This window comes from Dipodomys spectabilis, unplaced genomic scaffold, assembly GCF_019054845.1.
Source record: "Dipodomys spectabilis isolate Male_0828 unplaced genomic scaffold, ASM1905484v1 ptg000229l, whole genome shotgun sequence".
Taxonomy (NCBI): domain Eukaryota; kingdom Metazoa; phylum Chordata; class Mammalia; order Rodentia; family Heteromyidae; genus Dipodomys; species Dipodomys spectabilis.
In genome coordinates, this window is record NW_024870906.1 from 1,093,988 (window position 1) to 1,166,076 (window position 72,089).

The 72,089-nt window shown below is 41.4% G+C and overlaps 1 protein-coding gene across 1 annotated transcript; it reads right to left on the reverse strand.

The window, feature by feature from the left end:
* Window positions 1-3,476: 3,476 nt before the first annotated feature.
* On the reverse strand, window positions 3,477-56,629 carry Ppp2r2a (protein phosphatase 2 regulatory subunit Balpha). The gene is made up of 10 exons (XM_042697806.1): window positions 56,344-56,629; window positions 54,419-54,493; window positions 26,509-26,606; window positions 18,429-18,594; window positions 15,403-15,515; window positions 14,672-14,849; window positions 13,200-13,364; window positions 11,993-12,162; window positions 9,911-10,002; window positions 3,477-5,078 (listed from the first exon to the last, which is right to left on the reverse strand). The coding sequence occupies exons 1-10, from the start codon at window positions 56,348-56,350 to the stop codon at window positions 4,799-4,801; spliced, it is 1,344 nt and encodes a 447-aa protein (XP_042553740.1). The 5' UTR covers window positions 56,351-56,629; the 3' UTR covers window positions 3,477-4,798.
* Between the last annotated feature and the right edge of the window lie 15,460 nt (window positions 56,630-72,089).

Consider the following 72,089-nt stretch of genomic DNA (forward strand, 5'->3'; position numbering starts at 1 on the left):
GCTTGACCTTAGGGCCTGGCTGATGTCCCTGGGCTCATTTTGCTTAAAGCTAGCACTCTACCACATTAAGCCACAGTGCCGCTCCTGGTGTTTGGGTGGCTCATGGACTTTCCTGCCTGGGCTGCTTTAAACAGTCATCTTCAGATCTCAGCCACCTGAATAGCTATGATTGTAGGTGTAAGCCACCAATGCCCAGCTTAAGAAAGGTACTCTTTACCTGACTTATGTAACTGTAACTCCACTGTACCTTTATAATAACAAAAGTAAATAGAGAACACTGAGACGTCACATTTATTGTCCTGTTTCCAAACTGCAGCAATTACAATCATGTTGGGGGCACAACCAATTTTAAGTTCCTGCCTCTGAACTTTTCAAATCGACCAAAAGAAGTTAACATCTCCCAGTTAGTGTAAACACATGGGCTATCTCATATCCTTAGAATGGAATGCTTTGGAAGTCTGGAAGGGAACATTCCATATCCGTTAACACAGTACTTGTAGCTCTAGGAACACATCCATTAAAGTCTTAAATACTCACTATTTCAACACTCCCATTTTCAAGAATGAAAATTATCAGCTGGTAACAGAGACTGGGTAGTGGGATGCAAGCAACTAACTGATGGCTTACATCTGTAATCCTAGCACTCAGAGGCTGAGGGAGGGACTGCCCAGCAAGTCTGAGGTTAAACTGGACTACAGTGACACCATCTCCAAAAAAAAAAAAAAGTTAAACCAGTACCAAAATATAGTGCTGCTTGGTACGGTTATGTATAGTGGAGAAATGAATATTTAGCCAACTGTTAGAAGAGCCCATCTCCTATAGAAAAATGGCATGCTCAGAACACAAAAATGATGTTTCTCCTCTGCTTTCAGTACTGGTGGTGTTCTTTAAAAGTCCAAAGAACGTGTGAAAATACAATTCATTTTTTTATTTTCTGTTGGTCATGGAACTTGAACTCTGGGCTTGGGCGCTGTCCCTCAGTAATTCAGCTCAAGGTGAGCGTTCTATCGCTTGAGCCACAGTGCCACTTCCAGCTTTCTAGTGGTTTATTGGAGATAAGAGTCTCAGACTTTTCTGTCCCTGGCTGGCTTTGAACCATAATCCTCAGATCTCAACCTCCTGAGTAGCTAGGATTACAGGCATGAGCCACCAGCGCCCAGCTTACAGTTCATTTTAAAAGCCATTACTGACGTCCCAGAGTTAAATCTGCATGCTGTGCATCACAAACCCCATCTCCTTATGAAGGAGGGCTAACCAGCACCGGGGTCTGATGTTTAATACTAAACTCCTCTAGCAGAACAGAACTCTGCCTGTATTCCCAAGATACTTAATGCTGCTCAACACACCCTCTAGTGGGAAGCCCCCCGAACAACCTGTTATTAGCAGAACATTTTTTTAAAAGGGCAAATAGGACCTTTCCTCTCTATTCCAATTCAGTGCCAAATTCCTTCTGGAATTCCAGTAAAACTTATTAGTGCCTTCTGTTTGGTGGGGAATGTAGGAATTCTGTTACTCTGGGCCTGCACAAAGGATGATGTTTCTTAATTTTGTCATGGGGCTTGAACTCTGGGCCTGGGCGCTGTCCCTCAGTTCTTCAGCTCAAGGCTAGTGCTCCACTACTAGAGCCACGGCACCACTTCTGGTGGAGATAAGTCTCACAGACTTTCCTGCCCAGGCTGGCCTTGAATCACGATCCTTAGATCTCAGCTGAGATTACAGGGGTGAGCTCCCAGCACCCAGCCATGTTTCTTAATTTTAACAAAGGTCACAGTCTAATGCCACCATGTAAAAAACCTCCAAGACTAGAATCACATCTAATACAGAGGTGCAGTCTGTTTGGACTTAATTTATAAAATGAAGTCTGGTCAGTTTCCAAGATGTTTTTAGGGAGAGTGGTGTTTGAAAAAAAAAACAAGAAAAAAGCAACAAACTTCACAGTTGGTGCTGGCAGCGCACACCTGCTGTAATCTAGCTACTCAGGAGGCTGAGATCTGAGGACTGGGGCTGGAAGCCTGTAGGGGCAGAAAAGTCCTTAAGACTCCATTTTCCAGGTGCTACTGAAACTAAGAACATATGTGCCAGCCTAGAATACACTGTATTTTGTTTTTTTGGCAGGAAGTACAGGGGAGAGGGCTTGGTTTTAGTCTTTCTCAAGTGCACATTACTAATTCCAATTGAATTTCTGGGTGGTAGAGAATGACTGAAATAAAATTCCCAAGAAGAAAGTGGTTTGGATTTCACTGAAAATGCTCTGATCAGTACTGTTTCCACATATGCAAGGGTTTCTAGATCACACAACACACTGGCACACTAAGATCCTGTGTTGCTGATTCTAGTTTTAAGACTTTCTCTAACTACAGAACTGTCACATTTAAAAAATAATTTTGAAGAGTGCATGTATTTTTTTAATTCCAAGAGACTAATAGCTACACATCTTAATATACATCCAGTAATCATATAAAACATGCATTTATAGATTAATAAGGTATTCTTATCGCCCAGCCACTGAGTACAGATCAAAAGAATAACAGAGTATTTTTCTATCATCATCTTTTGAAAAAGGCTAGAGGGGAGAACTGTGTATCTGCGGCAAAAGAACAGGAAATACAAGCAACTTGACAAGACTAAGTTTATTCTATTATTTTTATTAATAAAAAATTAACCATGATCATATAAAATGAGTGGCTGGGCTTATAGTTTGCTACACCAAAGAAAGTAAAAAATACTTGAGATCATGATACAGTGATTTATAATAGCATTCCTTGAGAGGCATTTTAATTTTAGCAATATGTTTATCTCTTAAATTATATAAAACTAACCCTTTGTGTCAGGGACTAGTCATCACAGCTACTCATGAACCAAAAAGTGTGTCCCAGAGGTGGAATCCAAACACACACTCAAGCCACCTCCCCAAATGATCTTTTGCTAAGTTGCCCAATCAGAAATCAGAGCGTCACCCACACTCCTGTGGGAAGGGGATTTTGCACCTCAAGTGTTAGGAATAAATAACACAAAGTAAGGATGCACCATGATCTCCAAATAAATTAGTATAAGTGCCACCGAGAATTATTAGACATAATCAATGTGTTTAAATACAAAAGTCCAAAAGATACAGTAATTTTATTACATAAAAATTCTCCTGTGTACTAAAAATGTTAACTTACAAGACATATATTTTTATAAGTGTAGCGGGATAGTTATGATGGAATTATTTCACCAAAAAATTTTCATGACTGAAGAACAGGCAGTGGAAATATAAGCACTCCATCCTCTAAATTCTAGACCGTTATACCCATTCTCTAATAATATAAATGTCTGCTCAACTCATCTTTCAAAAATAAAGTCCATTTCGTTCTCCACAAAAGCTTCCTGCGGGGCTGACAAAGTACGCCCCATCTATTAAAATAGGGCTGTCTTCATCTTTGGGTAAGGTGTCGCCACGTGAGAAAGTATAGTCATAGATTACTACATTTTTCTCTGATACAGCAGTGGGGAGTCCATTAAGCACTTTTGAACACTGTACCTTTTAAAGTTTCTTTTTAATATAGCTTTGGGAAAAAATACCTATGGCAAAGTACATTTCATTCTGACTGGACAGCAGAAAAATACCATAAAGAAATGTAGTGTCAATTCTATCCATGATATCTCTTCATGTTAGGTTTTCCACTCTAGGATATGACTGAGTAACAAAAAAGTTTTGTTAAAACATCTTAAAGTCCTTTGACTTAATAGTATTCAGGGAAGACAAAAATGAAATTAAGCACTATAAAGTCTTTAAAAATGTGGTTCTCATTTACAACAATTTCATTAACAGATAGTGAAGTATAGATACAATGTATCTAATACACTAATATCTACATTTAAAAACCTCTAGTAGCATTTAGAGATAGTGAAATCTTTAATACTAATATATATTTGAAACATGTTCACATAGAACCAGGACTACTCCTCCATGAAAAGAACACTTGTTAAAAATAATGAACAGAAACACCAATAAAACAACAGAAACTCATTGCAATTCACTTCACCCAAGGGTATGACACAAGATTTTGGCTTAAGGAGGTAGATTCAAAAGAAAAAGAAAACCAGATACTCCGTTCTTTGTCACTTTTATTCAGTAGTAGTTTTTTTTTCCTTATTTTCAGCGCCAGACATGGCAAGGAGTGATTACAGCCAACTGTTATTAAAACATTTGTTCGCAACATGTACCCCCTTTACCACAGACCCCAAGCTGACTCCTTTTGTGTGCTTTCATTCTTTTTCTTGTTTTTTAATATACCACCACCGAGACCAGGTGGAAGGGGCTAGGTAGGAGATGAAGGGGGAGAGTCCAGGAGGCCAGAGAGGAGGAATGCTACAAGCCACAGTAAGAATGAGCTGTTTTAATTTAAAAAAGGGGAAGGGGTGTACCCCACAAATGATACAGTAATGAGGATACACAATTAAATCCCATAGCATGACTGAAGGCTTTCACTGTGTTTGACGTCATCACAATGGAAGGCATAAAAAGTGGAGTAAATCAATGTTGATACAGTCCAATAGTCTAGTCCATTAGGCAAGATGGTGCAAGAAGTCATTTAAATTAAAAGTGCCCTACCCTTACCTAAATGGCTAGCAGACATGGAGAAGCCCCGGTGGTGAGTGGCACTCTCTCCATGCAGCTATGAGTGTTGTCGAATGGCACACTGTCAAACACTGGGAAGGGTGCCACAATGGACCCTTCTCTTACAGGTACGAATGCTAGACTCAGCTATCTCAACTAAGCAGGATGCGGGCTCTTCTGCTAGGAATGCCAACCCTAATTCACTTTGTCTTGAAATATATACAGATTGTTTGTAGTAGCTACAGCAATGATATTTTCCTTGGGGTGCCAGGCTGTATGAAGGATTTTCTTGTTGAAGTCTAGGCTGTCAACACTTATTTCATCTTTCTTTCGCTTGCCGCTTGCACAGACTTTGCGTGGCTTCAAAACTGTGCGAGGCTTATTGTTCTCTCGTGACGCTTCTAGGGTTATATCTCGCTTTGTGTTCCTGTCGAACATTCTGAAGAAATTATTGTAGGACCCAGTCATGACGACACTGTAAGAGTAGAGCACCCGGTCAGACACGCCAAGAGACTGTGGTTCTACTTTGACCCTGGACCTACACCCCACAGCGAACACGGACATGTAATCAACACTTCCACTTGAATACATTAAACCTGCTTCTGGTGTGACTCTAAAAACTCTTCCAAAGCAGACACATCCTCATTCAACGTTCTTAACTCCCTTGCAACTACAGACCCTGTCATCTACTGGGTTAGCCGCATCTTGAAGTACAGCCCTCTGAAGGATTCACACATTGTCATCTCCCTCACATGCTGTTCTCAAGAAACCAGTGCTTTTTAACGTAATTTATGAACTTTCTAACTTGTTCCAGATAACCAGAGTCCCCTCCCCTGCCAAAAAAGAAAAAGAAAACCCACCAAAAACAACAACTACTCATGGAGGCCGGATCTATGTAATCCAAGATGTCTTGAACTTGAAATCTTCCTGCCTTGACCTATATAGTGTTAAGATTATAGGCCTGTGCCACTACGCCTCGCCTCAGCTAACCCTATTTTACAAATGCTTTTACTAATTCTGTTCACAATAATAATTGAAAATCATTCTGCTTATACCACTAAAACTTTTTTTTATGAATGAATGAATTTTTATTAAACATATAAAATGCAACAATGCTTTGACATATGTCCACATCGTGGAATGGTTAAATCAAACTATTTAACATGTATATTACTTCACTTTTTTGTGGTAAGATTATTACAAACCCACTCTCTTCACAATTTTAAAGTACTTGTTAGACTGTAATTAACCATGGTCTCAATAAGAGACTTTCTGAACTTCTTCCTCCTGCCTAATAGAATACTGGAACATTTTAAATAGCATAGGAATATAACAAGTAAAATAGAGAAGCTGGGAAAAGTTCAAAACAAAAAATATTCAGTTTCTTCAACTATTATAAATAAACTAAATAAATTGAAGGGGTGAGGGAGGAAATGGGAAACTCTAAGTTTAAATCAATGTAAGAAAAATATCAAATACAGTGAACATTGTTTGTGTCCAGATTCAAAAAAGCCAGTTGTAGAAAAGCATTTATGAAACCACCATAAAAATTTGGATGCTGAGGGGGCTGGGAAGGTGGCTCAGTGGTAGAGTGCTTGCCTTGCATGCCTGAGGCCCTGGGTTCAATTCCTCAGCACCACATAAGCAAAAAGGAAAAAGCCGGAAGTGGCGCTGTGGCTCAAATAGTAGAGCACTAGCCTTGAGCTGAAGAGCTGAGGGACAGCGCCCAGGCCCAGAGTTCAGACCCCACGACCGGACCCCAAAAAAAAAAAAAAAATTGGATGCTGACTAAAATTTTATTATATTAGAGATTCTAGGCATGTGTATCTAGTTTTATGTATCATCAGGGTGTTACCACTAAAACTTTCTACGCAAACAATTCCAATATCAGTTCAGCTGGCCCCATTGGCTCACTCCAGTATCTTTGCTGTATATATTTTGAGACTGAAAGTAGGGGGAGAGGAGCCACAGTTTAAGGCAACCCTTGAAAAAAAAGAGTTTGAGAGCCCCTTCTCAACTGTTAGGGTGGCGAGAGGGCACACACTGCCATTCTAAGCTGTGTGGGAGGTGGGATACTAACTACTGTCTGTGGTTCCAGCTATAAATAGGCTTTAGGTAAGCAGGTGACTACCCCAGCAGGAAGCCAGAACCTATCTTATAGCTGGGATTCCAGACAGGCATTTCCCACTGCACACAGCTCCCTGTCAGCCCTACTAGCTCACCACCACCAAGTGTCCTCACAGGCAGCACTTCTAAAGCCTGGGACAGCCCTACAGCTAGACTGGTACCACTACAATACCACCACATTTCCACAAGGTTAAATCACTAATGTAACAAGGGTTAGAAAACCTAGGATATTATCTTCAGTGATGTCCATTCTCCCAATGATCAAAATCAAATTCAGCTTAGTACATGACACTGAAGCCAACGGAATCAATTCCTTTTAAAAGGACTTAATGTAAATCAAGTTGACATTCCCTCATTATAGGAATTTGTTAGTTTTTAACCAATGAAGAACACTTGTGTTTCTGCCTATAATTTTTAAGTTATTATTAAGCATTTCTGTAGCATTCTTGACAAAAATGTATGGTGTGAACTCTAATCCCAAGGAAAAACCAGCTAAGTTCATGTGATTCCACCCCCTAACCCCCAAGGCTTGAACTTCTGGGACTGGGTACTGTCCCTGAGCTCCTTTTGTTCAAGCCTAGCATGGCACTCTACAACTTGAGCCACAGCGTCACTTCCAGCTTTTTCTGTGATTAAACAGAGGTAAGAGTCTCACGGATTTTCCTGCCTAGGCTGGCTTTGAACCATGGTCCTCAGATCTCAACCTCCTGAGTGGCTAGGATTATAGGTATGAACCACTGGTGCCAGGCTTGTTTGATTTTTTTTTTTTTTTTGGGGGGGGGGGGGGTGTCACGGGACACACGTCAGTTGTGGGGATTGAACTCAAGGCCTGGGCACTGTCCCTGCCTGAGCTCTTTTGCTCAAGGCTAATGCTCTACCAACTTTGAGATACAGTGTCACTTTTGGTTTTTTAGTGGTTAATTTGAAACAAGAGTTTCGTGGGAACTTTTCTGCCTGGGCTGGCTGTGAACCACAATTCTCAGATCTCAGCCTCCTGAATAACTAGAATTACAGGTGTGAGCCACCATTGCCTAGCAATGGTGATCTCCCAAGTAATTACCAAAACACTGGAAGTGGAGCTGTGGCTCTAGTGGTAGAGCACTAACCTCTAATGAAAAAGATTAGGGACAGTGCCCAGGCCTTGAGTTCAAGCTCTAAGAATGGCACACACATACATACAAAAGAGCTGTTTAGCATAAAAGCTATACAACAATCATAAAAGAAAATTCCTTATGTAGATAGTATAAAATAGCTGGGCGCAGGTGGCTCATGCCTGTAATCCTAGCTCAGGAGGCTGAGGACCTGAGGATGGCAGTTTGGAGATAGCCCAGGCAGGAGAGTCTCTGTGAGATTCATCTCCAATTTACCATCAGAAAACTGGAAGTAGAGCTGTGGATCAAAGTGATAGAGTGCAAAAAAGCACAGGGACAGTGCCCAGGCCCTGAGGTCAAGCCCCACAACTGGACCAAAACAAAACAAAAAAAGTATATAAAGTAAAATAAGTAACAAAGAGCCAGTAATATAGCAAATTGCACAAGGGAATCTGGGTAAAAGCTAAATGACTTCTTCTGCTATGTTACCAAATTTTCAAGTTTGAAATTATTTCAATAAAACCTTTTCCATGTAAGGGAAACAATTCCCACTTCAAACTATTTTAAACAAGAAGGTGGTAGTGATAGTCCTGAACTACAGCCAATTATATAATGTCTTTTCTCCAAATCTATTTAATTTCCTCTCTCTGCTTCTTTCGTGTCAGGTTCAGTATCGTTCAAAGGCAAGGCTTTCTCATTGTTGCCCACAGGACTCTGTGTTAGCATGGCCAGCCTGTTACTGGGCTTCATGTTAAAATCAGACAATCCTAGTTACAAAAAGTTCTAGTAACATGCCCTACAACACCTAATGTAATGACACAAGAATCATACCAAGCTTCTAAGATAAAACTACTACTGAGTAAAGAACTTCTAACTGTGAATATTTAAATGATTTCAAAGTTGTTTTCTCTTAATTTAAAACATTATCAATGGGCTGGGAAGGTGGCTCAGTGGTAGAGCGCTTGCCTTGCATGCCTGAGGCCCTGGGTTCGATTCCTCAGCACCACATAAGCAAAAAGAAAAAAGCCGGAAGTGGCGCTGTGGCTCAAGTGGTAGAGCGCTAGCCTTGAGCTGAAGAGCTGAGGGACAGCGCCCAGGCCCAGAGTTCAGGCCCCACAACTGGACCAAACAAACAAACAAACAAACAAAAACCCATAATCAAGCAGTAAAAAAAATTTACTGACAAGCCAGGTGCCAGTGGCTCACACCTGTAATCCTAGCAACTCAGGAGGATGAGTTCTGAGGACTGCAGTTCAAAGCCAGCACAGGCAGGAAAGTCCATGAGATTCTTATCTCCAATTATCCATCAGAAAACCAGAAGTGGTGCTGTGACTCAAGTGGCAGAGCGCTGACCTTGAGCTGAAGAGCTCAGGGTCAGACCCAGGCCCACAGTTCAAACACCACGACCAACACCAAAAATTACTGACAATTATAACATTCAAAGCAAGACTTACTAATTTTTTTGATGCTCATATGAAAAAGACTTACTTGATAAAATAGTGAAAAGAATTACACTGTGGCAAAACTGGAGATAAAAATAATGCCCTGTGATATTGCTAAAATGATATAAACTGTTGCCTCTATGAGGTAATATCTCTAGGTAAAGTTTTTTGTTTTTTTTTTTTAGTTGGTCGTGGGGCCTGAACTCTGGGCCTAAGTGCTGCCCCTTAGCTCTTCAGTTCCAAGGCTGGCACTCTACCATTTCAGCCACAGAGCCACTTCCAGCTTTTTCTGCTTATGTGGTGACAAGAAATTGAGCCCAGGGCCTCATGCATGCAAGGCAAGCACTCTACCACTGAGCCACCTTTCCAGCCCTAGGTAAAGTATTAATGTAACAATAAATTACCAATACTTAAAGACTTTCAGTGCTTAATTTTTCATGTGTTATCATTGCAATGCTACATTTTGGATTAGTAAACTTACTTCATGGAATCCTTAGAGAAAAGTGATGTTAAGTTTAGCTTATAATTTATGTCACTCTAAAACTTGCCATGGTTTTACATAATGCTGCAATCATAATGGAGAAGGCATCTACCAATCCCCTTTCTCTAATAAAACTCGCATTTGAAGAGGATTAAGATGACATTACCTGTCTGAGCCATTCCAACAACATTCAAACTTGTCAAATATGCAGTCATTCTCATACAGCGAGCAAAGCTTACTTCTGAGGTATTCATGTACCTGGGGAGATAAGACAGAATCAGTGTAAGATCAAGCCACCTACAACTGGAAAATGATGCTACTAACAAATCCTCATATATTAAAAAACGTCCATACACACACACACACACACACACACACACACACACACACACACACACACACACACATACTTTTCATATTAAATCTTATTTTAACAAAATAAAGGTGTTATAGACTTTTACCAATACACAAATCATTTTTAGGGGCTGGGAAGGTGGCTCAGTGGTAGAGTGCTTGCCTTGTATGCGTGAGGCCCCTGGGTTCGATTCCTCAGCACCACATAAGCAAAAAGAAAAAAGCCGTAAGTGGCGCTGTGGCTCAAGTGGTAGAGTGCTAGCCTTGAGCTGAGGGACAGTGCCCAGGCCCAGAGTTCAGGCCCTATGACCGGACCCCCCCCCCCCAAAAAAAATCATTTTTAGAAAAGCACATTTTCCTAGGGTATAGGAATTATAAATCCCATCCTAGACAGAACATAAATACTCTGAGATAAACTTGACTGAAACAGGGGCTGGGAAGGTGGTTCAGTGGTAGAGCGCTTCCCTTGCATGCCTGAGACCCTGGGTTCGATTCCCCAGTACCACATAAGCAAAAAGAAAAAAAAGCCAGAAGTGGCGCTGTGGCTCAAGTGGTAGAACCCTAGCCTTGAGCTGAAAAGCTGAGGGACAGCGCCCAGGCCCAGAGTTCAGGCCCCATGACCGGACCCCCCCCCCCCCAAAAAAAAAACAAAAAAACAAAAAGGCCAGAGGGGAAGGTAGCTCAGTGGTAGAGTGCTTGCCTCTCATGCATGAGGCCCTGGGTTCGATTCCTCAGCACCACATAAACAGAAAAAGTTGGAAGTGGTGCTATGGCTCAAATGGTAGAGCACTAGCCTTGAGCTGAGGGACAGCACCCAGGCCCAGAGTTCAGGCCCACGACTGGACCAAAACAAAACTTGACTGAAACATTTAGGCAGATAAGAGACTAACAAAAGAGCATTATAGCAGTGTCCATTATCATTACTACTACTACTTTTTTTTTTTGCGGGGGGGGAGGGGGAGAAGGTTGGTTGTGGGGCTTAAACACTGGGCCTGGGCACTGTCCTTGAGCTCTTTAGTTCAAGGTGGGCATTCTACCACTTGAGCCACAGTGCCACTTCTAGTTTTCTGGTAGTTAATTAGATAAGAGTCTCATGAACTTTCCAGCCTGGGCTGGCTCTGAACTGTGATCCTCAGATCTCAGCCTCCTGAGCAGCTAGGATTACAGGCGTGAGCCACCAGTGCCCAGCCATCACTTTCTTTTCAGCTCATCAACTCCTGGCAAATTGTTTTGTTGTTTTGTTTTAGTAGGCTTTGAACTCAGGAACTTGCGCTTGCACATACACTACCATTTTAGCCACCCATCCACTCCTTCTGCTTCAGTTTTTTTCGAATAGAGTCTGTGGTTTTTGCTTGGAGTTGGCCATAAATCACGATTTTTCTATTATGCCTGACATAGGTGTGGGCTAAAAATTTGATTTGTACCATTACTTAAACAATGATGAAAGTGAATGAAAATCTCTTTCATGAATTATAGTTCTATATTTACTCACCTAAGTATGAACTAGAAAATAAGTCTGCTATTTAAAAAAGTCCTCTGAGCAGCACGATATATTCCATCATCAGTACAGCTAAATTACAAAGGAAGTTCAAGTGTTTACTTGCAATGGCGTGTGTGAATTAACTTTTCTTTTTAATGAAGAGAACCAACACAAGCAATAGCAGACAACAGTAGGCCCTCCCTTTCTGTTTTGAGTGTCTTATTATGCAGTTAGTGTAGCCTCAGACACGATATTCCTGAGTGCACCATAATATCCCTGGCGCTAACATAATTTTAAATGTCCATTTTAAGCATAATTGAATTAATTCAAGTTCTATCAAACACTGAGTTGGTATCGGTACCATTACAAACCATTTTCTACATAACCACTTCAAAGAAAAAAGCATGCAAATACCTGGTATGTCTCCACAGGCCGGTTTTCCATATTTAAGTCCCAAATTTTGACCGACAAATAGTCTCTAGTCATCATATAGCGACCACTATGGCTAAATTTTACATCAGAAATAGAGGAGATGATTTCAGAAAAAAATGACCTGTTACTGGGATCTTCTGGTTCTTCAAACACTAAAAATAAGCAAAAAGAAGGTAATATATTTGTGTGTGCACACACGCACGCACCAATACTGGGGTTTAATTTGCAATTTGCAGTCTTATACCTCATTTGGCTTTTTTACTCACAGCCAACACTCTACCACTTGAGCTAAAAGTGCTGGCTAAATGGATTTATCTGCCCAAAGCTCTGAACAACAGTTCTCAAGTTTCAGCCTCTGGAATGATTAGGATCACAAGCATGAGCCACAAGCACCATTTCTAATTTCCTTTTTTTTTTGGGGGGGGGGGGGGGTCGGTTGTGGGGCTTGAACTCTGGGCCTGGGCGCTGTCCCTACGCTCTTCAGCTCAAGGCGAGCACTCTACTGCTTGAGCCACAGGGCCACTTCCGGTTTTCTAGTGGTTTATTGGAGATAAGAGTCTCAGACTTTCCTGCCCAAGCTGGCTTTGAACCGTGATCCTCAGATCTCAGCCTCCTGAATAGCTAGGATTATAGGCGTGCGCCACCAGCGCCCATCTCTAATTTTAAACAGGACCATTTACAAATCTCCTAAGAGAAATAAAATTATAGGCTAATAAAAACCAGGAAAGTATTTCCAACTCTAAAAATTTAATTCCCTCAAAGTTTAAGAAAATGTCTGACTATTAAATTGAAGATGCAGGGTATACAACGCACTTTTTAGTTATACAGCTACTTTAGGAGAATTAAGTGCACCAGGCTAATCTGCCATCTACCAGTAAGGTAGATGGCCAACCATCGCCCTGACAAACATACCATTCTTTCCCACAAACTCACGCCAGGCTATCTTTTTAGTAGCAATGTACCGGAATTTACAAGTACTTGTGGCAGAAAACAAGAATATTACAACTTCTTAACGTTTTGAAGCTAGTATTTTTCTATCTTTAATTTATAAAAGCAACTTCTCAGAATAAATCTTCCTAGAAAGCTCAAAATGGAAAGGGGGAAAAGGGAATGGAGAAAAAAACCCCAAAGGAACAGGCTAGTTTCAGACAAATAAAATAATGCAGTTATAAAGATGCATGGAACTTACATTTAGAGTGCCTGTCACAGAGGGCGGATGCCCTCATGTCACATAACCGAATAGTTCCTTTACTGCTGCTGTATACGAACGTGTTACAGCTGTTTGGATGGAATTCTGCTGCCGTAATCACCTCTGTGAGCTCTTCCATATTGGCAGGCTTGATATCTACAATATCTGGACAGCATTTTATTAAGGAACTCCACTGGGAAAAAGGCCAGTATAATCCTACAATTCTAAAACTAAAATTCATCCACAGGTCTAAAAGGTATCATAATTTTAATGCTAAAAACAACCAAGTAGATTTTTAGAAGACAAAAATGGGAAAAATTAAGACTGTGGGGGCCTTTCTAATTATGCAACCAATCCTAGAAGGCAACCAGGCATAGTGGCATGTCCCTGTAATCTCAGCATTTGGGAGATGTGAAAGCAAGAGGATCATAAGCTCAATGCCAATACTGGCTACTTAGTAAGACAGTCTCAAAAAGCCAAACCAAAATAAAACTAAAACCAAAAAGGAAAACAAGCAAATCCCAGAAGCCATAGAAAACACTGATACTTTGTCAACATTAAAGTATGAATTCTGATAAATTTTGTTAATCTTGAAATGACTATTTGGAAAATACATTTTAAGTAGTAGTAATAGCTGCTACCATTTATCAAGATTTTTTTTTTTGGGGGTCCGGTCATGGGGCCTGAACTCTGGGCCTGGGCACTGTCCCTCAGCTCTTCAGCTCAAGGCTAGCGCTCTACTACTTGAGCCACAGCGCCACTCCCAGCTTTTTTTCTTTTTGCTTATACACTTGTGTGTGTATAGAAAAATATAGGGAAGACTATAAATAGAAGTATGATTTGGAAGGCTGGGGGCATGGTTTATGTGGTAGAATACTTGCCTAGCCTGTACAAGGTTCTAGCACAATCCTGGTACTTCAGAAAAGGGTGCAGGATGAACAATTTCTACTGATATTATTCTACTATTATACTTTATACCTTGTATGCACTTATTTTTCTTTTCTTTCTTTTTTGTCGGTCACGGGGCTTGAACTCTGGGCTTGGGGGCTGTCCATGCACTTATTTTCTAACCTCAATGGGAATATTTCTGATTGCCCAAAACACTCATTATAAAGAAGTGAAATTTCTGCCAGGTGCTAGGGGCTCATACCTGTAATCCTAGCTACTCAGAAGGCTGAGATCTGAGGATCATGGTTCAAAGCCAGCACAGGCAGGAAAGCCCACGAGTACTTATCTCCAGTTAACTACCAGGAAACCAGAAGTGATGCTGTGGCTCAATGGGGGCAGAGTGCTAGCTTTGAGCAAAAGAGTTGAGGGATGACACCCAGGTTCAAGCCCCACAACCAACCAAAAGAGAAATTTGTTTATAAATACAAAAAAATTAAAATAAATCTGAGTCCAATAAGCACAGTATTTTCTTTAGCAAAAACTGTAACAAAGTAGCATAAGCACAAATGAAATCAAGTGGATACTAAAACTTCTGTCTGTAATTTCCAGATGCCAAAGATTTATTCGCAAATCATCTGCAGATAAATAAGTTTCATAATCACTATTAATAGAAATTGAATTGATGTGGTATGTATGAGCATTGGCAAATATTCTTCGTGGACTGGCCTCAACCATTAGATCCATGGGCCTGAAGACTGGCACCTGTTAATAGCACATAGAAAAGAGAATATATAAAAGGTTAACAGTTCAGAACACATCATCAGTATAGTTTTTGAGACAGCATAAAATAGTATATTTTAGACTCAGTTCTAAGAAGCAACAAAACTGACCCTTTATTGGAACAGGAAGAGAAACAATTAGGAAAATTTATCTCCTCTTACTGGTAGCAATGTTATTACAATTTGTACTTCTTGAAAACTATGCAAAATGATTAGTATTTACAACATAGCACCCAATTCTTGGTGTTTTTAAGCTATCAGCTTTGGTCCATTTCTACTTTTTTGATCTCCAAAGAAAATTAATTTTGCAATAGCAAATACAGCATAAAATAGTTGTGTTAGAGTGCTTATTCTATGGCCATCTAAAACCTCCATGTAGTTCAGCTTCTATGTTTAAATGGGCATTTTCATTGTCTTACACCATCACAAAACTGTTGGAGGCCTAGGGCCTAACTAATCGTTCCTATTTAAGTCTTACCCAAGATCCTATCCAGAATAGTATAAACCAGTGTAAGAATCTTTTTCCAAGCACTTACTCGTAGTGTAGTAACTGTAGTGGGGTCTCTATACCTTCCATCTTCTTCTTTCAAGTTATACCCTTCTGGTCTTTTGTCCCTTTCACTGATTTTCCATAATTTTATTGTTTTATCTGGGGAAAGAATGAAGATTTCAAAAGGTAAGACTGGTAGAAAAACAATTTTATTAGGACATTTAAAAATATAGCATTTCATATTTCATTTAAAACTTTACACTTTGGGGACTAGGAAGGTGGCTCAGTGGTAGAGTGCTTGCCTCACATCATGAGGCCCTGGGTTTCATTCTTCAGCACCACATAAGCAGAAAAAAGCCTGCGAGTGGCACTGCGGCTCAAGTGGTAGAGCGCTAGCCTTGAGCTGAAGAGCTGAGTGACAGCGCCTAGGCCTGAAGTTTAGCCCCCACAACCGACCAAAAACAAACACAATACAACAAAACAAAAACCTACCTTGACTAACTTAATAAACAAATACCATTATATTGTGAGTAAAATACATACAAATACAGCACAGAAATTACTGGTGTATAACATTAACATTACTTAAATATATTCCAAGATCTCTATCCTTGAAAAATAACAGAAGCTGCAGGAAAGCAATTATTCATGTGTATGAACACATATTTCTAACTAGGTGAATTCCACACTGCCTAATGTTTAGAACCAAATAGCAGGACACGGTTCCCCTGGTTCCCTTGCTTGCTGGTCCTGTCAGATTCCCTCCTAGCCCTGGATACCTTCACTGGTCTCTCCTTCCCCATCATGGGCTAGTGCTTACTAAGTCTGGAATAGGATATGAAAAGTATTGACTGAAAGCACATGCCTCAATTCCTTCAAGACACAAAATGCCCATGTTTAAAGGTGTATAAAATAGTATCTTCCTAAGAGTTAACTTTTATTTTAGAATCTGTTTTAAGCTTAAAGTTGCAAAGACAGCACAATATTTGTATGTACCCTTCACCTGGTTTCCTCTAATGCCAACATATTTTGCAACCATGGCACATTTGTCCCAAGTGTTTCACTCCAAACTTATAACCTTTAGTCCTCAAGTGCCCTAAGCTTCTCTGACTCAACTGCTTCTCAATGGTAGTCAAGTACTTTGTAGAGCGTCTGTCCCTGAGGCTCTTACTGTACTTATTTTTGTCTGTAAATTCTCTGTAGGAATGAATACCCATCCCTTATTTGGAATTATCACTATGGGGGACTTAAGTATGATTTTTATTTAGTGTTATAAAAAAAAAAAAACAGGGGCTGGGAAGGTAGCTCAGTGTTAGAGCGCTTGCCTTGCATGCATGAGGCCCTGGGTTGGATTCCTCAGCACCACATAAGCAAGAAGAAAAAAGCCGGAAGTGGCGCTGTGGCTAAAGTGGTAGAGCGCTAGCCTTGAGCTGAAGAGCTGGGGGACAGTGCCCAGACCCAGAATTCAGGCCCCACGACCAGACCAAAAAAAAAAAAAAAAAAAAAAAAAGCACATTTTATATGAAAGCATGATATCTTAATCATTTTTTATAAACAAAAACAGGAATCACAAAAACAAGCTGCACAGCACATAATGCCATTTTATAAAAGAATTGCAAAACGGGGGGGGGGGGGGGGGGGGGGGGGAGATGGGAAGGGTAAACAAAGGACGAGGCAACAATGCTTGCTAAGAAATGTACCCATTACCTTGTCCATATAATTGTAACCCCTCTGTACAGTATTTTCACAGTAATAATAAAAAAAGAACTGCAAAACAACTCCCAGAACTTAGCAATGTTTATTGACTCATTTAGAACAATGTTTGTTCGCCTGGTAGATCACTGTTCAAAAACAGAGCAAAATTACCTTTAGTAACTTATCCACCCCCCCCCCCCCGCCCTTTTTTGGTGCCCATCATGGGGCCTGAACTCTGGGCCTGGGCACTGTCCCTCAGCTATTCAGCTCAAGGCTAGCACTCTACCACTTGAGCCACAGCCCCACTTCCAGCCTTTTCTGCTTATGTGGTGTTGAGGAATTGAACTCAGGGCCTCTTGCATGCAAGGCAAGCACTCTACCACTGAGCCACCTTCCCAACCCTTAATTTATTTTTCTGAAATCACCATCTGAGCCAATGACAAAGTTGTCCAGTGACAACCAGTTTATACAATGTGCATAATGGTTTCAACCTTCCACACTGGACCCTACTTTTTTTTTTTTTTTTTGCATGTGTGCTAGTCCTAGGACTTGAACTCAGGTCCTAGGTGTTATCCCTTAGCTTCTTTGATCAAGGCTCCACTTGAGTCACAGCTCCACTTCTAGCTTATTTGGAGTAGATTATTACGTAAGAGTCTTACAGACTGCCCTGCCAGTCCAGACTGGCTTCAAACTACAATCCTTAGATCTCGGCCTCTTCCTTGTTGGCCTGGTGCTGGCCCCATGCTCTTTCACTCAAAGGTAATGCTCTACCACTTTGAGCCACAGCTCCACTTTGTTTTCTGGTGGTTAATAGGAGGTAAGAGTCTCAAGGACTGTCCTGCCTGTGCTGGCTTTGAACCATGATCCTCAGCCTCCTGTGTAGATAGGATTATAGGCATGAGCCACCAGCACCCAGCTTGGACCTACTTTGTACACATATAAGAACACAATCTCTCATTGTTTTGTTTACAATTCATTTTCACAACAAAGACAAAAACTGACAATGTATTCTACAATACTGTTAAGTATTTTGTTGGAATTCAGGTACCAAATGTATTTTGGAGGCACTTTTAATTCTGTTTACAGGTAAAAAGTACATGGAATCTGGCCCTTGACCTAGACACTGGAATACACAGCAGCTTCTGGTCCACACCGAGCCTCTGCAGTGCTGAAGCGTCTGACGGCTGTCAAAGAAGCATGATGAAGCCTCTACGGCAGAGCCATGCACAATAAACAGACGAGCAAGGTGAGTTTATTTTGATCTACATTCTGTGTAGAAAGGAGTTTCCTGGTCTTTTCTCTTCACAGAGACTGCTCAAGGACATATCCATTATAGAACACGCACACATAGAGAACAAAGGAAAAAGACTGACTTACCATTGGTAGACAATAAAAACTGAGCAGCATTTTTCTGGGGCAACCACCTAATTTTGTTGATCTTCTCTTCTATTTCTAAACTTTTCAAGTAGTCAAACTCTGGTTCATGGCTCTGGAAGGTACTGTAAACATTATATTCTCCTCTGCTATGAGACTGGATTTTGTTCTAAAATGGAAAAAAAAAAAAAGATTTGGAACAACTGTTGAGAAACATTCCAAAGAAATCAAATAAGAAATTCAATCTCAACAAACTAAAAATAGAGTGACTTAGCTTTATCTTATATGTAATTATATTCTACTTTGTGTATTTAAAGATTTCACAGAATATAGCTCAGATGAAGAGAAAAAAGCTAATGTAAGCTTCATTCAATAGCAAAACAGTGGATCAATGATATTACTAATTTACTATTATATATTAATGAATACAGAATCAAACTGATTAAGAGAACAAAAAATTAAAACTAATGACACAAAGAAATTGATCTAAAAGTCAACACTCTTTCTCTATCCATTGTAGAGGAACAATTTCCAGTCTGCTGTTAAATGATGTTTCATATCCTTTTCCTTTTTAGGTGTCTGTCTCTTTGGGAAGAGTCTTGTCTTTTTCTTTTTTTTTCTTTTGTCGGCCGTGGGGCTTCAACTTGGGACCTGGGCACTGTTCCTCAGCTCTTTAGCTCAAGGTGAGAGCTCTACCACTTGAGCTACAGCACCACTTCCGGTTTTCTGATGGTTAAGTGGCGATAAGAGTCTCATGGACTTTCCTGCCCAGGCTGGCTTTGAATTGCGATTCTCAGATCTCAGCTCCTGAGTAGCTAGGATGGCAGGTGTGAGCCACTGGTGCCCGGCACCTTTGGGACGGTTCTTTCATAAATACAATAGCTCCATTTGACCCCTATGACATACTCTTAAGACTGAAATCATTGAGAAATTTTGCTAGCAATTAAGTCCACATTCAGGACGACCCAGCTGTGCCCCCATGGCTCTATCAACAATGGCTGATCCTAGAATAGGAGCTCTTCTTTCAAGCCTTAAATATACTGATGATTTGATTCTTTTAGGATCAGTTTGAGAAAAATAGAAGCAATTAGATAAAAACACTATACCTGTGAACTTCTTTAGTTAGCACTAAGGCCTCAGCAAAAGGAGAAATTATAGTCATGTTTACAATTTCATCTTCACACAATTACAACTTTGAAAACACTGAAAAGTGTCATTCAAAAACGAAATCTATGAAAAAATGGTTCAAATTTTAAAAAACTTAAGCTGAGCTATCAGATAAAGTGTTTACAATTACTTAGTAACAATAACCTACTGTATCTCCTGATTCAGAGAATCATGTTGGAAGACAAGTTCTGGCTTTTTTCAAATAGCCTGCTGATGATCAGGATTGTTCACTCACATAAAACCAGAAGTGGCACTGTGGCTCAATTGATAGACTGTAGCCTTGAGCTGAAGAGCTGAGGGACAGCACACAGGCCCAGACCAACCAAAAAGAAGAAGAAGAAGCCTATAATCCCAGAAAGCTGAGATCTGAAGATCACAGTTCAAAGGCAGCCTGGGCAGGAAAGTCTAAGACTCTTACCTCTAATTAAACACCAGAAAATGGAAATGGAGTTGTGCCTTCATGTGGTAGAGCACTAGACTTGAGGGAAACAGCTCAAGATAGCACCCAGGCCCTGCCCCAAGTTCAAGCCCCAGGCCCGGCACAAAAACAAAAAACAAAAAGTAAAATGAAGAGTACCAAAGAACAATAATTACCCACCCTGGGAATACGCAGGGGGTAAAAACCAAATCCAGAGTTTGGTTCCCAACCACCTTATCTTATCTATTAACTAAACACTCAAGTATCATGTTAGAAGAAATGTCAGAAATCTACCAAAAAATTACTCTCCCTGTCACATGGATCACTGTTGATACCAAGAAAGCTACAATACACTAGATAACAATGTGATATTCAGAACGGATATCCTCAATTCTTTCCATGGACAATCCAAGAAGAGACCACAGTACATTATATTATGTGCACACAGGAAGGTTTTTGCAAGGGTGCAAACTCCTTCTGATAATGGCTATCTGGATACTTTTGCATGGCCCGTGATGACGCAGAGGCAGAAGAGCCCACGCAGCTGACCTGAAACAGCACATTCTGTGTGTGTGTGTGTGATCCTGTCCCATACCAATGATTTTGCAGGCCTTACATAATCCTAGGGCCAGACATTCCCTGCAATTCCCTTTTCTATGCTTCTGCTCCCAGTGCATGTATCTCTTAGTCAAAATGCAAAGAAATGTACTAGTCATTCAGAGACTCTTCTTTCAGTTCCAGTGTATTTCAGATAGGTATTGCTTCAATGATTTTTTAGCTGCTATCTAATAGATTTGTAATTAATATTTGTATTACGTTGCTTCAACTGATGCTCTGTAGTAGAAACAGGACACAAGGAAATTGAGGGAACATAGGTAAGGAGATTTCTCTGAGGTAATCTCTCTACCACTGTGTAGGGAGTCAGAGATTGAGAGGGCAGCAATGAGAGGTGGACACATGAATGGAGGGAGAAGAGTGAACAAATGCAGCCATTATATTCAATGGACATTATATAAAAATTGAACTACCAAACTTGAGGGTTGGGGTGGGGAAAGATGAGGGAAAACAATGGAAGGGGTGATACTGATCATGATCAAGATGCACTATACTTAAACCTGACTTCTGGGTGCTGGTGCACACACCCGTAATCCTAGCTACTCAAGAGGCTGAGATCTGAGGATTGCATTTTGAAGCCAGGCCAGGCAGAAAAGTCCACATGAGACTCTTTGTCAGTCAAGGGGCTTAAACTCTGGGGAACTGTCCTTGAGCTCTTCAGCTCAAGGTGAGCACTCTACCACTTGAGCCACAGCACCACTTCTTGTTTTCTGGCAGTTAGAGATGGGTCTCAACAGCCTTTCCTGCCCAGGCTCGCTTTGAGCCTTGATCCTCAGATCTCAGCCTCCTGAGTAGCTAGGATTACAGGTGTGAGCCACCAGTACCCCGCTGCACGTGAAACTCTTCATCTCCAATAAACCACTCAAAACTGGAAGTGGTGCTGTGGCTGAAGTGGTAGAGCGCTAGCTAGCCTTAAGCACAGGGGCCCAGAGACAGCAACAACGCGTGAGTTCAAGCCCCACAACCAACAAAAAGAAAAAAAGGGCTAAATGTTATCTGTAACCTTTAAGCTATGCTCAGCAATAAGCAGAAGTACCTTTACATGATCTTCTACTTCTCAAAAATGTAATACCCAAATGCCTTGGAAACTTTCAAGAGATTAGTTAAGTAGCCAGGTACCAGTGGCTCTCACTTGCCATCTAGTTACTCAGGGGGCTCAGATCTGAGAATTGAGCTTTGAAGCCAGCTCAGGTAGGAAAAGTCCATGAGACTCTTATCTCTAATTAATCATCAAAAAGTGGATAGTGGAGTTGTGGCTCGAGTGGTAGAGTGCTAGCCTTGAGGAAAACAAGGGACAGCATCTAGGCCCTTAGTGCAAACCCCAGGACCAGAAAAAAGAAAAATCAGTAAGTAGCATTTGATGGCAGGCTGGACAGAAAGCTAGAAAAAAAAGGCTCACCACAAAGAAATGGCTGAACAATAATACCCAGGTCTTTCAATTCCCAGTTCAAACTCAATCGAACTTCTCTCTAATGCTAACTACAGAAAAAAGAGGGCACTCAGCAGCAGCTACTGTATCTAAGTACTCCCTAAAGGTTTTGGATTTCAGAATTTTTCACATTTGGGAATATATGCACAATGAAATACCTTAACAGAATGTAAACACAAAATTCATTTGTTTCATCTACAACTTACACCAATAACACAAGGTAGCTTGCACAGCACTTTTAAGTCATTATTTTCATCTTATGACCATCTGCCACTCAAGGTCAAGGGTAGAACTCCTGCACCTGTGGTATTAGGTTCATCTTATGACCATCTGCCATTCAAGGTCAAGAATGGAATTCCTGCACCTGTGGCATTATGTTGCTTCTCAAAGAGCTTGAGATTTGAACATTTCACATTTCTCATTTTCAAATTATAGGTGATCAATCTATACATTAAAAAGATACAACTAAGAACGATTTTCTTGTATGATCTGAAACAATTAGCCTCATTACCACATAAGAATTTATTCTATTTTATTAAGAATACTGATCTCAATTTATAAAGAATTAGCTTTTACTCATTTAAACCAATCAAACATAATCTTAGAAAGTTACAAAGAAGAAAATAATACCATTCCACTTAATAACCCCCTTTCCTGGCTTTGTATACAGGTTGATGAATTTTGTTAAACTATGTTCTTGTGAACTCCAATCTAGTCTTTCAAAATCATTCAAAATGGTAATTAATATATTTATCCAACACTACTTATTTTCGGGGATAAGCATGCTTTCTAAAGTGTTTCCTATATTCTGTTTTCAAGTTTGGGAATATCAACAAAAAAGCAAGAATAAAAGAAAATCCAAGAAAATGCCATCCAACCTAAAAAAGAAATAAAAAAGGCCTCATAAAGATCTGAAATGAGAAAAGAACCTCCTTGATATTTCTCCTTAGTTGTCCCTAAATCTCACTCCCCTTCCCCACACATTTGCCTTGCAAGGTATTTTGTCAGAAAGTGAAAAACATCAAAGCAACCCTGAACAAGTAGGCTCCTACTACAACTGCTGCACACCTAATTTAAGCACCCATGGAAACAAACAGAAAAGTCTATCAAAATTAAAGAACATCACCATCTACTCTCACAACTGCTCAAGTACTGGAAAAACTATTACCTCACTAACCAAGAAAAAATCCCACCCCATTTCCTTTGTTGTCAAAGGCTATTATGTAAGTTGTAAAAATAAACCAGGCAAGATAGCATGGGTCAGCTAACTCCAGACATGCTGTCAGAACACTGGGTTATGAATCTCAATCTCTGACTCTCCCCACATGATGGTAGAGATGACCTCAGGGAAATCTCCTTACCTATGTTCCCTCAATTTCTTTGTCTCCTGTTTCTACTACAGAGCATCAGTTGTAGCAACCTAATATAAATATATTAATTACAAATACTAAACTACAACCCCAAATCCCAGATCAAAAGGAGGGATTAAAAATACCAAACAATGTGCTAAATCTCTGCTGCTACTACTATATGACATAAGGCCCATAAAGTTTAACGAAGAGCTTTACCAATAGGTAAGAATAAAAAAGCCACAGTAGATCAAATGCCACTGTGTTTTGCCAACAAATCTGTATCAGTATCACAGATTAAGAAATACCTACTGGAAGTATCGTGCTTACGTGCCTACAGTCTCAGCGACTCAAAGGGTAGTGGCAGGTAGAAGCCCAGTCCACCTTACTGAGAATATCTCAAAAATAAAAAATGCAAACCAAAGGCATAGCTCAGAGAGGGCTTGCGTAGCAGGCCTGAGGGCCAGTAGGCCCCATTCCCCCTGCCGAGCCCAGCCCTGTGGATCAGCAGGAACGATGGGATACCCAGAATGCACTTTTTTCTGGTATTTATCTAAAAAGTTGGACAAATTAATCTCTAAAGTCCCTTCCACCTTTCTATCTAACCCTATTTTACAGATACATATGGATGGGAATCCCTAAATTTTCACCCAATTGTATTAATTGTAAAGTACATGACACAGAACTTGAAGACAACATGGTTTCAGGCCCACTTTAAAATAGGGGAATGTATCAAATATACATTAACAAGAGATGAAGTTTCAAAGACGTGTGTATGTGTCAATCATCATTATCAGTTATTTCACCCATCTCTTAAAATGTATTTTAAGCAATTCCCAATCTTCATTCTGCTCATTTTTCTTAGGAGGATATATATATAAGTACTTGACTTATTAGCATTTTGGAATCTGTAGAGGGATTTCAGAAGAAAACCACGAGAAATGATTATTCTTTCATATAAATTTCATCTTATTTTCTTCTCCCCTCCTTCTCCTTCTTTCATTTTTTGCTGGTACTGGGGTTTGAACTCAGGGCCTGGGTACTCCCCCTTAGCTTTCTCAATGGAGCCTCTGGAGGTTTTTTTCCTTTATTCTGTCCAAGTTGGCTTCAAAACTCTGTCCTCCATCTCAGCTTCCTGAGTGGCTACGATAACAGGTATGAGACACAGGTGCACAACATTGATCTTATTTTCTGAAACCAGGTAAAATATTTGAGCAATCTCACTAACTACCTGAATATCTTCATGTCTAAATTAGTTTGTTATTGAGTTTTTAGAAAAACATTAAACTATAATTTATCTACAACTATCGACTAATTCCATATTACAGCAAGTATTCACCCTATTTTCTCCTAAATTCCAGTCCTGTTTCTAGAGCTTGAACTCAGGGGATGGGTACTGTACCTGACCTTTTTTGCTCATGGTTAGTGCTCTACCACTTGAGCCACACCATAGCTCTATTTATGGCTTTTTGATCGTTTACTGAAGCTAAAAGTCTCATGAACTTTCCTGCCCAGGCTGGCTTTGAGTTGTGAATCTCAGACCTCAGCCTCCTGAGTAGCTAGGATCACATGCATTAGCCTCTAGCGCCCAGCCTCAACATCTGATTTTGACTTTAATCAAACTGCCACCTATAGAAGGTGAAAACATTTCCAAGTTAGCCTTTGTCAACATTATTATGTATAACTAAAATCACTGACAAAATTCATGTTTACAAGTTTTTCTTTAAGTTCTTTTCCTTAAAATGTATGTAAAAAGCCATGACCTTTAAGTAAAAACTAGACTGTGTAGAAAATACTTATGAAAGCCTGCTCTAAACTCTAAAAAGCTAGCATTCATTGGTTAGCTAACACGAAAGGCATGAAGAACAACAACAACAACAAAAACCCAAAACAAACAAGCAAATAAAGACACCAAGTCAGAAGCTATGGGTACTGCGTTTGCTATTTATATCTTATTTGTAAATAAAGGGTAATTGTGCTAATACGTAAAGTGTAACTTCTCCAAGTATTTCAAGATTCTAGTCAAGTGTTAGCTGCTTGAAAACAGAAACAGAAAACGTGATTGAATTGGCCCCTTTCCCACCAGACCGTTCTTTGTCAAGCACAGCTGGAGTTTTAGTTTTCTTTGCTTCCAACCAAAAAAGCTAAATTAAATAAAAGGAAACATATTTAGTGTTTGTGCATCTTCTAATCAGACACTATCAATCATTTCTTTTAAAATTAAGTTACCTACCTCACTGGGGTGTTGTGAGGACTAATTCATTAGTGTTTGTAAAGCACTTTGAGATCCTCAGGTCAAAGGCGCTATAGAAGTGCAAAGCAGTAGTATTATTACTAGAGTCTTTGCTTATTCCAGGAACTTCACAATCCTTTAAAACCTAGCTCGGAAGTATGATTTAGACATATTTGTAAAACCCTATGATTTATATACAATATGTTACGTTCTTTTTGAATATAATAGACTGGGTTTGGGGGCAGAGGTTTCAAAACAAATGGTTTTCTAAAGGATAAACCTTGACCTATAAACAGAGGGAATGAGCCAGGGAAAATAGGTCTGACAAATTTTATCAAATAATTTTAGTGAGAAATTTTGTCAGTCAGATTAGAAGTATGCCTAAAGCGAAAGAAAAACAAGAATGCACTTAAATCACAGATTCTACAATGAGAAATTTCTTCAAAGAGCGAGGGAACAATGACATTTAAATCACAGTGACAGTATTAGTATTAACTGGTATCAAAATAACTGAGCTGCTTTTTCTTTAGCCCTACACAAAGCAAATCAGGCACTGAGATGGGGTCAAAGTTACTTTTAGTTCTAAGGGAAACATTTTCACTGGGTACAGGCTTCAAAACCAGTTAAAAGTATGGAATAATTCAACTACTTTCCACCCTCCTCTGTAACCAAATCTTTTTTACAATTAAAGTGTGTTTTAAAATCAAAACAGATGTACATGTACACATAACAAAGCTGAAAGAACTAGAGCTATGTATAGATTGAATTCTACTTGACAGATTCCTTCTAAAAACGTCAACACCCTTTGATGAGTTTCTCCAGGGTAATACAAACTCTAGTCTCAAGGTCAAGATTCAACTTTAAATACTCACCTCCTGCTCTTGTTGAAAGATGACGACTCTACCACCTTTATCTCCTGTTGCTAGTAATTCTCCAGAATGATTAAATTCTACTGTAGAAATTATATCTGCTGCATAATTGAAACAGAAAACAATAAGGCATTAGTTTTTGTTCTCTAAAGCTTCCTAACACATTCCACGCCTACATATCAATGTGCTACCAGAAATAAAGCCCAAAGTTCTTACTGGATGCCTTAATCCACCAAGAAAAAAAATTCTCACAAAAAAGCATGAAACTTTTTATAAGAACACAACACATCCTGAAAGCATGAGGCTTTGAGTTCCAAACTCCAATTCCCCCCCCACCTCCAAAAAAACGTGAAACTTCACTGAATTTTGCACAATTACTTAAGAAATCTTAAATGACTTCCCTAGTATTGGTAGCATCTATGATTCTTATTTTCAGCCTATGTTTTTTTTGGGAGGGAAGGGGATCAATCCTAGGGCTTGAACTTGAGGCCTGGAAGCATCCCTGAGCTCTTCTACTCAAAGCTAGCATTCTACCACTCCGGGTCACAGCACCACTTTTGGTTTTCTGGTCGTAAAGACTTTCCTGCCTAGGATGGCTTTGAACCTAGATCCTCAGATCTCAGCCTCTTGAGAAGCTGGGATTACGGGCATGAGCCACCAGTGTCTTGCTCAGCCTGGTCTTCTTTAGGATAATAGTATTGTTGTTTTTTTCTCCTTGCAACTCAAGAGTACCTTATTCAAAGTTTCTAAAAGTGGGTTTGACTTGCTAAGTTTTAAGGCCATAATTTAGATTTATGCTAGGATTCCATCTGAAATTATTTTTAGTTAAAAAGTTATCCCAAGTGACCAGACAGTCTCCATCTCAGCAATCCAGGAATGGAGGTTCATATCCCAGCTACAGAAAAGGCGTTAAGTAGGAGAGTAGCAATAGGCAAAAGCTGCAAGACCACACACACACACACACACACACACACACACACACACACAGACGTACATGTGTGTGTGTGTGTGTGTGTCTATGTATAGGTTAAAAAAAAAGGGGAGGGGATGATCTGGATTGTAGATTTCTGTAAGCTCCACTTGAAACCCTTAAGTGAAATTCCTGGAAATGCCTCCAAAGACTAAAAGGCTAAGGTTCCTAAAATACTGTAAACATTGTAACTAATAAACACTTCCGGAAATGTAGCTATATCTACTTCATCAACATAGCATAGATTTTAAGGTCATCATGGTGCTCACAAAAATTACAAAAACCTGCAGTTTGGAGCTGGGAAGGTGGCTCAGTGGTAGAGTGCTTGTCTTGCATGCATGAGGCCCTGGGTTCGATTCTTCAGCACCACATAAGCAGAAAAAGCTGGAAGTGGCGTTGTGGCTCAAGTGGTAGCCTTGAGCTGAAGAGCGGAGGGACAGTGCCCAGGCCCAGAGTTCAGGCCCTACGACCGATAAAAAAAAAAAAAAAAAACAAACAAACAACAACAAAACCATGCAGGTCTTAAAATTCTGCATTCTGACTATTACCACAAAGATGGCACATGGGTTATACATGTATAGCTTAATGGCAGAGCATTTGCCTCCCTAGAATATCCATGGCCCTGGATTTGGTCCCCAGAACCACAAAGGGGTTGGGGTGCAGGAGGGCGGGAGGGGAGAAAGCACACACAAGTACTTGCTGGCTTGCAAGAACAATTGTTTTCCTTTTTTTTTGGGGGGGGGGGGGTCTGGTCATGGGCCTGAACTCTGGGCCTGGGCGCTGCCCCTCAGCTCTTCAGCTCAAGGCTAGCACTCTACCACTTGAGCCACAGCGCCACTTCTGGCTTTTTTTCTTTTGCTTGCGGGGTGCTGAGGAATCGAACCCAGGGCCTCATGTACGCAAGGCAAGCGCTCTACCACTGAGCCACCTTCCCAGGCCCTTCACTTTTTTTTTTTGTGGTGGTAAGGAGGGACACCAGAGTTCTTAGTACATGCTAAGTATACACTCTCACTGGGCAGCACTCCTAGTTTCAACCAGTGTGGTTTTCTAACATGTAATAAAATTTCTGTACTTAGCATGGTAATATAGTGGATCTTTTCCATAAATAATTAAAAAAGCACACCTCTACCAAATCAGTTTCCTCACTGTTATTTCAGTAAGAAGACAAAGATAAAGAACAAGATTAATTATACAGAAGAAGCTATCCAGAAAAAGTTCCCAATAAAAATGTGCAATAACACCAGGTACTGGTGGCTTACACTTAGAATCTGAGCTACTCAGGAGGCTGAGATCTGAAGATGAAGTTTTGAAGTCAGCCTGAACAGCAAAGTCAGAAAGACTCCTATCTCCAATTAACCACCAAAAAAGCTGAAGTTGAGCTGTAGCAAGAAAGATCAGGGACAGTGCCAAGGCGGAGTCTAAGCTCAAGGATGGGCAAATTCCAACACCCCTCCACACACACAAAAGACAAGTACAATAACCAAGTACTTCTTTCAGTAAAAGTACTTCTTTAAGTAAAAGAAAAAACTAAAATTTAAAAATGTAGGGAACTGTTCTGCTTCTATCCATGAGGGAGTTAAGATAATCTGGACTTATAGTCCTGCAACGAGTAACAAGAAAGTGAAACAAAAGCACAAGAGGCAACAGGAAGTTTTCAATGAACAACACACAGTACAGGACAGCAAGCCCTTGAAAGGGCTCACGTGTGTAGATTAGGAGTTCCTAGGACATGGTGGTGGCAAGCCAGAAGAACCCAACGGAGATCAGTAATCTCACGGGGTTTTGAAACTAGGATTAAGGGCACTAGGCACTATGTTGAAAATTTATACAACTTGTGAGTGGGGAAAAAACAGAGAGTGCGGAAGGGGGAAAAATGTACTAACTACCCCACTTACGTAACTATAACCCCTATGTACATCACCTTTGTAACAAAAATTTAAAAAAAGAAACTAGGAGTAAAGGAGAGATGAAGTAGCCAGAACTGGTAGGCAGAGTACCTCAAACAAACTTGTAGAAAGAGAAAGCTAGCGGAAGAGATCTCAGAATTTGGCTGAACATGAGTCATGTGTGGAGTGACACCAAGCCTAGGAAAGAATCCCCATGGTTAGGGTTCCTTCCAACCAAAGCTTTTTTTTTTTTTTTAAAAAGTGTAATTCTGTGCTAGTACAAAATCCACATGCAACAATGTAAATTCATAATGTCTGGTCTCCTGTCTAAAATTACTAGGGATGTAAAATGGCAGGAAAATATGATCCTTGGCCAGAAGAAAAACCTATAGAATCAGAACCAGAAATGACAAAAATGATGGATTAAGGTCCTAGCAGACATCAATTACAGCTCTATCAGAACATTACAGAAAAAAAATAAAATGAAAAGTACACTGACATGAAAGACATACCAGATAGAATTAACAGATTAGATACCATAAAGGGGGGGGGGGGGGAACCTCAAGAACTGCAGACCTAGCAACACAGTCAAAACAAAATGAAGACCTGGAGATCAAAGGTTTGACCAGCACCAGTACAGCCGTAGATTAGCAGGGAAGAGATAGCTGAAAAGTTGGCATCAATGTGCAATATACATGCATGATGACATCTACCATAGAGGAAAACATCAGTCCTACCCACATCATTTGGTACAGGATTGGAGACAACAGTTTTCACCAGCTGTCATTCGCTTGTCTGCCTGCATTGATAATTCTGTATGGTCTGTGATATTTTAAATATCCAAATGGCCTTTGACAGAGGAAAAGTTCCCACCCCAGAGACAACCATCACAAAAAGGGTCAGTTATAAATGCAGCCTTGCTGGTGGCTCAGACCTGTAATCCTACAGGAGACTGAGCTCTGAGGATTGCTATTGGAAGACAGCCCAGGGAGAAAAGTCTGTGAGACTCTTATCTCCACTAAACTATCAAAAAAATCCAGAAGCGGAGCTGTGGCTCAAGTGGTAGAGTGCTTGCCTTGAATAAAAAGCAGCTCAGGGACAAACAGACAGACACACAAAATGGAGCCTTGTGGAGGTATGCAATAATGGAAACTCAAACACTATTAGCAATCTTGCTTTGTTGAACCTGCAAAACCATGAGGGATTCTTTGCGAAACTTCAACATCCAAAGTAGAGTTTTCCCTTGCATTATAGTTAATTTCATTAAAGCCATATATACATTATATACATTAAAGCCATGCACCCAAACTTTTGTTATATAAACTAGATTTGGGCTTTAGCCTTAAGAAGTGGTGTTTTCCTCCGGTATCATGAATATGTGGCAGAATAGTCTGTCATAGAGACTTCAAAACTCCACACTTGGCCCATGCCTAGTAAATGCCCATGATGTCATCATTTATTGGTAAAATTAAAGTACAAAAGAAATCATGCAAACAAAGGACTTTTATTATATGTATATGTCAATTACAAGGTATAGTAAAAATGATATATAAATACTTTTATTCAAAGACATTAACTTTATAACTGCAGGGGTGAACAGAAGTTCATACAAGTCTAAAGATCTACCAGGATGGGACTTGGTAGAGAGAAAGGATACCTAAAAAAATAACTGACAAACAATGTTTATACTAACATGAAAAGTATTTTTTTCCTAAAAAGGTGTGCAATTCAAAAAAGAGAACCACAGTGAAACTCTTTGGTACAATATACACTAAAAGAATGAAAACAGAATATAAGAGGTTTATATGAGTGGAAGATGAAAGCAGGTCAATATGGTCAAAATGATAAAAATAGAAGGCTGAAAACAGCTGACGGTTGTAAGAGGGCAGGGGAGGACAAGCGGGAAGGAGGTAAGTGGGCTGGAGGGGGAGGATGGAGCACAGTGTATCTACATGCATGGGAATGTCACCATCAAACCCCTCTTAGAGCTAATGTATGCCAATAAAAAAAATCTTTAAAAACAGTGCAAAGGTTAAAAAAAAGAAAACAGTGGTCACTAAAAACGAGGCAACTTTAAAGAGGAAGAATACCACAGTATGGAACCTACCCCTGAAACAAGCACGGCTAACAGATGAAGAGTCATTTACAAATTCATTCAAATAAACAATCATCTATCAGATGTATTTATGTACAGTAAAATTCCTTTTTAAAAGATAATTTATGTAATGGGATTAAAATTAACAAATCTTACTAGTTTCGTGTAAGATAATCATTCTTAATCCTACTTTCAAGAAAATCACCATTATTTCAGTAACGGCTATGTGTACTTGAACATGCTTTAAAAAGGGATATATGTATTTGTATCACAAAGTTGTCTACAACAAGGTTACTAATTTCTTAAAAAACTAGTGTATGTGAACCTACCTGGAAAAACAAAGCAAACAAGGAATTATGGGATAATTACCACAGCTTAGGCAGAGAAGCCAGATAATAGACACGTGATACCCATTAGCATATGAGCAAACATGCAAACACAAAGTAATGAGCTGCTCCCACATACTACTCAAATGACTAAAATAAAACAAAAACAAAAACCCCAGCAGTATTTGCTGCTGATAGGGAGCACTAAGTGCTTTCATAGTGCTGACGAGAAAACTAGGTGTACTCACTTCTGGGAGGGAGGACTCAGAAATTTAAGTTAGAAGACTCACTGCTATGTAACCCAGCAATCTCAGCAGATACTTGCCCAAGGGATATAAAAATGGTCAAACAAAAATCTGGATGCAGGAGCTGGGAAGGTGGCTCAGTGATAGAGCGCTTGCCTTGCATGCATGAGGCCCTGGGTTTGATTCCTCAGCACCACATAAGCAAAAAGAAAAAAGCCAGAAGTGGTGCTATGGCTCAAGTGGTAGAGTGCTAGCCTTGAGCTGAGGAGCTGAGGGACAGCGCCCAGACCCAGAGTTCAGGCCCCACGACTGGACCCCCCCCCCCCAAAAAAATCTGGATGCAAGTGTTTCTTTGTAATTACCAAAAATTAACACAATTCAAGTGACCTAAAGTGAAGAATGAACATGCTGTATCTATAAAATGAATTAGCATTTACCAATAAAAAAGAACTTAGTCATATAAGCAATAGCACGAGACAGGCACCTGCAATCCTAGCTACTCAGGAGGCTGAGATCTGAGGGTTACAATTCAAAGCCAGTCCAATAAAGAAAATCCATGAGACTGATCTCCAATTAACCACCAGAAAACAGGAAGTGGCACTGTGGCTCAAAGTGAGAGAGAGCTAGCCTTGAGTGCAAAAGCTCAGGGACAGTGCCCAGGACATGAGTTCATGCTTTATGACCAGGAAGGGGGGGGGAAGAGGGGAGGACAGCAACAGCATGGATAAATCTCCATATGCATAGTGCTAAGTGAACGCAGCCATATTCAAGAGCTCTACTCTATGATTCCATTACATGACATCCAGGACAAGGTAAACTAGAGGGAGAAATAACAGATGGGTGATTGCTAGGCAGTAGAGGAAGGGTACTGACTGAGGGGCCACAAACTTCTACTGGCAATATAACCGTTTGCTATCTTGATTGTGGTAGTAACCAGAAGCCTGCTTTTTTGAAGCTTGATGCACTGTGCTTTAAAAGGGTAAATTTCCACTGGTAGCTTATGTCTGTAATCCTAGCTACTCAGGAAGTTGAGATTTGAGGAAAAGGTTTGAAGCTAGCCCCAGCAAGAAAGCCTGTGAAACTCTTAACCTCAATTAACCACCAAAAAAGCCACAAGTGGAGCTGTGGCTCAAGCGGTAGAACATTATCATAAGCACAAAAGCTCAGGGACAGAAACCAGGCCCAGAGTTCAAAGCCCAAGAATGGGGGAGGGAAGGGTGAATTTAATGGGGGCAAATTATACCATAGTAAGCAAAATCCAGAATAATGGAATGTTACCCCAGACATTCTAACATCCTAGTCTGTATGTTTTTACTCTTCAGGAATACTGTGCTGATTTATAACTTTTAAAAGTCCAATAAGTCTGACTGTAGTGTTTTTTTTTTAAAGTACTGTTTGGCATTCAATCTTCTCCAAATGCTTCATACACATTCATACTCTTGAAGCTTGATGTGCAGAAGGTAAACTACAAAAACAATTCCAAAACACAACACATAAAAATGCAAACTGATGTCTGTAAGTTCTCTAAGGATGTTAGAAAATTAGAGAAATTAAGTGTTCAAGAGAATCAGAGGTTTTGTGTTTTGTATTTTTATTTGCTAATATCCTTTCATTCATATTCTGCTCTAAGATTTCCTGTCTTCCTTTCCTTTTTACCTCCTTATTAAAGTACTGGCTCTTCATTAACCAGACAAAAATATTAAGACACTCAAGCATTATAGTCACAGTTCTGTCCAAGTTAATCTACAAACTTCAAATATGTATGCAATGAATCAGGTTTTGTCTTCAGAGAGCTTATCTTTCATAATTCAACATATCTGGGAAGGAACAAAAGAGAATAATGGCTGCAGAAGAGCCCATATAGAAAATTAAACACCTGGAGGACAGTGCATGCACTGTGCTGTGTTACATATGACCACGGGGCTCCATGGGGGAACTACAACTCTACAATGGCCATTTTGGGAAAGACACTTCCAGTACGTTAGAAGCCAGTCAATGATGTGATCCGAATGGAAGAGAGACAATGTCCACCCAGCAGAAAGCAGAGCAGCTGCAGCAGTAAACCACCAGAGTCTCACACCACCCACCACACTGCTATACTTGAGATGTTCTTTTCAATTCATTTTCCCTTGCTCTTACAAATACTGAGTAACTATAAGCTAAAGGTTTGACTCTGAAAGTCAGGATTGGAGGCCCTATCCTTTGCCCATGGGGAAGAATCAGGTACAGAACTACCCCACCTGGCAGGAGGGAGATATGTCAGGAAGAATCTAAGCAAGCCTCTCAGTTAACACTTCACTCACCAGAACTAACCCAGGAGTCCCCCAAACCTTTGATATGATACTCTCTTCCAAGGACATGCCCCAAATGACATAAGGACATACTACTAGGTTCTGCACCATCTGGTATGTGAGCTAGAAGCACACAATCTATGTTTCATTCCTAAGGTCCCAGATCTCTCACCTGCCACACTGTGTACCAGAACACAAACCCCTAAGGGACAAACCACACTCCAAGTACAGAGAATTTCTCTCACTCTGATAGTCACAAACTACTTAACTCGAACATCACTGAATAAAAAGATAGGTGGCACCTAAGCTTAGTCGTTTCCTAAACACTTTTCACCTAGTTGCAAAGATGCTTCAGGGAGTTCCAGTACACCTATTTCTCCCATTTTTTACATCCTGTAAAATGGAAAAGCCCTAAGCAGAGGTGGGAAACTATTTTTCTGCAAAGGACCATTTGGCTATTTGGTCCAGAGCTGCAGCAGCCATGAGAAGCATACAAGAAATGTGAGTCTGTCCTGTTATGTGCCAAGTGAGTTCACAGGCCAGAAGTCCCCCCCACCCCCCGGGCAAAGGAGGGAAGGAGAAGGAAGACCACTAGGTACAGCTCACTTTAAAGGGATGACCTTCAGGCTCTTTGAGGCAGCAAGTAAACTTCTGGTTTTCTGGTGGCTAACTGCAGATAAAGAGGCTCACAGACTTTGCTGCCAGGCTGACTTGAATTGCGATCCTCAGGTCTCAGCTTCCTGAGTAGCTAGGATGGCATGAGACACTGGTACACTGTTGTATTCCTTTATTCTGTAGCTACATTCTAATTTCTAAGAAGGGAACTCTAAGTAAGATCTAAAGAGAGGTCTAAACAGATTGAGAACAAAGGAACCATCACATTAGTTAAAACTGTAAATGTCTTGGATCATCTGATTGTTATTAAGGACTTCTGTCCTAGAACAGAGTCCTCCCACAGATGGGATTCTAAGAACCAATGAAGTACACATTAGCTTCCTTAAGTGTTTCTGTCTTTAACCTGCCCTTCCTATGCCCACCTTCTAAAGGTCTGTTTTCAGCTTCTAGGGAAGTGCGTGCGGGCACCCACGCACGCACCCACGCACGTAGGATCACCTTGATCTCTGTTCACTAAGCATCCACTGTCAGAACCTTCAAGTAGGTAACAAGGACGGCTATCATTATCATTTAAATCTGGGTAATTTCCATCACTTAAGACCTCCCATTAAGGAATACTGTTCTTTATAGCTACATGATCTATTTTCAAAATTTCTTCAATGGCCCCACTCTGCCAATTTTATTAACTCAAAGTTCTCAAAGGCTAATTTCTCCCCAGTATGACACTTTTCTGTACAAAACATTCATAAAATGCTAGCTTACTAAGACTAGGGGTAAGGAGGTCAACCTTGGGACAGTTCTTTTCTGGCAGCCCCCTATATGTTCTTATCATCATTGACCTCTAGGGGGAGCTCAAAGTTTGTTATTTTTTTTTTCCTTCTCATTTCCACAATTGTGATTTTTTTTTTTTAAAAAAGAACACTTAAGGCACTCTGAAGGGCAAGTTAAGTTTTTGTTGCTCCCTTAGAAATCCCTTCCATCCGAGAAGAAGGTTTTTCATATCTATTGCATTCCTGACCAGCGGGACCCAACCACTTCTTGCTCCCCCTTTAACAGACTTCTGTGCTGCCCCCTTGAAACTCTTCAGCCATACTGCACAACTAGCACATTACTTCGGCATCTGAGAGCTGAAGGGAGAGTGGCAGTAAGCATTTAGAGTAAGCACTCCATCGTGGTGACTCCTGTTACTTTTAGCATAGCAGCAGGCCAGTGTGGTGCCACTGTCTTTATGTTAGGGCATATACAGAATGGAATATACAAAAGTAAAGTGCCCAGGTCCTACTCAGGCAGCACAACCAAGGGCTAAAAGGCAAACTGTGATACACTTGTCAGAGCTTCCTCTGTAGGGGAAGCAGCACAGGGAAAAGCCTGAAGTTAGATAACCAGATTTCCACTTTCACCACTGTATGTCCAATGATGGGGAGGTTCCTCACCTTTCAACACTCATTTCAAGAGAGTTGCTTTAAAGTTTAAATAAACAATAAATGCAAGAAATTAGCCTTGTGTGAGGTACAACATAAACACAATAGTAAGGAGCTATTGATGGCAACTGGGTTTTGCTACAGAAAGCTGCACTAAGCCTAAATCATTTTAAGAGTATTTGGGCTCATCTATTAAGTTGTCTAAATGGTCCAGGTCCAGGAGCTCATAGGAGTCTGAACCTTAAAGCCCAAGCAAGTAACATATTTCAACTGCTCTACTTTACATATAAATGCACAGAATCACAATTGTTATGATAAGATTCTGTTTCTTGGCCAAAATATCACTGACTTTTAGCCAGAAGTCAGATGATATGACTGACAAGATCATGGAGAAACTGCTCATGGCATTTCAGTCTTTCCTCCTCCTGACTCAGTGACTAAGAACCTCCTGTGGGATAAGTTCAACAAAAACCACTGGCTTGGGATGCTGGAACAGAACCTACATTGTAATGTTGTCATGACATTCAGAGTCCATAACGTAATTTCCAGAGATGTGTTCTGGAACCAATATCCCTTCTTTGTAACTTCTTTGGATAATGTATTATCATGTTTGGACAAAATAGAATGGAACCATCCCATCCTGCAACAAAGAACAGAGAGATAAACCAGGTGCTAATGCATGTGCAGACCACAGGTGACTAACAAGCCATGGCACGTTAAGACTATGTTACAAAAGCTGAAAATAGGCAATTTGAAGCCTCAAGTTAGGTATCTTCAAGAGACATACGCTAACTTTTAACTGGCTTATAACTAATCCCACCAATTAAATCACTTCATTCAGCTGCCTACACAAATACACAGGAACAGTTTCTCATGGAGATTACACACACAGTACTACACAAGTTCCTACTTCTACATGTTTCACTGAGCTCTTAGAATGGGTAGCTAGTTACTATACGCTTTACACACTACGACCGTTAAGGACATGCTGGAAGAATCAGAACACACTTCACTATCCATTTGTGCTGCTCACACCAATGAACATGTTTCCCAAGATTTTTGCACCTTACCTTCCTGGATACAAAGGGGTAGAATGTTTAGAGGAAAAGGTTAAAGAAATGATTAGGTGGGGCTGCGAAGGTGGCTCAGTGGTAGAGCACTTGCCTTGCATGCATGAGGCCCTGGGTTCGATTCCTCAGCATCACATAAGCAAAAAGAAAAATGCCGGAAGTGGCGCTGTGGCTCGAGTGGTAAGAGTGCTAGCCTTGAGCTGAAGAGCTGAGGGACAGCGCCCAGGCCCAGAGTTCAGGACCCACGACCGGACCAAAAAAAGAAAAAAGAAATGATTAGGTATGTCACAGAAAACTGATATTACTCTAATAGCACCCTAGGGAATTTTAACGAATATTCCAGGCAGATGGAGACTTGGGTTGTCCAAGCTGAAGTAAAGATAACTGAGAATGAGGGGAAGGTCAGCAGTAGAAGTGATTTGAGCAAGGCAGAGCAGAAATGTTCCTCAGTGGGCAACATTTCAAATGCACTCATGGACCAGCCTACAAAGCTGGTTATATTAACACATCCATTTAACAAGATGAAGAAACTAACACAGTTAAAAGTACACACATACCCCAGGCCTGACAACTGGAAAGGTTTGAGGAGCTAATGATAAACGTCAAGTATAATGTTCAATAATGCTGGCAGAATGTACTAAGTATCTACCTACTCATCTTACAAGTACTATTTACTAAGTTGTCTCTGTCAGTTAGATGATGTTAACGAAAAAAGACTCACTAGTTAAATAATCCAAGATTATGTCAGTGAACTCAACAAAATCTTAACCAAAAGCAATGTGTCTCATGCAACTTTACAGAAAAACAAATTCAGTCCAGTAACTTCTTTTTGTTTGTCTTTTATTCTACCCCCACCCCTAATCTGTTTGCTCTCAGTTTTGGTAGACTGGATCAGAAGAGCGAGTTTGCAACTGTATTTAAAATGTAATTGATGGGGGAGTGGGGGGCGGGCAAAAAAAAAAAAAAAGTAACTGATGGCTGGGTGGTTCTTGCTTGTAATCCTAGCCTCTCAGGAGGCTGAGATGTGAGGATCACAGTTCAAAGCCAGGAAAGTCTGTGAGATTCTTTTTTTTTTTAACCAGTCATAGGGCCTGGGCGCTGTTCCTTGGCATTTCAGCTCAAGGCTAGTGCTGTACTACTTGAGCTATAGCACCACTTCTGGGTTTTTCTGCTTATGCTGAGGAATCGAACCCAGGGCCTCATGCATGCAAGGCAAGCACTCTACCACTGAGCCACCTTCCCAGCCCTGTCTGTGAGATTCTTGTCTCCAATTAAAATCAGAAAAACCAGCAGTGGTACTTGGCTCAAAGTGTTAGAGCACTAGCCTTGAGAAAAAGAGCTCAGGAATAGGACCCAGGCCCAGAGTTCAAGCCCTACAACTGACAACAACAACAAAAGAGAGGAAAGAAGGGAGGGGGTGTGGAAGTTACGCTATTACTTTCTCTCTTTTTTTCCCCAACACAAAGGTTCTGACTAAGTAATTCTAGCAGCCTCTATTGTGCTGATGAAAGAACTGTTGCCACTGTTTTAGAATATTTCTATTCTTTTTCTTAAGCTTTGAGAACATTTCACACAATTCTATTTTCTGAAATGCAGGTCCCCCTCCCCCCCATGAACTTCACTGAACAGGAGCAACAAAAGCCAGGACTATGGTTTATTACCTATAATCTTAGCTACCAAGAAGACTGAGAATGGTAGGGTTGTAGTTTGAGACTAGTCAGAGCAAACAGTTCTTGAGATCTTATCTCAACCAATAGGAAAGATGGATGAAGTGGCATGTGCCTGTAATCCCTGCCCTGTAGGAAGTGGTCCAGGCCAGCCCAGGCAAAGAATCATACAATACAATTCAGAAGCCGAGTGCTGGTAGTTCACACCTGTAATCCTAGCTACTCAAGAAGCTGAGATCTGCGGATCACAGTTAAAAGTCAGCCCAGGCAAGGAAGTCCATGAGACTCTTACTTCCAATGAACCACCAGAAAACCGGAAGTGGCACTGTGGCTCAAGTGGTAGAGCGCTCGCCTTGAGCTGAAGAGCTCAGGAACAGCGCCCAGGCCCAGAGTTCAAGACTCATGACTGACCAAAAAGAAAGATAGCGGGCTAGGGTTTATAGCAGAACAACACTTGTGAGGTTTGTATAAGACCCTGGGTTTAACCCTCTATACACATACACACCCCAACTCTTACTTTTGTTGGTTTGGGGCAGGGGGGGATTGCTGTGTCTGTTTGGGCGATACTGGGAGAATGGGAACTCAGTGCTTTCCACTTTTGAGTTAGGTGCTAACTCTTGAGCCTCTCATCTAGCCCAGATCTTACTTTAAATCTTGTCAATTTTGTTATGTTCTTCATTCCTAGAATGCAGTCGCTCACAAAGTATTTTACTAGGTATCTAGTATGTACTACACACTATTTCTGGGTGCTGTGAAACAAGAATAGGGCCACATTCTATGACAAACAATTAGTCTATGTAAAATGCATGGTGTACGTGGCCATAGGGGGAGGGACTATTTAGGAAGAAACTGAAGTGAAGTAAGAGGTGCAGTCAAAGATGAGCCAAGAGGGCTGGGAAGGTGGCTCAGTGGTAGAGCGCTTGCCTTGCATGCCTGAAGCCCTGGGTTCGATTCCTCAGCACCACATAAGAAAAAAGCCAGAAGTGGTGCTGTGGCTCAAGTGGTAGAGCGCTAGCCTTGAGCTGAAGAGCTTAGGGACAGCGCTCAGGTCCAGAGTTCAGGGCCCACGACTGGACCCCCCCCCCCCAAAAAAAAGATGAGCCAAGAAAGCCTGTTCAAATATTCCAAGCAAACCTGAAGCAAAGAAGCAAAGAAGCTGACGTACAGTAAGAGAAGTAGTGGTAGGAGACTGGAGCACTTGGCCTAAGCTAAAGGAAAAAGAACTATGGGTTGGTTCTAAGTTCTATTTTTCATAGCTCTGCGGTGAATTTCAGCTAGACATGCAAGTAAATGTCACTCAGACAGTTGGGTAGATTTGGCAGCAACCAGCACAGGATGTACTCAGAAGGCATTTAAAGGTGATTTCCTAATGGGGATAGGAAAGAAAACTAGAGCTGAGGGCTAAGTATTAATTAGCCTGGAGGCTTACCTAATACTTCTGGCAATAGGAAGACTCATTTCTAGAAGCCAGGCAAAAACAGCATGTGAAAATGAGGTAGCAGTAAACTGAGTTTAAAATGACTCAGAGATAAAGTCTAAAAATTAAACTTGGTTTTGGTGAGATGGAGTTACTAGTTCTCTCTGGGTGACTTCTGTGGTTTTGTGTCTTTCTTGTGGCTCTCAGAGGAAGCTCTGGAGTTAGAATCACTGCTGGCAGACTCAAGTTTGGCTTGTAAGTGGCACCCCTTAATACTTGCCACGAGTTCCCCTTCCACAATTTTGAAATGTCTTGGGCTATCTGGAAAACACGTTTGAAGTTGACTTACTATGCTTCTTCACTGTCGACTTCTTAGCTGGGTATTCTGAATACGTGTGTGTGTATATACACACACATGCTGGTTTTGGGGCTTGAACTCAGAACCTGGCACCATACCTCTTGAGCCACAGCTCCACTTCCAGCTTTTCTGGGTGGTTAGCTTCATGGACTCTTCCGTCTGGGTTGGTTTCAACTGCAATCCTCAGATGTCCTAAGTAATTAGGATTATAGGTGTGAGCCACCATTGCCTAGCTCTGGAATTCTTTTTGTTTGGGATAGGAGTGGGGTAGTAGTAGTAGTATAGGGGGCTGAATTCAGGGCCTTGCACTTGCCACTCCTCCAACCATGAAGAACTATTTCTAAAGTCCAAGTACCATAACTGTCTCCAAAGAATCAACAGTCAGGAACAGCAAATTTCATTTAAATGCTGCTGCTTTAAAAAATCACCCCAAAGGCAGTGGCTTATAAGAAGCATTTACTGTCTCTGCTGCATCTGGTTAGGATCTGGGTGATACCTAGCTTGGGTCTCCAGCTCTGAGTCTCTCTCTCTCTCTCAGAAGGCTATAAGCAACAATTTAACATCTAAGGCTGCTGTCATGGCAAAGCCCGATTAGAGGAGGACCCATTTCTAAACTCAAGCACATGGCTCACTGACTGGTGCCAGGTCTTTAACGGCTGTGAGTCAGAGACATCATTTCTTTGCCACATAAATTCCACAGGAAAGTTCACAACAACAGTCACTTCCCTCAGAGTAAAAAAGAAGGCAGCCCAACATAGAAGCTATAAACCTGTGTATACTCATCTCCTGAACTACAGGTCAACTCTCTTGTCACTATTAAAACAAATCACCTGACCCAGCCACACTCAAGAAAAGAGGAATATACAAGGACTTGAATACCTTAGGCTCATCTTCGAGGTGCCTATCAATACTTCCTTGGTCAGCTAATAAATTCAGTAATAAAGAGTGGCCACTTAGTAGTGCTTGAGGCCAAAGGCAATGACTTTAAAAAACTGTTTCAGGTCTGTGCTTTGATCAAGACTCAGTCCTGTCCCCCCTCCCAACCCCCCTTTCCCCCCCCTCCGGCTTTCTCTCTCTCCAGCATGAGTACCCCTCTCCACTCATCAGGTAACAGAGTGTGTCCACGTGTGGGTATGTCTGCAACACCACGCATGATCAGAAAGTGTTCTACCACTGAGCTACATCTCCAGATCTCAAGCAGTTCAGTTTTTAATCGTTGCATCAAAAGAGAAAATATATGTTGTGGGGCACCAGTGTTTCACATCTGTAATCTTAGCTAACTCAGAAGACGAGATCAGATTCTGGTTAGAAGCCAGCTGGAACAGGAAAGTCCTTAAGATTCTTAGCTCCAACCACCTAAAAGGCAAGAAGTGGGGCTACAGTAAGTGGTAGAATGAAAAAGATAAAGGACAATGCTTAGGCCCTGAGTTCAAGTCCTAGTACCAGCACACACAACATATATTCGAATAAACTTCAATTTTAACTCTTGACTACTCAACACAGACTCCTTTTCTTTCTACCTAGGAAAGTTTCTCAACCAGATAAACAGACAATGAGGTAGTCAGCAGCGCCACACCTCAACATTTTTCACTTGTACTGTTTCCTGCCCATGTCTTTGGCTTAGACATGGCACTCCTCCAGTGTTTCCGGGGGCACTGAACTCCTTCTGCATTTCAGAGGGGCTCTGTCTGCTTGTTTTAACACATGGTCTTGGTTCACCATCCTCCAGAGAAGTCAACAACAGCTCTTTGTTTAAGATACTTTAAGACTGCTAAAAGTGCTAAAAAATGTGTATTGGTTTTCCTATCTATAGTTCAATTCCATTGTTGAATAAAGCAACACATTTTAACCTATACCATCAATCCACCAAATATTTTTAAATAATAATTTAAGTAATTGTTGCTGACTCCTAAAAACACCCTGACATGTAGTAAATTTGGTCAAAAATATTAACTGAGTTTGTGACACGATAGGTCTTTAAAGAACCAGAATAACTAATCAAACATCTGGTAAAGAGCCCTCTACAAATAATGCCCAGCAGTGGGCACATGGCCACAGAATATATAAATTACAAAGACTGATCTTAAATTACCAAATGCATTCTAAGCTCACAAAGCAAAACATCAACTTCTGTTTAAAATTAAGACGCAGCTAGGTGCCAGCGGCTCATACCTATCATCCTCCAGCTACTCCGAAGGCTAAGGTCTGAAGATCAGTGAGAAGCCAGCCCAAGTAGGAAAGTCTGTGAGACTCTTACCTCCACTAAAACCACAAAACAAAACAGACCCCCACAAAACTGGAAGTGGAGCTGTAACTCAAGTGGTAGAGTGCTAGCCTTGATCACAAAAGCCCTAGGACAAGTAATAATAATAATAATAATAATAATATGCATACTGGGCATCCCTAGCTTGTACAGGAGGATCATGGTTTGAAGCCGGCCTGGGCAGGTGAGTCTGTAAACTTTTATCTCCAATTAACCAGCGAAAAGCTGAAGTGGAACTGGTTCAAGTTAGGTAGAATGCTAGCCTTGAGCAGGTAAGTTCAGGGACAGTGCCCAGGCCATGCATTCAATCCCCAGCATCACCATTAAAAAAAAAGAAGAAGAAAAGAAAAAAGAAACCTCCTGCGTGCATGGCAAATCTGTAGACTTGTAAGGAAAAAAATCATTAAAAAATCTTTGAACTAAGTATTAGAAAAAGTTTGTAGGCCCTGTCAGAGAGGACTTGGAAATGAGTTTTTTCCTTACCTGGTCTGCTGTCTGAGGAGTGAGTTGCACACATTTCACATGTACATTTAGAGCTACCCAACTGTTAAAATGAAGGTCAAGGCTTGAACACTGTCACAAATATTCACTGAAGAAATTTCTTGGAATACTTATTAAGCAAAACATACCAAGGCCCTATACCACCTTATCTATAATTACATTACAAAAAATACAACTAAAATCTATTCCTATGACTTCACTAAATAAAACATTCATGAAACAATATACTAGATATCATGATTACTAATTGAGGTGTGTTTTTTTGTTTTTATCAGTCACTGGGCTTGAACTCTGGGCCTGGGCTCTGTCTCTCAGCTCTTCAGCTCAAGGTTAGCACTCTTACCACTTGAGCCACAGCACCACTTCCAGTTTTCTGAGTGGTTTATTGGAGATAAGAGTCTCAGGGACTTTACTGCCCAGGCTGGCTTTGAACTGTGAGCCTCAGATCTCAGCCTCCTGAGTAGCTAGGATTACAGGCACGAGCCACTGTCGTCCAGCACAGATTGAGGTGTTTTATAGTAATAAAATATAACTTAATATAACTTAAAAACGCATGGAATTTTCTTACTCTAAGCTAAAAAACTGTAAAATAAGCCAGATTAAACTGGTAAAAATTCTGGATTTTGTCTAAATGGCCTACAAAGACAACTGGTACTAGGCTTCAAGCTGTTAGTCTTGAGATAGCAGGTTTATGTCAACAGAACCAAGCTCTAACATTCTATAATTTGATACTTCCATGTTCTACTTGGAGCTCCCCCTGTCATATCATTAACTTACAGAAAGAGCTTACTATTCCTTCCTAGAACCCTAGATATACAATTATGACTTATTTGGCAATGAGGACACAATCTGAGAAATTCACCATTAGGCAACTTCACTGCTGTACTAACATCATAGGGCATCTACCTACCCAGGCTAAGATAGCTGGAACTACATTCAAGTAGATGATCCATCAATGACGGAAATGTCATATAGAGGACTACGAGTTCACAAAAGCTTCAAGTTTGAAGCAACCCAAATGGCTATCAAAGGATGAATGGGGCCAGGTCTAGTGACATACACATAGTTATATATATATATATATACACACATACATAATAAATGGATAAACAAATGTGGTCTATACATAGAATAGAAAATTGTTCATCACTAAAAGAAAATCCTTACACATACTAAAACATGGATGACTTCTCAAGAGTTACTGAAATAAGCCAATCACAAAAGACTGCATGACTCCCCTTACCCAAGGCATCTAAAAAGTAGTCAAGGTAACAGTGGAAGGGATGGCCAGGAGCTAGGAAGGGGAGATGGTTGTCTAACGGGGATAGTTTGTTTTGTGAAATGAAGAAGTCCTACAGACATGTTTCATAGTAAGAGTTAACATTACAGACGTGCATTTAAAAGCTGTGAAGGGGCTGAGGGTGTAGTTTAGTTGCAAGCACTTACTGAACCTGAGCTTAATACTCAGCACCAAAAAAAGGTTAAAGTGATATTTTCTATTTTTATAATACAATATAATAAATACTATTAGTTAAAATATTTTCCTAAAAAACTGATTCTACTGCTAGGAAAAAATTTTATTTATGTCAAGGGAAAAAGTGGGAGCAGGCAATCCTTTTGCTACAATCAATTACTGTGACAGGTAAGGAATTTGACAGAAATGAATTATTTCCTTTAATGGCCTGCTTCTCTTCAAATAGAATCTTTCCTCTCTATTACCAATTGAAGTATTAAAGATTATAGATGCCTTTTATATCACCTTAGAAATTCACCCATCACTCTTTCTTACCCTTGCTGGAAAAAAAGATACAAGGTAACACCAAAAAGGCTCTATTTCTACTTTTATGCAGACATAAACAATGAACCTACAAGGTCAGGTTCTCAGTTGTACCAAATCTTGAGAAATATTTTGAAATGTTGTCACCAACCCATCATCTACCCTAGTATCTGTATGTTTTGCTTTTGTTAATGGGGACTGAACCTGGCCTCACATATGCCAGGCCATCACCACTAAAGGGTCATATTCCAGCCCCCATGTGTCTTAATACAGGTAACAGAGAAGATCCCGTCTGTATGAAGCATAAGTGCATAACTGATTCAAAATTCAATATATTCCTGTCAATCTTCTTGCCCATGAAAGATAGCAATTTTTACGAGATGAACTAAGATATATCTTGAAGAAATCCAATCCTTTGTTACTAGGTAAGAAATAGTAATAATGTGGAGTATTCGGCTGAGAAGGTGGCTCAGTGGTAGAGTGCTTGCCTTGCATGTATGAGGCCCTGGGTTCGACTCCTCTGCACCACATAAGCAAAAAAGCCAGAAGTGGCTCTGTGGCAGCACTCAGGCCCAGAGTTCAAACCCCACGACTGACCAAAAAAAAAATATATATATAAAATGTGGAGTATTCATGATTCAATCTATAACTCTAGCTACTCAAGAGGCTGAGATCTGAAGACAGAGGTTCAAAGCCAGGCTGGGCAGGAAAGTCTGTGAGTATCTGTTTAACTAGCAAAACACCAGAAGTAGAGCTGCGGTTCAAGTGAAAAAGAAAAAAAAAAAATGGATAGAGCCTAGGCCCTAAATTCAAATCTCAGAATGAGGGGTTGCAGAGGGGGAGAGGATACAGTAGTGCCAGCAGAGGCTCACACCTGTAATCCTAGCTACTCAGGAGGCTGAGATTTGAGGACCACACTTCAAAGTCAATCCCGGCAGGAAAAGCCAGAAGTCGAGTTGTGGTTCATGGGGCAGAGCACCTTGAGCAAAAAAACTCAGGGACAAGGACAGAACCTAGGCCCTGAGTTCAAATCCCAGGAGCAGCACACACACGAAAAAGTAGTAACAGAATTCTTAAGAAAGAATACCCAGGCCTGGTGCCAGTGACTCATATAAATAAACCTACTAGTCAGGAGGCTGTCTGAGGACCGCTGTTCAAAGCCAGCCAGGGCAGAAGCTTCAATCTCCAATTAGTCAGGGGGGGGGGGGGGGGGTAAAAAAAAAAAAAAAGCAAGTGGAGGTGTGGCTCAATTACAGTATCAGTTTTGAGCGAAAGTGCAACAAAAGCACCAGGCCCTGAGTTCACACATCACACTGTTAATATTCTAAAAATTATCATAGCCCTAGAAAATACTCTTGATTCTTCCAAATTCCAAGTCCAATAGAAGAATATCAGTAGCATTTAAAGACCAAAGTGCAGGTTATAGCAGAGCTTTCTGGACAAACTCATAGGTGACCAACTGCATGAACTGATGTAAGCGAGCATTCAGATTTCATAAGAGAAAACCCAAACAAATAACTGAACGTTCAGTGAAATTAGTAGAACTCTAACTGGCCGAAGATTCCACATAAGCCAAGAGCAAGAATCCAGATGAAATCTTAACCAACTATTGGGAAGAACTAAAAATATTTATATTAATATTAAAAAATTGATTTAACACATATTGTAAACATGGCTAAACTTTGATGGAAAATTCGTAGTTTCTTTTTAAAATTCTTGTGTAACTACAAGGTTTGTTTTAAAGAAAAATAGCCACAAAAAAACTAAACAATAGTTGATACATTCAGAATGGGAAATTGAAGCAGCTATTTAAAAATGTAATTATGTTGCATGTACCAAAAAAAGGCACAGTGACTCCGGCCTTCCCCCCTTTATTAGTTATGAGTTGGAAACAATGACTATGCCAATTAAAAACCTTTCTGCAAAAAATACAACACATAAAGCAACATTTTGAGCTCAAAACAATGCACAAAGTCAAGGTCACAAACCTACTTTCAACTAACTGGGAATAAACCTAAAAATAGCACCGTTCCAGGCTCTAAAGAAGTTAAAGAATATTTGTGACCTGACACTACACATTACCTTGATGCTCTTTACCTGAGCAGACAGGTAAGTGCTAAGTTTTTCCCACTGAAGTATTCTGGCAAATGTTACTTGCATTAATCTCTGTGAGGAGGAGGTTAAGTTTAAAAATAGAGCCCTTAAAGTGCTAAAGGCACCCTCCTCATATAGACTTCCAGATTGTAGAACTACAGACAGATCTAATTTGGTTATCTAAATAATAAACTGCTTTCCTAGGGCAGTTTTATAGACATCCGAGATAATACACTATTCTGACCACACAGGTCTGGGCTGCTCATGAAGGTTCTATGTTAACATATTACTAGCACAAGCAATCTATTAAGTTTATACAACCAAATGCTGTCAATAGCATGGTGTCCTCAAGTTCTTAGAATCTGAGGAGAGCAAGACATGCAGTACTCCTATCAAAATCCAGACTCTCGGGGTCCTTATGGGGAAGGGAGAGGATTTTAATAGGTTTTCCAGGTAGTCAGGGTATCTCTTGATTCTACACCTAAATGGACAAATGGTAATTTCTGAAAGGTGCAATCTGAAAACACATCAGAGACGCACAGCAGTAAATCCAATGCTCTTGCTTATACTTGTTACACTGTAGGACTTTAGAGCAGCATATACACTGGTCACTTGTAAAACACTGATTCATTCAAGTTACACAGATTTCCCAAGTACTGACACATTTCCTTACACAGTACAAAAACTACAGCCACTAGTATTACTGATTTTACCTGATAAGTCTATATTGAGAAGCTATCAAGCTTACAATGACAGATACACATCTTCCAAATCCTTAACTTTTGATTTTGAAAGTTCTATTTTTATCATGAACAAAAAAAAAAATAGTGGCCAATAAGGCAGATTTCTTGTTTAAGAAAGTGAACACCATATATCCATGCCTGAGTTTCAGTTTCTAAGTCAGAACCAAAAACTGAAAATCATGGAAAAACAGTCAGTTAGAAACAGGAAGAACAGCACCAGCCCTCTTCCTCCAGACAGTTACCATACCTTTTCCATTCTCTTGCGGAATATTCAACATAATCTCAATAAATGTAACTAACTGAATTACATTAGTCATGAGAATGATTTAATTATTAAAGTAAATGAGAATTATAAACGGCTCTTCCTGAATCACTCAGAGCATGCATGTTAATGAGGGATAAGGTGAGCACTGGCACTGTCTAGTGCCACCTTCTGGAATCACACTGGGATGGAGGCAGGACCTACCCGGCCTTTTCATCATTGCAGCAAATGCCAGCACAGTGAAAAGGCAAATACTCCTGTTGTCAAGAAAATAGTTTGCCTTCACACACTTTTTCACTGAGTTCAGGGGTTGTTGGACCACACATAGGCAAGACATTGGACTTAAGAACCTTGTTGAACAGATGTTAGTCCATATTGTAGTCAAATGTTTCACACTCCAGAGTTCCCACATGTATTTAAGTGTTTTATTTTATTTCCTTAAGTAAAATGTGAACAAATGAACTGCTCATCAGAACTGCAATGCAAATCATCATTAGGAAAAAAATGTTCTTATTGTTTCACTTTAATATAAGCTTGTTTTTCAATTTTGGTTAATTTATAATTTTTAAGCAATTGGTATTTGTATTATTAAACCACAATGAGATTTAAAAAGGGGGGGTAAGGTGATAAAGTATAAAACGAGGGAAACAATGGCCAAGTTTATCGAACTACATTTTCAAAAATGCACAAAGCAAGCAACAACAGAGGCAATTATTGGCTTCAGGAAAATTGAAACAAGCCAGATCATGGAGCACTTCCTGGTTCAGCAGTAAAAACCTCTGTGTGGTCATAGTAAGGTGACCAATGATTTCAACTCTTAACTGTAGCATGTGATGTAACATCAGGGTACAAAGGGAGAAGAAATGGGAGTGATGATGCAAACGATGGAGAAGGAAGTTAATATGAAATGTCTAAAATTGACAGCATACATAAGTAGCAACATCATTTTACTCCTCCCAAGAAGTAGTACTGAGCACCAAGGAATACAGTTAGAAAATCTGAACACTAGTCTTTAGAACTACAGATTAAAGAATGAGGTAGGGAACTGCCTTTTTGTTATTCTAAACTCTTCAATAGAGTACTGCAATCATGGCCCCCCCCTCCACTTTTTCACTGGGAAGAAAAATAATAAAAGCAATTAAAAAAATGATAGCTATAGATGTAGGCTCAAGCAGAAATGCCTGCGTAGGAAGCACAAGGCTCTTAGTTCAAATCCCAAGAGAATCCAATGTCAAAATACTGTAAGTTTGCTTTAAAAGTTTTTTGGTGTTTTTTTTTTTAAAGGCCAGGTGAGCTAGCTCATGCCTGTAATTCTAGCTGCTTATATCTAAGGACTGTGGTCAGAAGCCAACCCAGGCAGCAAAGTCGGTGAGACTTTTATCTCCAGTTAACCACCAAAAAGCTGGAAGTGGAGCTGTGACTCAAGTAGTAGAGCACTGAGCAAAAAGTTCAGGCCCCGAGTTCAAGCCCCAGCACTGGCAAAATCAATCCATCCATCCATCCATCCATGTGATTCAGTCATTATAAACACAACAACCACTCAACCACAATTCAAGGGCAAGACAGCACTACAGTCCTCTAACACCTCTAACACCAATGCCCTCACAGCCCTTTCTAGTTTGTAATTCTCAACTTGGCCAAGATCTCACAGCAGGTGAACAAGGTCAAACTACAGCCTAATGTCCAATCAGAGCCCTTAAAATCTCATGACAGAAAATTAACAAAAGAAAAATTAAAGATATAAATACACTATGAGACTGTTATTGCTACCACAAAGATTAAAAAGTTCATAATACCAAATGACAGAGATCTTAATAAACTATACAAGATATGGACTTGTAGAAAACCCTTTTATACACCATGTATCCCAAGATGGGTTTTAAGTATTCTAAAAACATATTGGTTGAGCCAGGCGCTGGTGGCTCAAGCCTGTAAACTTAGCTACTCAACAGGCTGAGATCTGAGGAATGCAGTTCAAAGGCAGCTCAGGGGAAGAAAGTCCATGGATTACCTCCAATTAACCACCAGAAAAAATGGAAGTAGCAATGTGACTAGTCTTGTGCAAAAGAGCTTAGGGGCAGTGCCCAGCCCTGAGTTCAAGCCGTACAACGATGACCACCACCACACCACCACCACTACCAAAACATATGGTTTCAAGTAGAGATGGGATGAGGAAATAAAGGAGATAACAATGCAAAGGTGACACTGACCAAAATGCATTGCATTCATAACTTGACTTCTGAAACAGAAACTCCTCTGTAGAACTACTTAGTAAAAATTAGTATTTTAAAACAACCACCTATCTATCTTGTCAAATAGTTCTATAGCATACTTAATAAAAAATTCTGAATCAAGTACCTAAATGCAGTAAAGATTTATTTTTAAATTAAGGCACCTATTGACTCTAACATCTTAAGAACTCAGAAGTAGTTAATGTTAGACTACTTCCTAAGGTATCTTTGCGAATTAACAAGATTTAGAGTATGAGAAACAATAGCAATCATTTAATCCAGTCCTATCACAGTTTATGTCTAAACAGACAAGAAACCAGAATACTTATTCAAAGCAATGTACACTAAAAGTCTTGGAGCAGGGCCTCTTAATCTCTTGGTGTACTACAGTTATAAAGACTATCAATAAGGCCATGATTGCCAACACATCTTTATCATCCTACTTTTCATCCTTTCCAAATCTAGTCACAGTGACAATCCTTTGACAAGTAGCCAGTACCTAATATGTGCCAGGCATTATTGAAACACCTAGTTTATACAAGGTGTTCTGCACAAAGCACAAAGATAAATTAGTGCAATACCAGACTTATTGTTTAATAGGAGAGGTTTGGGGTACTGACTAGAGCATAAAACAAAGTGCTGTAAAAGAAGATGTGAGGTGTAAGTAGGATTCTGACAAAAATAAATGTAGAATATCAGATATATCAAGATGAGAACAGCAAAAACAAAGAAAGCTCCAGAGAGTATAGATAGATAGGACTTGCTTGAAGAACCATCCATTTAGTTGGATCATTAGCCATAGTAGCAAATAAACTTACATAAAATGAGGAACCATATTAAAGAGATGTTGCATATTCTAGGCCAAATTATTCAAATTTAGTTTATAGCTAGTCAATAGTGATCCATTGAAGATTTCTAAAAAAAAAAAAAAAATGACAAAACCAAGATTACATTAACTTGAAAATACAATGTAGGATAAAAAAAGGGAGGAAACTGCTGAGGAAGTTATTGTAATCCAGACAAGAGAATATGAAACTGAACCAACATAAAAGCAAATATAGAAGATTAAAGCATTACAAAAGGGAAGCTGATGTGCCCTGATAGCTGCCTGACTGCAAGAGAGCTGAGATTCAGCCATTCATAGGAAAGAAATTAGGATGTATCACTAAAAGAAAATAGGCAATATATGCTTAAGATGAAGCTTATGCCACACGGGAAATATACTATTCTACTTTAGAAGAGCAAACTTTCCCTTAGTAACATAAACAAACATAACAATGACATACAAACTACAGTCTACAAAAAAATAATCAAAGCTTCCAGGCACTAATGGCTCACAACTACAAGCCTAGCTTCTCAAGAAGCTGAGATTTGAGGATAGACGTTTGAAGCCAGCTTGGGCAGGAAAGTCCACAAGACCTTTAGCTCCAATGAACTGGCAAAAAGCTGTCAGGGGCAGCACCCAGGCCCTGAGTTCAAGCCCCAGAACTGCCACATACAAACAAAAATACTCAAATCATTCCAGTTTCAAAAATGAATGTTTTTTACACATATTTGTAAAAACATAGATATCAGAACTAACGTTTTTACAAAAATACACATATCGAGTTTTATCATGAAAAGCTAGAAATGTCACGTACACTACATTTAACAGTCTCAGAAAATAACTGGTCTATTGTGAGTGTGTATCAAAAACTATCAACTAGTTCAATTACGTAAGGTAACTGATGTTCAGTTTTGAAACTCGCACTTATAAAATATATTTGGCCTTCTTCCTAATGTATTCCCTTGAGTATAGTTTCTGTTCTAGATACCTCGTGCCCCAGTGACTAGAATTTAGATCTTGGATAAAAAGAAAAAACAACTCATCTTGGACATACAACTAAAGATCTAGAATTTGAGCACCTACTACTCAACAGGTAATAGAGTTACAAATAGTAATACATGACTCCTCTCTCCAACCTAAGATTTCTTTCTCTAAACAAATCAAACATCACAGCCTTCAACAGAAGATCTTTCACTCTTATTTTTGTGATCATCACTGAGTCTTTTTTCTGGTTTCTCATCTGAAAAATGGATGAAGATCCAATAAAAAAAGAAAGGTGAGAGCCTTATAAACATGACAAGTGTGCCATCTGGCTTTCTATAGAATTAACCACACACTGATCGGACTTTTTTTTTTTTTTTTGCCGGTCATGGGGCTTGAACTCTGGGCTTGGGCACTGTCCCTCAGTTCTTCAGCCCAAGGCAAGCGCTCTACCACTTGAGCTACAGCGCCACTTCCAGTTTTCTAATGGTTTATTGGAGATGGGAGTCTCACGGTCTTTCCTGTCCGGGCTGGCTTTGAACAGAGACCCTCAGATCTCAGCCTCCTGAGTAGCTAGGATTACAGGTGTGAGCCACTGGCACCCGACTTTTTTTTTTTTTTTTTTTAAATGAAGAATATCACCGATACAATAAATACACTCATTTGACTGGCTCAACACCAAGCCACCATCCTGGAAACGTCCTCAACACAAATGTTATTCCATACAGTAGGTGAACTTACGAGGACAATAAATCTATGCAAATTTTCAAGACAAATGTTTGAAGATTACAAATACGTGTCTTAGTTTCTCAGCATTTTGTGAGGAAAATTAGTACTGCAATTCATGATACAGAATACTACTAAAAACACCATCTTTAATATTCTGGAGTAAAATAATGCAACTACCTTGTTGGAAGTAATGACTCTTACTAACAAAGGCCATCTCAACAAATGCAAAACCTTGAAGTTTTAAAACTTTAGATAAACTTCTGAAATAAGTTGGTTGGATTACTTAAGTAGCTCATAACCAAATAGTTGTAACTGCACAAAATATGAAGTTTCTCAAAAGATAGGCATTTTTATCTTAACCACCTACACAAGACCCTGCAAGAAAATTAAATGAATTTGAGCTAGTAATTCTTCAGAATATGCCAATCAATTATCACATACCCAAAGCAGACCCACTCAAAAGGATCTAAGAATCTTCTCATAAAAATAAAAGATGTTAGTAGCTGGGCACCAGTGGCTCATACCTATAATCCTAGCTAATCACGAGGGTGAAATCTGAGGGTCATGGTTCGAAGTCAGCTGGGGCAGAAAAGTCCATGAGACTATTATTTCCAATGAACTGCTCAGAAAAAGCAGGAAGTGGCGCTGTAGCTCAAGCTGTAAAGAGCTAGCCTTGAACACAAAGAGGCTGAGGTTCTGTGCCCAGACCCTGAGTTCAAGACCCAGGACCAGTGCCAAATAACAAAAAAACAGCAACAGTTGTCAAGGACATTTGTGAGCTAAGTTTTAATGACACCTATTTTCACTTAATAATCTGAAAACATGAAAGTGAAAACCCATCACTTATTTGTACATGGAATTTATGTAACAAGGAAAACCTTTGCATCCGAACCTCTGAGCATCCTTGTAACATTTATAAATATTATCATTTATTGCTTTCATTTGAATTTATGGAAATAAGGTCTAAATAATAAAAGGGATTTAAGATATTTTTCAGAAAGGTGACTTTTAAAACTACCCTTTCTTAGGCAACAAACACAAAACATTCTTAAAAGGTTATGTTCAGATTTAAGGAAATCCTTTGGCAATCAAGATTTGTTTAAAGATTCTATATTTATGTTTGTCATTACTAAACATGCTCTTACCTTCTGCTACATCATCATCTACTGCTCCTTTCACCTGAGAGAAACACCACTGGATATCATTCCCTCCTCCAGCTCCTGGAAAAAGAAAATACACCAATTAAAACAGAGTCCTGTTCGTGTTTACTCTCAGCAACAGAGATGGTATCCATGGCTGGCATGATCCTCATACTGCCTAGTGCTGCCCACGCAGACAACCACCACTAACAGAACCAATTTGGAAAAAGGTTAGTCCCAGGAGAGATGGTAGTGCTTTAAGAACAAGATTCCAGGTATGAAATATGCAAAGGCCTACATTCTATGATCCTCTTTATACATGTATTCCAAACTCTCTCCCACTTTCCCTACCCTTTGAAAGTAAGAGCCTTACTTACCCAAGGCACACCTCCCAGAAAAAAAGTAAATACTAAAAGTTTTCCTTGAACTATACCAGAAGACTCCAGAAGAGTCAAAATAAGTATAACTACCATGAAACACAGAGGTAGAGAAACTTAGTGAGCATTACTGCCTAGGTGAGGAGTAGCAGCTCATGTAACCGCTATGGCCAATGTGTGCACCCAGTCAACACAACACCCACTTCTTTGCATGCAATACCAGCAAATAAATCACTGGTTCCAGAGAGAAAAGAAAACTGAAATAACGCTGCTCAAGAGACTGTCAAAGGAAGCCTGTTCTCTCTTTGCCTTGTCCAGGGGAATCCAAGCAACCTGGCACAGAATCCATTTTGCTAATTTGTCATCATTTTGGACAAAACAATTTTAATCTCATTTCATTATTCATCAAGGTCAAAGAGCAATGTGTTTACAGCAAACTAAGTCAGTCCAAGATGTTAACTTTTTGAAAGGTTACACTAGCTAGCTAAATTCATTGAAAAAAGGGGGGGGGGGGGGAAACATGGAAAAACTGGTTTCATCTTGGAATGTCTATTTCACCTCTGAGAATTGGGAAGGATATGGTGGAAAAAGTCCTGGACTTCAGGCGGAAGAAAACAAATCTAAGTCTAGAATTAATTTAACTAGCTGAAGGAAGGTGTCTGCAACACCAAAATATTGAGATAAGCTTCAAAGCTCTCTCCTCACCCCTAAACTATTTCCAACCTGGTTTTCTCCACAGATACTTTTTTTTGCAAGCTTTTACGAAATCTCTCTCCCTTTGGCTATTTATATCAGAACTCCACAACTATTTTAACCAACTCTATGTACAGAGAGCCTTTTGGGAAAAGGAGATCTGCACAAAAGCTGGCGTGCAACATGCAAAGTTTAAATGGAATCGGGTTTTTTCGTGCAACTTGCTGTGCATTAAAAAAAAAAAAAAAAGGAAAGGAAAAAAAAAAGGGCCTGGCACTCTCTAGGTCGCAGAGCGTTGGAAACAAAACAAAAAAAAAAAATCGGGTTTGCATCCTCAGGAGCAGACGTACCCGGCCGTGGGGGCGGGACGGGGGTCACACCCCTGCCCCCATTGTATTCTAACTTGTAAAGCGCTCTTCCTTCCTCCTCCAGGCAAAAATCCATCCTCACCGTCTATTTCCAGGCACACACCCGGGAGGAGAAGGAAAAGCCGGGTCTGGTCCGCCGCAGAGCCGTGGGGCGGGCGGCGTGGCCGGGTGGCGGCCGGGGACACGAATCTGCGCGCCCGCCCCGGCCCGCCCCACCCACGCCCCAGCCCGCGGCCCGCCGCGCGGCCCCACCCCCACCCCACCCACGCCCCGCGCCCGCCCTCCCCGCAGCCCCCGCCGCCGCGCGGCGCCCGGGCCTCCCCGCCCCCACCGCCCCCCGGGCCGAGCCCCCGACGTCCGGGGTGTGGGGGGGGGGGCGCCCCGGGCTCCACCGAGGCCCGCCGGCGGGCGCGGGGAGGGTGGGGGGGCGGACGGAGGGAGGAGCGAGGCGGCGGCGGCGCCCGCCGGCGGGCGAGGGCAATTCCCCGCTTACCTGCCATGGTGCGCTGCAAATGGAGACCCCGCCGGGCTCGTCGGGTCCCCGCGTCCTGCGCTCGCCCCCCTCACCTGGGGCTGGGGGGGTAGGGAGGGCGGATGGCGGCGGATGGCACCTGTGGGGGAGGGGGCTGGGCCGCGCAGAGGGAAGGAGAGGCGGGCGGACCGGCCGGCAGGATGGTGGGCTCCACTCCCGGGCGCCCCCGCTCGCGCTCCTTCCTCCCCTCGCGGCGGCGGCGGCGGCTGCTACGACAGCGACGGCGGCGGCGGCGGCAGGGGCAGGCGACTCCACTTTCAAAATGGCGCCGGCTGGCCTGGCCAGTGACGTCACCCGCGGGGCGGAGCGCCGGCGGGGCGGAGCCGCGGCGAGGGGAGGCACGGCCGCGCGGGGCTGCTGGCCACGCCCCTCGGCGCCGCGCTCCGGCCCCGCCCCTCCCGCTACGTCCTCCGCGGCCGGCCGGCCGGCGTGGCGCTGGGACCCGGGCTTTCCCCCCTCCTCCGTCCGGTGGCGGTGCCTTCGCTCCCCGGTCGGCCGGTGTGGGCCGCGGCCGGTCCCGCGTGGCCCTCACGCCGGCAGTGCCGGGACTCCTGGGCGGCCTCCGCTGTCCGGTGAACGTGCTCGCCCTCCCAAGTCCCCGTCTGGCCGCTTGCCCAGGGTGGGCCCGGGGCCTCTGGAATCGCCGTGCCCCGGCTGCCTGGCCGCGGAGATCCACGGAGCCCGCGGGGCCCCCGCAGGGCCGGTTCCATCTGGGTGAATTAGGTGACCGTCTAGAAGGTTCCTGGGGCCGAAGCCATGGCCGGGGGCCGGAGGCCAGCCGAGCCTATGGTGGCCCGGACGCCACCCGGAGGTGGCCCTGCCGGCCCGCGGGCGGTGGTGACAATCGGTGGGGGGGGGGGAGGCCAAGAGCTGGCGTCCACGGTGAGGACCCCTCGGCGGAGGCCGAGACGTGAGGACCGCGGTTCGAAGCCAGTCCGAGCAGGAAAGTCCCTGAGACCCCAGTCTCCAGTAAACCAGCGAAACAAAGCCCGGAAGTGGAGCTGTGGCTCAAGTGGTAGAGCGCTGAGCCAAGAAGCCGAGCGTCCCCAGCGCCAGTACAGAAAGCCTCGGTGGTAGAATGTAGGGGCCCGGGGGGGATGGGCAGGCCCCTCAAAGAGGCTCCCCCCACGCAGGCGCTGTGTCTGTACAGCCCCGGGTTCGATTCCTCAGCCCCACAGCACCACGGTGCTCCTGCAGAAACATCCAGAATTCTGACCTAGAGGCTGAATGCAGCAATGGAGGCGTTCAGTGACCAGGAGGGGGACGCGTCAGGTGCACCCCGCCCTCAACCCCATATTCCGCATCCCAGCACAGTTCACCTGTAAAAGTCAAGTTTTGACATTTCTTCCACAAGAAACGTCTGCACCTCCCGGTTCATGCGTTTCCCCCACACTTGCGACCTGCTCGTTTCCATTTCCTTGGCTGGTTCCTCCCGTTGCCCCGTCCCCTGTCCAGAGCAATCTCATCTGTAAATGCTTGTAATGCCACAAATGTACCAAGTGATGACCAAATGTAGATGCCCAGTTTCTCAACCTGACCCTGTGGGTCCACACCTCTACCCACCTATCTGGCGTTTCTGCAGAGACCCAAGAATGACTTCAAATGGCGATCTTACCAGAACACAAGCTCACAGCCACAATGTCAACACCTACCGCACAGAAAATGCACAGATAATGGATTCCTGAACAACCGAGCTCTGCCTGGGCATCATAGTTGAAGCTGTCCTCTGCACCTACTGTCCACCTGTCATTCTTACCCCAACACTCCCACACACCAATCCCAACTCTTCAAAAAAAAAAAAAAAAATCAAATGAAACTTCCTCCAGGCTGGCTTCTCTGACATTTCCTCCCATTCCCTACTCACCAACTGTGCTGGATACTCTTGCCAAACAGACTCATAAAATCTAATGCACTTTCTCTCGAGACCACGTCAATGTCACAATGATCTAAATATGTTGCGTTAATACACTGAGTTCTTTAAGGGTAGAAAGCATGTCATTCATCTCCATATCACCAGCCAGATCATTTGTTGGATTAATGGATGAATGAAATAAATCTCTAGCTTGGGAAGAAAACCACTGAAATGTTGGCTCTCTAAAGCTTGCCATATCATAAAGGTTCTCACCCTTCTTAGCTTGAAGAGTTTATAAATTGTCTTGGTCATTTTTCTCTGCACTTATTAAGCAACAGTAGGTTAAATTTGTAAATTGTTTATGCATACGTTTGACTCAGCTATATGTAGCTACATCTTTGCTCTCTGAATACATGTTCTCCAAGAGGATCCCATGGGACATGTTTCCTTTAAGCACATACTACCATGACATTTTTTTTCCTAACACAGAGTAATGGTTTCCTGTATAACTGGTCTGAGCTTAGGCACATCAAAGGGAAAACTCCCTCTGGATTTTCTGATGAGGTCCTGGAGAGCCCTAAAATGTGGAGGGATTCTGCTCTGGGTCTGAGCTAAGAGGTGCTAAAGGAACCTACAATATCACCAGCAGGTTGGAGCTAGTAGGCATCACAGGTTACTGCGGGGTTAGTGCTGTTGAGCTTCTTAACAGGTGTCACACCCCTGTCTAGGGGGTGTGTACTGGTGGTAAGAAGGGTGAATATGGTCAAAATATATACATGTGTGGAAATGGAAAAGGCTTGAGGTTGGTTTAGAAAGAGGGGAAGCAGGGGAGTGATGGAGAGGATGAGTCTGATCAAGTTTCACTTTATGTATATATGAACATATCAAAATGATATGCCCTTGTACAACTGACGGATGCCAATTTAAAAAATGGGTAAGAAAACAAGCCAGACACCCATGTCTTATGCCTATAAATCCTAGCTACTTAGGAGGCTGAGACCTGAAGGGTCTCAGCGTGAGGCCATTAACCAGCAATATTTAGACTGGAAGTGCAGCTCAAGCGGTAGAGGGCCAGCTGTGACTAAGAAAGCCAAGTGTGAGCTGGAGGCCCTGATTTCAAGCCCTGGTACACATACACATGTGCACGCGCGCGCGCGCACGCACACACACACACACACACACACACAGTTTATTGCATAACCGTAGGAGAATCACAAGTGATTTATTTTCCTGATTAATATATTTGGAGTTGAGATGAACACAAATTTGTCTCCCTCCTTACTAAATGAGCACCATATGGGTGCTTCTGTGCTCCAGGAAGTTAGACCAAAGAACACCCAGAGCCGGGCATCGGTGGTTTACACCTGTAATCCTAGCCACTCAGGGGGCTGAGATCTGAGGATAGTGGTTCAAAGCCAGCCCGGGCGGGAAAGTCTGTTAAACTCTTATCTCCAATAAACTACCAGAAAACTGGAAGTGGCACTGTAGCTCAAGTGGTAGAGCACTTGCCTTCAGCTGAAGAGCTGAGGGACAGCGCCCAGGCCCAGAGTTCAAGCCCCACAACCGACAAAAAAAACCCAAGAACACCCAGAAAAGATTACCAAGTCAAGTAAGAGTAAAGATATCCCAAAAAAATTGAAGCTGATGTGGTGCATACCTGTAACCCCAGCTATGGGGAAGGATGGCGAGCTTGAAGCCAGTCTGGGCTACACAGCAAAACCTCATCTCTAAAACAAATAAGAAGCACAAATTGACATGGTTTAGCACTTTGGCAAACCCACTACATCCACACTTTCTGGCTTAAAAGTGTTTAAAGGTAAAATTACTGGCTGTTATCGGCATTTTAAATAGTCAAATACTTTTAAAAATGGAGGGAACTGAACTGCGTGTGCCTCAGGAGCAGGATGTAAAATGCAGCCACGACCTTACCACAAGTATGAACCACAAAATATGCGGGGCTGGAAAGGACCGGAAGGAAACACACTAAGGTGTGTGCAACAATATCTCTGGGGGGTCAGTGAACAATGGGGGAATTGTTTTCTCCTTTGACTTCTAATTTTTTTCCAATATTCTGTTATTAACATATATTAAAGGGAAAGAATGTCCCTAATTTTTAAAAGCCTGTTCTAGTGCTAGTATCACAGCTTGATAATGTTTATAAGTTTCCCACTTAGAGTAAAAGTTGTACTCCATTGTAACTCCACAGACAGAAATGATTTACCCATGATGTTAACATTAATCAGAAACATTTTGTCTTTGTCTTTTAAGAACAGGCACACTTGCTAGAGTTTGAGGTCAATCCATCTTGAATTTATTTCTCCTCATTTTTGAGAAACTTGACAGTAACAGAGTCAGGAAACATCTTGTGGTTTACTATATACAAGAGTTATAAACCTTAGTTTGGGGGAAAAAAAGATGACAGTTTAAAAGAAGGCATAAAATACAGATATATGTGTATAGACATATGTATATCCATTACAAAAGGCTGTGGGCATATAATTTATTAAAGAGCTTAGTAAATATTTTATATATAAAAGATTTATAGGCAAGCCTGGCCTACTTAGCAAGACTATTTCAATACAAAAACAAAGAAGTGTGCAAAGACCAAGGAATGGGGGTGTGGCTCAAGTGGTAGAGCATTTGCCCAGCTTGCCCTGCCAAATATAAGTAAACAAAATACAAGATGAAGGAACAGTGGGTAAACTTATGTCATTACCCTCTGCTTCTAAATTGCATCCAAAGATTACCTTTTACACTTCTGTGGGAAATATATTCTATAAGCAAATAACCTGACCATCTCTCTGGTATAACATATAAACTTGTAAACTGGATGACACCACACATGATCTCTGAAATATATGTTTGGTGGTGCTTATAAATGAATGATCACCAATTCCCTGTAATGTAGACTATTATCCAAATAAGCTGGTTGTTTTTGTTGTAAGGATGCTGCTGCTTCCCTTCTGCAGATATTTTAGGTCACATATGAATTCAAACACAACACAGAAACATGCATTATGTGTACCTAAGGCTTGAGGTGGAAGAAACTTTAGGCATTAATTAACCCAAATCCCACAAGAGACTCTTGAATTCTTTATCCAGCATGTCCTTCGGTACTCACTGAGCCTGGGTTTAGGAAATTCCAAGTAACCAAGAAACAAAGATGATGCTGTTTTTGGACAACTATCATCACTAAGTAACTCTTCCTTCTACTGTGCACTGTATAAAAATGTACTTCATTACAACTTTATTCTGCAAGCTCTGGCTCTCCTACCTCGGGCCTCTTGAGCACGAACTTGGAAAGTTATTTAGCTATTAGAATATCACTCCATCTCCCAAATGTTTTCTTTTGGACAAATGATCAGCTAGGATCTCTAGGGCTGTGTCCCTGGCCCTGCATCACTTTGCGCTTCTACTCTACACATAATCTCAACCTCTGTGTGTGTTCTAAATGTCTCAAGAAATGATGCCCAGAGAAGGTGGCTCAGTGGTAGAGCGCTTGCCTTGCATGCTCGAGGCCCTGGGTTTGATTCCTTAGCACCACATAAGCAAAAAGAAAAAAGCCGGAAGTGGCGCTGTGGCTCAAGTGGTAGAGCGCTAGCCTTGAGCTGAAGAGCTGAGGGACAGCGCCCAGGCCCAGAGTTCAGGCCCCACGACCGGACCCAAAAAAAAAAAAGAAATGATGCCCAGAATGAAATCATGATGCAGCCCTGCCAATCACACACAGCTATCGGCCTCTTCTGCAAACCATACTTCTGTTAATGGAGCCTTGAACTTGACAACTACAGAGGCTACAGCTTCTCCTTCTGCAGTGAGTCTTTTTTTCACTCACAGCTGCTGATTGGTATCTTCCTAATCTTTTTACCAATGTATCATTTTATTGGATTAATACATAGTTCCTGGACCATCATAGCAACTTGGTAAATACGTGGATAAATAAATAGGAGGTTTTATAATATTTTATATTTTTTTTCTTTTTGCTTATGTGGTGCTGAGGAATCGAACCCAGGGCCTCATGCATGCAAGGCAAGCGCTCTACCACTGAGCCACCTTCCCAGCCCCTATTTTATATTATTTTATATTATTTTCTTGACCCACACTTCCAACACTGCCCCATTTTAGCAACAGGATAAAGACAAATGAAACAAGGAGAAATAGGAAATGGTTCCCATAAGAAATAGAGGTAAAAGACTCCATTGAGGATATCCTTAACTTTCTTCAGACCATTCTCAAATCATAATTATCTTGGCTCTGCCAAGATTATAAGAATGTACCACTATGCCTGATCCATAGTTGGATTTTATTGGTTATTACTTGATGATTGGTACATAGAAATTATTAACAATTTGAAGAGAATAGCTACAAAGTAATGTTGTTATAATTGATCCTAGAGATTTATTTCAATGACTTCAGTTAAAAATTTGGTACCAAAATGTATTTTAAAAGAGAATTGCAGCCAGGCAGTGGTAGCTCACACCTGTAATCCTAGCTACTTAGGAGGCTGAGATCTGAGGATTATGGTTCAAACCCAGCCTGTGTAGAAAAGTCCACGAGCCTCTTATCTCCAATAATCTACTCAGAAAAAGCCAGAAGTAGCAATGGGCTTAAGTAGTAGAGATCTAGCCTTGAGCACAAAGAGGCTCAGAAATAGAACCCAGGCCTTGAGTTCAAGCCCCAGGACCATCAAAAATAAAACAAAACAGGGCTGGGAAGGTGGCTCAGTGGTAGAGCGCTTGCTTTGCATGCATGAGGCCCTGGGTTCGATTCCTCAGCACCACATAAACAAGAAGAAAAAAGCCGGAAGTGGTGCTGTGGCTCAAGTGGTAGAGCGCTAGCCTTGAGCTGAAGAGCTGAGGGACAGCGCCCAGGCCCAGAGCTCAGGCCCCACGACCGGACCAAAACAAAACAACAAAACACAACCAAGAGAATTGCAATTACATGATCCTAAAAGATTCATGAATGGCAAATTAAGGTCAGCCATGGTACAACTTCAAAACTTTACAAACTATCACAGCACAATGATAAATTGCTACAGAAAAAAGTATTTCAAAAGATGTTACTGGTAGCACCATATCTGATGGGGACACCAGGGCTTCCTTGGCTTTCTTGATCATAGCTGGCCGTCTACCACTTGGACCACACATCCAGTTCTGACCTTTTGATTGTTAATTGGAGTTGCAGTCTCCCAGACTTTTCTCCTTGGACTGGCTTCAAACCAAGATCCTCTAGATCTCAGCCTCCTAAGTAGGATTATAGGCAGGAGCCACACGTGTCCAACTAGTAGGTTTTTTTTTTTTTTTTTAAAGAAGCTTCCAGATGAAACTGATATGTCATCAAATTTGAGAATCACTGACTTAAGCATATCTAGTGTGTCATCTCACAGGCATGATCAGCGTATTATACCTGACTCAAGTAATTAATACCAAGTGTTTTGGTGAAAGATCTTTAGAGCATACCTCTAGTGCATTGTTCCTCAATTTATTTCCCATTAGATTGTAAATATTCTATGAGGGGGGGCGGCTAAAATTCTGTAGTTTAAAAAGTTGGTAAGGTCTATAATCTCAAATACTCTGGAGGCAGAGATCAAAATGTTTACAGTAGGAGGCTAGCCTAGGGGGAAAATGATCAAAACACATCTCAACCAGTAAGCTTGGCAAAGGTGTTGTGAGCCGGTTATCTCAGCTACAAAAATAGGAGGATCAGAGTTCTGTCTGGTCAGGCAAAAATGGAAGACCCTATTCCGAAAGTAACTAAAGCTTAAAGGGATAGGGCCATAGCTCATGTGGTGGCAAATGCTAAGATTCTTCACTGTATAGTTTTTTAATGTACATTTTCAATCTGTAGCGGATGAGATCTGACATAAAGCATTTCCCAGATAATGTGAGACAAGACACTGGTACATAGGCAGCATGATTTGGGTATAGTCATTCAATAGTTACATATTAACTTAGATGAAAATGATCTGAACACACATTTCTCCACCTTCTCTCACAAATAACAAACTATTTAAGTGCTGTTGTTTCTCCTTCCAACTTCACCTGAAGATGCTCTGATATATTTGAATATGCAGTGCTCTGCTACAGTCAGATTGTAAACATTTTTGGGAATTGTTTGTAAACCTGTTGTTAAAAGTAGACATCATTAAACAAGTAAATCAGTGGTAGAGCCTTACCCTGCCGTAGTCCTATCTTCTGCCTTCAGTACCCCCAAAATTAAAGGATACAGACATAATTAAATTATTTATACTTACAAAAAGGAAGTAAATACTAAAACCACATCAGTCCCTGATGATGATACCACACTTTACTATTACCTATGCTTTGAGAGTTATTTATGCCTTTGTAGACATAGTGGGCCTATTTACATCTCAGAAATCAGCAAATATTAGAAAGCAGGATTCTCCACATTGACCCAGAAAACTGATGGGTAAACATTTACCAGTGCACTGAGCTGCTGCTCCTAGATTCATTGACTTCCACCCACACAAGTAAATCTCTATGCCCACAGAGGCATGCAGCCTTCCTCCCTAATCAGTTGTGTTTTTAAACTAGAGCATTTCTTCCCATTAACATTTCCAGTGAAGATGACCCTTCCCTCCATAATGAGTCTGACCTTTTGGTTTCAAAATGTTCAGCCTCCAGTTGCTTATGGATGCTTGCGCATCGGCTGTGAGTCTTCTTCCCACTGAGAAAGCAAAACCATAATGTTGGACTATGACCAGATCTGAAGACCTACCATCTAACATCAAGACAAATTTGTGCTTACAAAGAAAGGTTAATTTTTGAACTGCCATAAAGACTGCTTTGAACCTGCCAGAGGCTGCTAGTTATTATTTCCTACCATACAGGCAGACAGTATTCACTCTCACATTTTCCCCCTAGAAGGTGGTGTACAGCTCTGCTCCAATGTTTGCTAGCATACTCTCAGATTGCTTAGACTATCATCTCTGTGCTCTGACCGCCTTTTGGATGTCCACTGTGTGAAGCCTGTTGTATCTTGCTAGCACGCACTCATATCTAGCTTGAGTCACTGTGTAACAGTCAGGTGAACATCTTTAACACAAATGGGCTCTTCTAGCACCCATGCTGGACATGTCACTTCGTCCTTCATTATCCTACTGCACTTACTGAGAGCAGAGTGCTAATACCACATTTATGCCTATCGCAGTCAATTCAAAACACTAGATCCTTTGATCTATCCTTGCTGGACTTCGCATTCATCATTTGCAGTAGCTATTAGTCCTCAAGAACTACAGAGTCCTCTAACATTGGTTAGTCCATCGTGCTCTACCAGACTCAAGTCCAGCTCATGTTGCTTCTAGGCCCGTAGGGTGACACACAGTTTGGTTTTCACTAATCCAAGCGTAAAGTAGCCTTTGATATGTTTGTGCTCACTTCTCAACGTCCCGAGCAACAGCCTTGGTCAAAAGAAAGACTGGCCACACTGAAGCTCCTCAAGCACCCGGGGGAGAGGAAAGCCCAGGCGATGCAGCCAGCAACTCAATCCCCCTGCCTCAACCTCCCGAGTGCAGAGCTCACAGTGTGCCAACTCCCCTGGCATTTGCCACGTTTTTGAGGGACTCAAAGCCTACTCACTTCACTTTTTTACTAGAATTCAGGTTTCGTAGAGCATCTTTTTGACCACAAAATCAACTATAATCTTGTGCATTCAGCTGGATCGTTAGCTTTGTTTTCTATAAAAGCAGGATCTGCTTCCGAGAGCCTCCACTTGCTGGAGGCCACCCACCTGGTCACAGAGAAGCTAAGGGCTAAGGCCAGTCTTGATTCTCCATCCACACTGACACCCTTCCATTATTCTTCCAGGCTATGAGATTCTCTATCTTTGTGCCATGCTCTGATCTAGAGCACTTACAGAAGTATGGCCTCAAACAAACACTTTCAAAAAAAAATAATCAACTATAATTGGGCTGAGTAAAAAATTCCTTAGAGGTAAAACATGTAAATTCATTTATGAGGGCCCCAAATGTATCTGGTATGATGGTACTGTACCCTTCCATCTTTAGAACAGATTCCACACACAGCGTTATGAATGCATCCGCAAACACTTGAAAGTGGCTTCAGAGAAAATTGAAAGCTTAATGAATCAAATCCGGCTCACACTTGATACACCTGCAAAAAAAAAAAAAAATCCCTCTCTGACAGGGTATATTGGTAGCTTTGCAATAAAAAATTCAATTTAATAACTTCTTAATTTAGAAGGCAATAAAGCTATAACAAAAGTTGAAAATTCAAATTGCTTTTAGCAAGGGAAATAAACGACAGCATCGCTCTGCAAATGCTATTTGAAGCACCCACCTCCAGAACCTAACCTCCTCCACCACATCAAAGTTGGCAATCCTTACCAAGCTGCAAAAGGAAAACTGCATGACTTCTTTTGAAGGTCACATGGGGATGCTATTGAGGGTCCCGCCTGTGGATTCCACTTTCCATGGGAGGCGTAGGCCCAGAGCTTAAGCTTTCTTGTTAGAACGAGCTTCCTGGCTTCAAGCAAATTACCCAAGTCATTCTCCAGCTGTTGCGTGTCTGGGGGTGGGATGCTAATAAAAATCTAGACAACATGAAAGGGGGTAACAGTTCCCACAAAGTTGGGAGACAGGGTAGTAGCACAAGTCCGAACACATCCAAGAATAAGTGAGTAGAAGCAACAGTCTGCCATAATACTCCATTGAGAAGTGTGCATGTGTGCTAGCCCACCAAGATTTCAGATGACTGAATTAACCAGCGGCTGTGTCAAGAGATCTGAGGATGACAGAGTCTCAGCTGAGTGGATGGTGGAACATTGATCTATAATCCTATCTTGTAGGGGCTGTGTCATTTTGACTGTGTTCCATTTTGTCGTCGTTGGTTTGTTTTCTTCTTGATTTTCCACAGTAGTGGGATTTGAACCCAGGGCCTTGTGCGTCCTTGTGCAAGCACTCTATGACTCACGCCATACCTCCTGCTCTATATTTTGTTCTTGATTAGCCCCAATCATTTGTGTGTGTGTGTGTGTGTGTGTGTGTGTGTGAGAGAGAGAGAGAGAGAGAGAGAGAGAGAGGGAAAGACTTCAGAGAGAAGTAAGGATTGTGGCAAACGCATTTTGTTGTGGCACACAACTATTAATGTTTGGATCTTCTTCACCCTTAATTCATATGTTGAAATCTTCACAACTCAAGGGTAGTATTTGAAGTTTGCTCCTCTGGGAAGTGAATGAGTCATGTGGACAGGGCCCTGAAGAATGTGACTAATGCCCTTATCAAAAAATGACAAAGAAGTCGGGCGCCGGTGGCTCACGCCTGTAATCCTAGCTACTCAGGAGGCTGAGATCTGAGAATCGCGGTTCAAAGCCAGCCCGGGCAGGAAAGACCGTGAGACTCCTATCTCCAATAAACCACCAGAAAACCGGAAGTGGCGCTGTAGCTCAAGTGCTAGAGCACTCGCCTTGAGCTGAAGAGCTGAGGGACAGCGCCCAGGCCCAGAGTTCAAGCCCCATGACCAACAAAAAAAAAAATGACAAAGAAAAACCTAGGCCATAGCTCATGCCTATATTTCTAGATGTTTGGGTGGCTGAGATCTGAAGATCACAGTTCCAACCAGTACAGGCAGAAAGCCCAGGAGACTCTTATCTCTAATTAACCAGCAATAAGCTGGAAGTGGTAGAGCACCAATCTTGAGAAAAAAGCTAAGGGACATCATCCAGACCCTGAGGTCAAGCCCCAGTACCGGCACATAAATAAAAAGTAAATAAAGGGGCTGGGAAGTTGGCTCAGTGATAGAAGGCTTGCCTCACATGCATGAGGCCCTGGGTTTGATTCCTCAGCACCACATAAGCAGAATAAAGCCAGAAGTGGCACTGTGGCTCAAATGGTAGAGTGCTAGCCTTGAGCTGAAGAGCTGAGGGACAGTGCCCAGGCCCAGAGTTCAGCTCCCAGGACTGACAAAAAAAAAAAGTAAATAAAGGCCGGGCGCCAGTGGCTCACACCTATAATCCTAATTACTCAGGGGGCTGAGATCTGAGGATCATGGTTCAAAGCCAACCCTGGCCGAAAAGTCCGTAAGACTCTTACCTCCAATAAACCACTAGAAAACCAGAAGTGGCACTGTGGCTCAAGTGGTATACCGTTCACCTTGAGCTGAAGAGCTGAGGAACAGCGTCCAGGTCCAGAGTTCACACCGCAAGACCGACAAAAAAAAGTAAATAAATAAATATAATAAACAACAGGAAATGAAAGCCAATTATAGAGAAACCTGATATACTCACCCAAAAAAGATTGAGGATGAAGAATACAAGGGATTGTGAGGAGGAGCTGAAATGACCAGACCACTGAACCATTATGTGGACTATGAGCAGAGAAGTGTTTCTCAAGCTTGCCTGGGTATCCAAATCATTGAGAGCTTTACTACGGATGTCTCTACTTTATCCTACAGAAGTTCTCACTAGACTGATCTGGGGTAGGGGGCAGGGGAGAGGTGGGGTCTCAGCACTGAGATTTTGTTTCGAAATCTCCATATATGATTCTAGTATGTGGGCCAAGGCTGAGAACTACTGAAATACTGCAAGAGGAAGTTAAAAATAATGGCAAGAATAATTGGATCCCAAGGATCGTCTTCTGAAGATGTGGCCCTGGAACTTGGCATTTGAAACTGTCACCATGGAGACGAGTCTCAAAGAATTTTGGAAAGAAGCTCTGTTCCAGAACTTTCTTTTTCTGATTCTCCATGTCTATGACAAGGAATCCTAAATTGAGGTCAGTGAAACTTGTGCATGCAAGTTATTCTCTCTCTCTATTTGTGTACGTATGTGTACATATATCTGTATACCTTTATATACAGATATGTACAGATATAGTTATATGTCTGTACATGTACATACGTAAATTTGTATATATACATTCACTGATATATACATACACATCTATCTACCTACCTTTTTAATCAATCCTGGATGTCCTTTAGGGGGAACATCTAGCTCATCCAGAGAAATAGACTCAGCGGCCCAATTAAAAATGTCTGTGAGGGGCTGGGAAGATGGCTCAGTGGTAGAGCGCTTGCCTTGCATGCATGAGGCCCTGGGTTCGATTCCTCAGCACCACATAAGCAGAAAAGAAAAAAAAAAGCTGGAAGTGGCACTGTGGCTCAAGTGGTAGAGCACTAGCCTTGAGCTGAAGAGCTGAGGGACAGCGCCCAGGCCCAGAGTTCAGGCCCCACGACCAGACCAAAAAAAAAAATGTCTGTGAGGAACTAGGAAGGTGGCTCAGTGGTAGAGTGCTTGCCTTGCATGCATGAGGCCCTGGGTTCCATTCCTCAGCACCACATAAGCAGAAAAAGCCGGAAGTAGAACTGTGGCTCAAGTAGTAGAGTGCTAGCCTTGAGCTGAAGAGCTGAGGAGCTGAGGACAGCACCCAGGCCCAGATTCAGGTCCCATGACTGACAGAAACAAACAAACAAACCAAAAACGTCTGTGAATGCCATCATGTCACGCTAGCTCCTAAACTCAGATGGAAAGCAGGAAGGTATTTGTGCCTGTCTTGTTTTTTTTTGCTCATTCTAAGTTTTGCTTTTTAGTATTTCATTGTTTAATTTGCAACTTGGCTTTTGCAGCTCCATGGCAGGCGCCGAGGCCTCTCTCCAGGCCCCGGGGGCGGGGGGGGGGGGGGGGGGGGGTGCTGCTGTGCTGGTGGATATGCTTTCTCCTGACCACAAACAAGATACCTAGCTACCTTCCAGCCACCTTCCAGTTACACTACTCATCTCAGCTGGCTTTGTTGACAACAGCAGTGGCTTGAATGAGGGGCTGGGAGGGCAGAAGTGCAACACCCCGCTGTCCCTCAGGACTGAGCCACGGGTCTGCAGACATCAGAGGCTTGCTGAAACTCTCTGACACTCACCTGAATTGCCTGTGTGTTGTGAAATGTCATAGGCTTTTTGTTGTTCAGTGACATTGGCAAAACTACATTTTTTCCCCTCCCCCCCATTGGAAATAGAAAAGAAACGATGATCTATGAACACTGGTATAACTCAACTGATAATCCTACCTCATGCCACCTCAAGCCGGGCAGTGTTACGTTGGCTGTGGATAATGTTTGTTGATGCATCTGCAGTGAGGCTTTGTGTTTCTTTGTGCATGTGTTTCTGACTCCCCTCTTCAGCTCACTTGCTGTAGAATCTTTAGAAGTTTTTCTTTAAGCTCTTCTCAATTATTTGATTTCTGAGCAGAAGCCCTGGGTTCCAAGAGGTAGAACTTAGAAACTCCTCTACCCCTAACCTCCCTCCCCATCTCTAACTTGCGTGTTATTTAATAGATGAAACCTAAACTAGTGACTGGGAGAGATAGAAAATCTTTTGTTTCTTGTTGTACTGATACTAAGGCTTAAACTTAGGGCCTGCGTACTATCCCTCAGCTTTTTCACTATAGGTTGGCACTTTACCACTTCTGGGTTGGTTTTGTTGTTGTTGTTGATTAATTGGAGATGAGTCTTACAGACTTTCCTGCCTAGGCTAGCTTCAAAATTCAATCCTTGTATCTCAGCCTCCTGAGTAGCTAGGATTATAGCGCAGGTTTCCAGAAAAGTTCTTGTAGGGGAAGAGAAGTGAACTTCTTTTGCCATCTAATGAGTTCATCTCAAATGCAAATTGGATTAATATTTACCCAGAATCACTGCAATAAAGTTGAATAATTTCAGTAATCTCTTTCTGACCTAACTTGGAAAGGTAACAGGTCTGGTTCCCACCATTGCAGATAGAGCTCGTGAATAAAAATAACACCTCCATCCCTTCATCCCTTAGCCCAGGCTTAAGTATCTTCGTAGCACAAGCATGTGAGGGCCAGGTGCAACTTTACTCAGGTCCTTCCTTGAAGGCAGCCAGCTGACAGCATCTGAATAATGGATGACATAGTGCTACTTACTAGGGCAACTATTTTTGTTTTTCTACATGCCTGCTAAACAGTTGGCTGGTTCAGAAGTTTAGAAAAAAATAGATGAAATGTAATAAATCTCTTATTTTGTACCTAAACAGGCATACTATATATATACTATATACTATATATACTATATGCTATATATACTATATATGTATATATACTATATAGTTATCAAAACTCACACTATAACTCATAAATATGCACAATTATATATGTGCCATAAATTTAAAAGAAAGGAAAAAGAAACTTAAAACAGCAATTCCCCTCTAATCCTACCAAGTGTATGATTCAACCACCCCTTTCCCCCATCGATTTAAAGAGAGTATAATTGCTAGTCTGCCTGAGGTGCCATTTTGTTTAAGATCTACGTAACACCATTATTTCAGCCTAGAAAACCACTCTGGTGATCTGGAATCCTTTGAACACAGTTAAAAGTGGAGCTTTGAGGAAAATGGTTGGGTCATGAGGGCTCTGGCTCAACCATGGATTATTCCACTGACAGATGCATAATCAGATTGGTTACTGAGCGGGGATGGAAGCGTGGGAGATAGAGACTGACCCCTGGGGACGTGCCAAGAGGAGCAGATCTCATCCAACCCTTTCCTCCAGGATGCTCTGCCTTGTCTTAAGCTCTACGACAGAGACTAAGTGAGCATGAGCTGAAACGTCTGAATCCAGGAGCCACGAAGTGTCTTTCCTCCTTTAGCTGATTTTTTTTCAGCCATGTTATTTGGGATGATGAAGCCTATGTTTTATCTTGTGCCAGAATCACCTGGAAAGCTTTTTCCTTTTTTTTTTAAAGCCCAAATTTATTCACACTACCTTAGAGCTATTGGATTATTCACAAATACGGTCCAAAAATTTCTATCCTCTCTACTCTCCACCTAATTTTGCCATGACCAATTGGAGAAGCAGGATTTAAGAATCACTAATT

What these genes read in the sequence shown, in the direction of transcription:
- Ppp2r2a (XM_042697806.1), bottom strand. An exon ending in AGATGATGATGTAGCAGAAG is followed by an intron (nt 26,607 to 54,418) that starts GTAAGAGCATGT and finishes TCAATTATGCAG; the next exon opens with CAGATATAATTTCTACAGTA. An exon ending in CTACAGTTACTACACTACGA is followed by an intron (nt 14,850 to 15,402) that starts GTAAGTGCTTGG and finishes TGCTATTAACAG; the next exon opens with GTGCCAGTCTTCAGGCCCAT.